Source organism: Nothobranchius furzeri, chromosome 13, assembly GCF_043380555.1.
Source record: "Nothobranchius furzeri strain GRZ-AD chromosome 13, NfurGRZ-RIMD1, whole genome shotgun sequence".
NCBI lineage: Eukaryota > Metazoa > Chordata > Actinopteri > Cyprinodontiformes > Nothobranchiidae > Nothobranchius > Nothobranchius furzeri.
In genome coordinates, this window is record NC_091753.1 from 62,146,036 (window position 1) to 62,216,674 (window position 70,639).

The 70,639-nt window shown below is 45.2% G+C and overlaps 4 protein-coding genes across 12 annotated transcripts in view; all 4 read right to left on the reverse strand.

Moving 5' to 3' along the window:
- Positions 1-21,941: 21,941 nt before the first annotated feature.
- On the reverse strand, positions 21,942-29,909 carry tekt1 (tektin 1). Of its 3 annotated transcripts, none has more exons than XM_054734768.2 (8): positions 29,142-29,909; positions 28,528-28,753; positions 28,281-28,446; positions 27,461-27,589; positions 27,235-27,372; positions 26,768-26,993; positions 22,596-22,792; positions 21,942-22,322 (listed from the first exon to the last, which is right to left on the reverse strand). In XM_054734768.2, the coding sequence occupies exons 2-8, from the start codon at positions 28,691-28,693 to the stop codon at positions 22,166-22,168; spliced, it is 1,179 nt and encodes a 392-aa protein (XP_054590743.2). In that variant the 5' UTR covers positions 28,694-28,753; positions 29,142-29,909; the 3' UTR covers positions 21,942-22,165. The 3 variants fall into 3 exon arrangements, with proteins under 3 accessions (XP_054590743.2, XP_015832536.3, XP_015832539.3); XM_015977050.3 differs by having other exon boundaries at positions 28,528-28,716; positions 29,142-29,330; XM_015977053.3 differs by having other exon boundaries at positions 28,528-28,721; positions 29,142-29,294.
- A 1,933-nt stretch (positions 29,910-31,842) lies between these two features.
- On the reverse strand, positions 31,843-46,579 carry inpp5ka (inositol polyphosphate-5-phosphatase Ka). 4 transcript variants are annotated; one of them, XM_015977047.3, is made up of 14 exons: positions 46,457-46,579; positions 46,128-46,238; positions 41,672-41,776; positions 41,486-41,594; positions 41,295-41,411; positions 40,778-40,953; positions 39,203-39,314; positions 38,994-39,103; positions 38,879-38,905; positions 33,053-33,284; positions 32,765-32,902; positions 32,611-32,694; positions 32,430-32,534; positions 31,843-32,006 (listed from the first exon to the last, which is right to left on the reverse strand). In XM_015977047.3, the coding sequence occupies exons 2-14, from the start codon at positions 46,160-46,162 to the stop codon at positions 31,950-31,952; spliced, it is 1,407 nt and encodes a 468-aa protein (XP_015832533.1). In that variant the 5' UTR covers positions 46,163-46,238; positions 46,457-46,579; the 3' UTR covers positions 31,843-31,949. The 4 variants fall into 4 exon arrangements, with proteins under 4 accessions (XP_015832533.1, XP_015832534.1, XP_015832531.1 ...); XM_015977048.3 differs by lacking the exon at positions 46,128-46,238 and having other exon boundaries at positions 46,457-46,574; XM_015977045.3 differs by lacking the exons at positions 46,128-46,238; positions 46,457-46,579 and adding an exon at positions 42,342-42,807.
- Positions 46,580-47,169: 590 nt separating this feature from the next.
- LOC107397140 (phosphatidylinositol transfer protein alpha isoform) lies at positions 47,170-59,991 on the reverse strand. Its single transcript, XM_015977049.3, has 12 exons — positions 59,746-59,991; positions 57,958-57,988; positions 52,153-52,298; positions 51,589-51,680; positions 51,442-51,449; positions 51,286-51,360; positions 50,482-50,565; positions 50,259-50,336; positions 50,072-50,182; positions 49,815-49,937; positions 48,081-48,139; positions 47,170-48,004 (listed from the first exon to the last, which is right to left on the reverse strand). Exons 1-11 carry the CDS (start codon positions 59,760-59,762, stop codon positions 48,095-48,097), a joined length of 810 nt encoding a protein of 269 aa, XP_015832535.1. The 5' UTR covers positions 59,763-59,991; the 3' UTR covers positions 47,170-48,004; positions 48,081-48,094.
- Positions 59,992-66,769: 6,778 nt separating this feature from the next.
- Positions 66,770-70,639, reverse strand: part of LOC107397135 (large neutral amino acids transporter small subunit 4) — a 20,925-nt gene continuing 17,055 nt past the window's right edge. For 2 of the 4 annotated variants that reach the window (XM_015977040.3, XM_015977041.3), the window contains exons 8-15: positions 70,552-70,639; positions 68,827-68,970; positions 68,694-68,711; positions 68,411-68,537; positions 68,191-68,323; positions 67,649-67,722; positions 67,282-67,405; positions 66,770-67,194 (exon numbers count right to left, since the gene is read on the reverse strand). The exon at positions 70,552-70,639 is cut by the window's right edge and continues 118 nt beyond it. In XM_015977040.3, the coding sequence (XP_015832526.3) occupies positions 67,033-67,194; positions 67,282-67,405; positions 67,649-67,722; positions 68,191-68,323; positions 68,411-68,537; positions 68,694-68,711; positions 68,827-68,970; positions 70,552-70,639 (870 nt within the window). In that variant the 3' untranslated portion in view covers positions 66,770-67,032. The remainder of the gene's footprint in view (positions 67,195-67,281; positions 67,406-67,648; positions 67,723-68,190; positions 68,324-68,410; positions 68,538-68,693; positions 68,712-68,826; positions 68,971-70,551) is intronic. The other 2 variants (XM_015977042.3, XM_015977043.3) reach the window with 2 other exon arrangements.

Below are 70,639 nucleotides of genomic sequence, written 5' to 3' on the forward strand. Positions count from 1 at the left end.
GAACCTTGTGGGACCCCGCATGTTAGAGAGGCAGTATCTGAAGAGAAGGTTTCGGACTTCACTGTGAATGTTCTGTTAGTGAGATAGGAAGAGAGCCAGTCTAGAGCAGAACCTGAAATCCCTGCCAGGACATTTGACCTGTTTAGTAGAACGTTGTGGTCTACAGTCTGCTGATGCAGGGAAATGCTCTGTCATGGTCCTGCTTGACCTCAGTGCAGCTTTTGACACCAGACTGGAAGGGGTCAAAGATCTTTGACTTAGAAAACCAGGATCTGAGTTGGGTTTCAACAACCTTTTCAAGTACTTTGCTGATGAAAGGTAGCTTAGAAATGGGCCTAAAGTTACTGGTGGAGCTGGCGTCAAGGTTGGGTTTCTTTAAGAGAGGAGTCACTACTGCATTTTTAAAGTAAGATGGAACACAGCCTTGGCTCAGTGAGCTGTTGATTATAGTCAACAGAGATGGACTGATGGAGGCAAGGGACCCGACTAAGACAGAGGGAGTTAAGATATCTGAAGAGCATGATGAGAGTTTCATCTGACTGATTATTGAGGTTAAGTCATTTAGTGTAATTGGGGAGAAGGAGGTGAAAGACTCGGAGCACTGGGGGGCCTCCCCTCCTGAGGGGGGGAGGGCTGGTGGAATGCTGGATCTCAGATTCAACACCTTGTTTTCAAAAAAGTGGAGAAATCTGTTACAGTCATCAGCTGAAGATAGCTGAGCCTGCTGCGGAGGAGAAGACACGATGCTGGAGATGGAGAGCAGTACATGTGGGACCACTGCTACACCACAGTCAGTGGAGCTTATCGAGCCGTGCAGCGAGCTGCTCTCGGCTTCTCAGACCACGCCATGATTCACCTCATCCCCTCATATAGGCAGATGCTGAAGCTCTCCAAGCCTGCAGTGAGGACATCTAAGAAGTGGACCTGCGAGGCTGTGGAGGAGCTTCGCGTGTGTCTGGACACAACAGACTGGAACGTGTTTGGATCTGCCACAGACAACTTGGATGACTATACAGACACTGTGACGTCATACATAAAATTCTGTGAGGACAGCATTATTCCAACAAAAACCAGGGTCACTTTTAACAACGATAAGCCCTGGTTCACACCCAAACCGAGACAGCTGAGGAGGGAGAAAGAAGCAGCCCACAGAGCCAAGGACAGAGAAAGCTACAAGGGCGCTAAGTACCAGTTCTCAAAAGAGTTGAAGAAGGCGAGATCTCGGTACAACAAGCGACTAAAGGAGCAGTTCTCTAACAATGACTCCGCCTCTGTCTGGAGAGGGCTCAGGCAAATCACAAGCTACAAGCCTAGAGCCCAACATGCTGCTGACGACCTACAGCTGGCTGAACAACTTAACTCCTTTTATGCCAGGCTTGAAGTCCCACACCCATCCCCCACCCCCCTACTGCACAGGTGTCTTCAGCCACTCTGGTGTCACATGCCTCCCCCACCACCTCCACCAATATGAACACTATGGTCCTCGCTGACCACCCCTCCCCCTCCACTGCCTTCTCAGTGACAGAAGAGGAAGTGCTCAGGGTTTTCCGTAAGCAAAACCCAGGAGGTTACGGTCCATTCGGACCAGAACCTCCCGCCATAAGAACAGCTCTTTCCATCTGCCGCTGGACTTGTGAATAGATTATAAACACACAACCATGCTGGTCTTCTGTACTCGACACATCATCACGTTATCAGCCATGTTACCATTACCTGCCATTTTTACAGCTGAAAGTTTTATTCTATTTTAATTCTTATTGTGTCTTCATGTTATACGTAGCACATTAGTACCAAAGCAAGTTCCTAGTTTGTGAATTGTTTGTTCACTGACAATGGCAATAAACCTTTTCTGATTCTGATTCTGATATTACCTTTACTTATGACCAATAAGCTGTGATACTCAATATAAATATAGAATATCAACCGGCTTGGTCTTCGTGTGTTTAATCAGAAGATTCTAGGATTCTTTGTTTTATTCAGGGATTGTAAACACTTCGTTTTGATTCAAAGAAAGAGTCAGGTTTGTAAAAGTAAGAATTTCATTCACAAACAATAAAACCATGACACGTTAATTAATATTTACTGTGATGGATGGAACTAGATGTAGTATATGGTGCCTAAGTGTGAATGCGATATCAGAACTTTCGTATCCAGGAAAGCTGAGTTCTGGGTGTAAAAGAATTTGGTTTGCGTTAAGCTACGAAGTTAATTCTTATCAAAAAGCATCAGACGCAAGCACACTGTGTTCTACCTCACCTCTTCGGAGATCCTCTTCACGGATCAGGAGGTCATCGAGGTCGGATGACCTCTTAACACCCAGGTCCAGTAGATTGACCACAGCGCCAACTTCTCCCGTCCAGAGGTGTTGCCAGGCACACAGGTTGGATGAAACCGTTTGTGTCTAGACCCTTAAGGAGTCGGAATACAATCAGCTTGTTCTGCAGGGACCGATTGCTGTGTCAGCTTGCAACAACCTTGACAAAGATGCTCAGTTAAAGACTTCACCACAGATGGTCGTTTCCGTAGCTTCCTCTAGAACTGTAGAGTTGGAACGAACGAACGAACTGCAACTGCTGAATCACCAGAGTGATCCTGTTTTAATGTTCTCATGTTACGATTTGTGTAGCCAACCAGAGGTTGACATGTTGAGGAATATTACCAAGACAACCTCAGAAATTTATCAGATGTTCCTGATGAGGCACGACAACATCCTGGGTAAGGCTGTTAGCATTCCCGACCGTTCCCGGATTCTGTCCTTATGGGACTTTCAGGGATAACTGACATTTTTTCATCTGTTTTGTCTCATCTCCAGGCTTCATAGGAGCTGATAATAAAGGAACTGACTCGTTGACTCAGCTCTACCTGATCACAGACTATCATGAGAACGGATCCTTATATGACCACCTCAAGTTCAACACCTTAGACATAAAAGCTCTGCTGAAACTAGCGTACTCGTCCATTTCTGGGCTCTGTAACCTGCATACGGAGATCTACAGCATGCAGGTTAAACCCGCCATCGCCCATTGAGACCTGAAGAGCAGAAACATCCTGGTTTAAAGGAATGGATTCTGTTGTATCGCCGTCAAGTTTAACAGGTAAAACACTCTCCTTTAAAACAGCAGGAGCTTAACTGGCAAAATATGCATGAAGTGTATTTATGTTCTGTCTCAGTGACACCAACAAAGTGGATATCCCTCCTAATCTACGAGTTGGTACTAAACACTACATGCCACCTGAAGTGTTGGATGAGACACTGAACAGAAGCACCTTCCAGTCCTTCAGAATGGCCGACATGTACAGTTCAATTCAATTCAAGTTTATTTATAAAGCGCCAAATCACGACAAGAGTCGTCTCAAGGCACTTCACATAATAAACATTCCAATTCAGGTCAGTTCATTAAGCCAATCAGAAATAATGTTTCCTATATAAGGAACCCAGCAGGTTGCATCGAGTCACTGACTAGTGTCAGTGACTATACAGCAATCCTCATACTAAGCAAGCATGCAGCGACAGTGGAGAGGAAAACTCCCTTTTAACAGGAAGAAACCTCCAGAGAATCCTGGCTCAGCATAAGCAGCCATCCTCCACGACTCACTGGGGATGGAGAAGACAGAGCAGACACACACACACACACACACACACACACACACACACACACACACACACACACACACACACACACACACACACACACACACACACACACACACACACACACACACACACACACACACACACACAGACACACACAGACACACACACACACACACACACGCACACACACTTTGGTTTAATTCTCTGGGAAATGACCCGATGGTGCATCTCCAGAGGTAAAATAAAAAAGGATTTTCTTTTCAAATTTGGGTTTATTATTGGTGTCTTGTTGTAAAGTGGCACTTCAGTGAAAACCCAGACCAGGCTCTGTTCCAGCGACAGGTTCTGCTCCAGCTGCCACGCCCGGGTGCTGCTCTGGCTACCAGATCGGCCTCTGTTCCAGCTGCGGGCTCTGCTTCGGCTGCGAGGCCCAGGTTCTACTGGGGAGCTCGTGACTCTAGTCCACAGTGGAAACAAACAGCTGAGAGTCCACAAATCCTCTCAACACCAGCCACCAGGCCTGGCTACCACGCCCGGCCCAGCTCTCATCACCAGCTACCAGGCCAAGCTATCAGGATCCTTCTTCATCTGCTAGGCCTGGATCTATCAGAATCAACACCAGGAACTACCAGGCCCAACTTCAGGTGCTGTACCTGGACCCAACTAAAATGTGCCGGATTTAACAGGGAGGTGGTGGACTGTGGTTGACTTGAACACATAAACTACAGTGGATGAGATGGCGCCACCAAGGAAAATGGAAAAACTTGAGGAGGATATAGATGAGAGGAAAACATCAGTGAATCGAATATCTGGAGAAATGTCATCCTTGAGCTTCTGCCGCTCACGCTTTTTGAATTTTTCAATTCGGTGCAGTACTTTTCGAATGGTGATGAGAAGTTTGACAGGTCCAATTTCACTTCTGAAGGACAGATTTAAGGGCTTCTTTCATTAACAGGAGTACAGTTGCAGGAATCCAACAGCCAGGGGCAAAGGCGGGAAAACAGTGCTGCTCTCTGATTGGTTGAGAGTGTTCAACCACTTTCTGTCCAATCAGGATCCAGCACCCACACATATGACACATCAAATCGACCGGTTTGGTCTCAGGAATCTTGTATTCAATTGTAACTGCCTTATCTGTTACCATGGCAACACAAGGAACTACATATCACTTTAACCAAGTCTCATAGGAATGAATATTAAAAAGCTGAATATTGAGCCAATAACAGACTCCTGTTTTTGATTTTTTTGAACTGTTTGTACTTAAAACTAGAAACAAGTTCAATTTGATTGACCGTCAGAGAGACTCTCGAGGACAAGATCTTTCTGTTGAGGTTAACCTCCGATGCAGTGGGTTCCTTCATTGATCGCCAGCACGATGCGGTTGCAAATGATTACGACCAGCTAGAAGCTGCAATTCGAAGAGAATATACTTATGATCAGTGTTGTGCAGTAACGCATTACTAATAACGCGTTACTGTAACTCCGTTACATTTGTCAGTAACTAATACTCATATGCGTTAGTTTTTAAATACAGTAACTCCGTTATCATCACACTATGGTGCGTTTGTCCGTTACTAGCTAACTTCATAGAGTTTGGCAAAAAAAGTTAGCTGCATGTTACTTCCTGTTTACAGCGGCGATGCCTTGCGGGAGTGTTTGATTTGGAGACCTCGCAGTCATGGCGGATCAAAGCAGGAGCAAACCGAGTTTCTCCTCATGGAAATATGCTCACTATTTCACATTAATTGAGTTCAAAGAGAAGAACATTCTTGTCAAGTGCAACCTATGTCTTTCTGGATCCAAAATCCTTTCTACGGCAGCAAACAGCAACTCCAATTTGTCGAAGCACCTCCAGAAACGACATGCTTCCACAAAGTTGAGAAGCCGGATGCTAACCCCACTTGCGAAGCTAGCCATGCCCCGCCAACCAAACAACGGTTAGATTTTAACAAGACTGTTATTGTTAGCCAAGGAGAGATAAACAAGGCCGTCGCACGGTTTGTTGTTGAGAACATGCAGCCTGTTTCAACTGTGGAATCGCCCGCTTTTCGGCAACTGATAAGTATGATACCATGTCCAAGCGGCACACTGCAAATGAGAAGAAAGACTTTTTCCGACTACCTGGATAAGGAGTATTTGAAAATGGAAACTGAGCTTAAAGTGGCACTGGAGGAGACTGATCACATTTCCACTACAGCAGATATTTGGACTGTCCACAACAAGAGCTACCTCGGGATAACTGCTCACTGGATTAACACCACTACCTTTAGACGCCAGAAAGCTGCCCTGGCCTGTAAAAGGATCAAAGGTAGGCACACGTATGATATAATTGCTGCCGAGATTGACCTTATTCATTCATTGTTTGGATTGTCGACGAAAGTTACAGCTACAGTTACTGACAACGGCTCCAACTTTGTGAAAGCCTTCCAAATGTTCCAACCAGAGTCGCTCTCTGGCGATGATGATGATGAAGAACATGGTGAAGACGTCATCTTCACTGATGTTTCAGATGTGCTCAGCACCGCTGCAGATGAGGGAATTGTTTTACCTCCCCACCTGAGGTGTGCCTCTCACACTCTCAACTTGATTTCATGTTCTGATGTGGACAAGTGGCTGCTTTCGAATCCTACTACTAAAAATATAAATAGAAGTGCGACAGCCAAGTGCTCAGCTCTGTGGAGTAAAGCTAGCAGATCGACCTTGGCCTCAGAAATAGTGGGAGATACTGTTGGCAGAAAGCTGCTGGTGCCATGCTCTACAAGATGGAACTGTTTCTACGACGCTGTGGCAAGGATCGTTGAAATGCCCACAAGTGACTTGAATACCATCTCTGATCGTTTAGAGTTAAAATGTTTTAGTGAGAAAGAGCTTCAGTTTCTGAAAGAATACTGTGCAGTCATGAAGCCACTCACAGCTGCTTTGGACATTCTACAAGGAGAAGAGAACTGTTAACTTTGGCACCCTCCTCCCCACCTTGGAAGTACTGATGTCAAAGACGCTGGAGATGAAAGAAGGTCTGGCTGTTGCAGCTGGCTTACCAGATGCCATAGCACAGGTAAGAAAGATCCATCATCACATCTAATTGTCTACTAGTACAAAAAGACTGAATTTTATCAATAGACACCACTCATTTTTACTAAAGCATGTGGTATACACTTTTTATAACAGAAGTTTATAAATGTAAACACTGATATTTTCATTGGAGCAACCACTGATGTAACCAAAAATATATGCTCCACTTACCTACATTATGCAATAAAAATAAACATTAATAGCTTTTTGCCACAGTTTCTTTTTGCCAAATAAATGTTTAGTTTTGTCTAATCCTTTGTCTACAGTATATGCTGTAATTCTGATGTTTAAATTTTTTTAGAACTTGTACCAATAACTCAAAAATCACATGGTGGGGTACAGCCTTTAAAAAACTTGCTTTAAGAAAAATCTGTCATTTGTTTAAGGTCTGTGTCACTTGGGTGTGTGTTTCTTAGGCTATCCAAAGACGTTTTGCATCTGTCTTGGAAAACGAAGATGCAATGCTTGCAGCTGTCACACTTCCCATGTTCAAACTGCGATGGTTAAAAGACCAGGAGAAGAAAGAGATGGTCAAGGGAATGCTGATAAAGGAGTGCCACAAGCTCATCCCTCAACCTGGTCCTGTGCAGCAAGCAGCCAAGATGCCAGTGACTCCAACAACACCAGACTCAAGCTCCTCCAACGTGCAGGACTTTTTCTGCTTTGAGGATGATGATGACGATGCCTTCAGCGCTGTTGAACCTGAGGTATAGAGCTCCGGACCCCACGTGACCCTCAGTTAGTAGACGCCATATTGGCAGGCAAAAGAAGCTAAACAAACACGGATGTAAACATGAACGTGAACGGGATCAGCTTGGATTTCACTTCGTCGGAGTTTACTTCACACTTCAAAACCGAAGAAATCGTTTTATATAGTCAGAAGTTAAATAGACTAAACATCTCCGACCCTTACCGTGCCCCTGGGATACTTTTTAAAAACGCCAGAAGCTGTCGGAGCGGACTTCTTACCGGACCTAGCCGGGGAACCCCTTGGGATTTCCCCGGAGGAGGAGGCAGCTGGGGAGAGCGAAGTCTGGGACTCTCGATGCTACTGCCCGCCCCGACGCCAGAAGCTGTCGGAGCGGACTTCTTACGGACCTGGCCGGGGAATGCCTTGGGATTACCCCGGAGGAGCTGGCCCAAGTGGCTGGGGAGAGGGAAGTCTGGGCCTCTCGACGCTACATGCCCCCGCAACCCGACTCCGGATAAGCGGATGAAAATGGATGGATGGATGGACAAATAACAGATTTACACCTAGTAGTTTAAATAGAGTGCTGTGCTGTTTGAATGTATAAACTGAACACCAAGAGAAATCACTAGTCTGATTGTATTCTGTGAATAAAATAAAAATGTCGGGCAGGAGCGTCTCAGGATCTGACTGAGATCCGTCTCGGTGAGACAGATAATAGCAATCCAAAGTGTTTTTTATGTGTGATCTGACAATTGATCAACCATTGCTTAAAAATTAAATACAGCTTAGCCGGTTAATTGCTGTGATCATAAAACACGTAAACGGCAGCACGCAGAACTCACGAGGCAACGTTTTACGTGATGTTTACTTGTTGCTGTGAGTAATAAGACAGAAAAAGCCACGCCAAAATAAGTTTAGGACGCCCACTAAGAATCGTAATAAAAGCATTTAAAATAAACACCATACACAGTTGAGGAAACGTTGGTTTAAGTACCTGATATGAAGCGGTCGCTGCACAAGCGAAATCCTTTACTCTCGGGATCCCACAGTTTCATTTTAGCCCGGTCACTAGCGCGTTTTATTACAATGATCCAACGTTTGCGGCGCTCCGGATCTTGGGGAATCCTGTAGAAGGCTCTTTCCTTATGTCGTCCGCCTCTGTTCTGCATCCTGGGGCACAACAGGAATCTACCATATTTCCTGTCTGATTGAGTTTTCTGACAATAACTAATAGTCCAGCTGCCGGCTTCTACCTGCCAATATGGCGCCGTTTCGATTTGAACTGTTGCATGCCGGGAGAAGTGACGTCAACTCCCGGAGCTCTATAGACGTACTTGAGAGCAACCGAAACAGGTATGGAGATTCTCAAACAATTTCCTACAATAAAGGGGATTTCTCTGAAGAAAAATGCAGCTACTCCTTCCAGTGAACCAGTCGAGAGACTTTTTAGCTTGGGAAGTCTAGTGCAGTCTCCAAAGAGAAACAAACTGTCAGACCAACGATTTGAGAGGCTTCTTCTCATGCGTTACAACCACTGGTTTGAAGGCTAAACCTCAACTCAAACATTCATTTGAATCTTTGGATATTTTATAACAGAGCTCATGTACAACAGTTACTTAATGTTGAAGCCAGCTTAATTTTTGCACTTGAAATAACACAGTTTAGTTTAAACAAGTTGCTGGCATGCAACTCTCACATAATTTACTTATGGTTTTTCACAGTTTAATATTTGTTCAATTGGAAAGTTCATTTTCCCCAAGTGGCTAAATATCTGTGAGTGTTCAGATATTAGGACAATTCTGATCTTCAGAGACATTGAGGGATATTTCCATTTTGTTCACCTACTGATATGTACTCAAAGTGTCTTCATTCCATTTTGTATGAGACCTGTACATTTTTCAAGTAGCATGTATGGCATACAACCAGATGCTTGCATTAGTGGACATACATGTTCTTTAAGAAAATTAGATTGAGTTTAACTTTCAAATTAGGTCAAACTTAAGTCCTTTCTTTTCGAGGTCTGCATTTCCTGCAAAATAAAATAAAATAAAATAAAATAAAAACATGTGTGTAACACTAACATGTGTTAGTTAAGTAGTCACTGTGACTTTTGTTAAATTTCAGAACACTTATTTCATATGAATGCATGGTGTTGCTCAGAAAAGGTTTGAAATATTTTTCAAGAATGTTCTATGGAAATAGTACACTTCGGCAGTTGTATGGTCCTGAAACCACTTTATTATTTGCACTTTACCTAATACAGCCAGCCTACTTGAAGTTACTGGCATTGAAGTTGAGCATTGCTCATAGATTTTATTTTTTTACCAGGTGTTATTTTTTTATTTATTTGTATTTGAAATCATTCACTGGCCTGATTTGATTAAAATAGTGTTTACAAATTATATTGTGTTTGAGTTTGAATTATATTTTGTACGTTAATGTAGATTCTCAGTCACCATGATGATCTTGAAATTTAAAATTAAAGCATCTGTACTTTTTTCTTGAAGTCCAGCTTCTTAACTCTTAAAGAGCAAGTCACCCCCTACCAGAGTCTTACTCCAGTCCCACTTCGTGTTTGAAAAATGCAACAAATGCTGTTGCTTGGCAGACGAGAGGGCAGAGCCACTAACAAATACACACGCATACAGGCTCACAACAAATTTGTGACATCATATGGTACCAGCTAAGCCATAGGGTACCTCTTAGCCATTGACGATGTCGGGTTTAAATTCAAATGCAGTGCAGAGTGTTTACCTGAAGAGGGCGCAACACTTAACAGTTTTAGGCAGAACATTTTAATCTTAACTAATATGTTCTAAAGTGCCAAATTATTGACTACACATGTCTACTGCACGATTAGACACTCCTTTATATGACTTATCAGCAAAAAATGTTGATTTGGGGGGTGGCTTGCTCTTTAAATCTCAAGATTACATTTTGTACAGCATTTTTAAGAATATATTTTAAATAAGTAACTAAAAAGTTACTTTTAAGAGTAACTCATTTCTTTTTGATGTGAGTAATCAGTAAAGTAACTAAGTTACTTTTTGGATGAAGTAATTAGTAACTGTAACTAGTTACTTTTTTCAGTAACTAGCACAACACTGCTTATGATGCTAAAGAAGCTGGTTTAAAGTTAGCTTTGTCAGTCAAACAAGGTCGTAATGAAGACCCACAAGCTTTCTACCTACGCCTCTTTGGTTCAGAATGTAAAAAGGGGGATGGAAGATGAAAAAGGCTTTAAAGAGCTCTTCCTTGATAATTTGCATCCTCAGTACGGTCCCTATATGGGTGCTGTAGACCTTCGAGTCAAAACTATGGACGATCTCAGGAGGATGGCAAGTTATAGCTTCAGGCGGTTCAAAGAGTCTAAGGACACCCCTTCGGTCCTGGTGGTGGAGGCAGATCCCTCCACGCTGCGACTCGAAGGAGCTCCATCAGGAACTGGTAAAGGTAAGAACCGCAAACCTGGTGTTACATCACAGGCCCAGAAGTCCCATAACAACTCCAAGCCGCGAGGCTTTCCCACTAACAGGTCTCAGAGTTTCGCCAGAGATCGGGACCCCCCCACCGGCTGGTCAGGGGGACCCTAAGTCACCACGACTTGGTCATGAGAAACATCGTGTTTCTCTTAGAGAAAAAGGGGGTTCATCATACTCCTCTAGGAGAGTGTCGTCTCGCTCAGGTGAGCGCCAGTCTCCCTCTGACCGGTACTCACCGTGTCGTGGTCGCAGAGACTACAGTCCTGCCCCAAGGCCGAGAGCTGATTCTAGGAGCTATTCTCCTAGAGAGATTTGCGCCACACTGACTGCTGCACTTCGGGCCCTGTTAAAAGATCCATCGGCATGTGAGTCGGTTCTGTCCATCTCTTTGGCAGACCCTCCTCCACCTCCTGGGCCAGCACGTGACTTGGTCTTAGAAGCAGGTCCTGCAGAGGCGAAGACTGCCACAACGGTGCGTCCGATGACACCTGTGACCTCGGCGAGGTCTAGTGTGGTCGCTTCTGTCAGCGCTTGTCCTCTAACACCCAAAGCACCTGCCACCAAACCCGGCGAGCCTAGCTCACCGGTCAGACTTCCACTAAGGTTTCGCTGCAATATTGTCCGTGAGGGTCCTACTGAGAAACCTCACATTCCGGTGACCCTGGAGGGTCACCCTACCCTAACCCTAACCTGCTCCGACGCTTTAAGGCTGTCATTTCATTCGGAGATTGGACACTCCGAACTCGGCTGACTCAACCGACGCCCTTGGCACCTCTTGAGAACCTCATTCCCTCTTTAGGCATTGTTAACTACAACGGCGCCGCCGGTCTGACCAGTCGATCCAGTACCTCTGAGGTCAGTGACATCCACAGTCAGTGGCGGCTGGTGAAAAATATTTTTGGTGGGGCTGTGCTATTTTTTATTTTTAAACAAACTTGTGCTTTCTGAGCTTTGTGCACAACTCCACTATTTCCTGAATTAAGCACAGCTCTTTTATTTCCTGTCTTACATCATTGGACAAACTGATTAATCCAGGTGTGTCTGACTGTTGGCACGCTGCCTTGCGGACCAAGGTTGAAAAATACTGCATTAAATTGCACATAAAATAACACGACCATAAATGGTAAATAGGCAATGCAAGAGGCAAGTAACAAAAACATTTTGTTTAATTTCAACATTTGAGTGAACATAAAAAATTATGAGCAGGTCACTGTTACAGTAATGGTAGTAAACACTACTTAGACAAAATGCCAGAAATTTACACTGTTAGGACTTATGGAAAGTGGAAACACTTTCATAGGAAATAATGTCATCAGTATCCTCTTACAAATGTCATATTTCCCACTTTTTGGGACAAATCAGAAATGTTTTCTTGTCCCAAAAGCTGGGAAATTTGTTTGCTGCAGCAGAAGTGTAACAAGTAAAATGGAATCAGATTGATGTATGTACAAATTTACATGAAATACACATTTACACGATTAAATATGTATAATAGGTATGTGTGTTGAAATTAGTTTTTACAGTTATTGCACATTAAACATGTTATTAAACAAATGTCCCGGTTTGTGGGACAACCAAGGATTTCTGATTCTGATTGCCTTGTTTACAGAAATGTAATGTACAGCTTACCTCTGCACCCAGCTGCTGTTCTCCCTGTCCAAACGTCCTCCGTTTCTTTGTTGGCTGCTGCACTGATGCGCTGCATTCCTCAGTCAGAGAATGAATGGAGTCCCCAATGAGACACAAGTTCCACATCCACCTTCTGTGGATCCCAGCCGTTTTGAATAACAAACACAGAAAGCAAAATAACGCATTAGCGTGATTGCATCCAGCTAGCCACTGCTTCCTGGTATACCAGTTTTGGGAGAAGCGTCGTGTGTACAGTTTACCCTTCTCCTTGTCCTGCTGGCTTATCTTTACGTCGGGCTGATCTGGTCCAAGCTCTTTTTTTTTCCACCATAGTTCTCCTCTCGAACAAATACTGGAGAAGAGACCGAACTGAATTCAGTGGCTGCTGAGATCCGGTATCCTGGTTGTAGGCTCACTGGCGTCCATGTCTTCGTCTGCTCCAAGTGCGTCACGAGTCACGACCAAAAACGTGCTGGAGTCGAGACTCTCCGAGTTCTACCGAACACCAGCGAAAGCCTTGGCGGTAGCTCTATCGCCCATCATGCTTCTGAAACGTTCTGAAACAACGTTGACGCTGATTGGATACATTTCCATTCCTACCCTTTGATTTTCTTGTCAGCAATTGGACAGCTGGTCTCGTCCTGTTTGGGCGATTGAAAAACAGCACACAGCCTCCACCGCTCGGCAGAGACCGGCAGAGACCGGCAGAGACCAACATAGATATATAGTGTAATGACCTGGCTGGGGTTGTAAGCCAGGTGCATTCTGGGTATTGTGTTATATGTGTTTCCTATCCCTCTGCTAGTTTCTATGTGTTGATTTGAGTGTTATGTTAATGTAAGCCACAGGGAAGGTGATGTGTGTTCTGTGGAGCGGGTTGAATTAGCATGGTTAACTGACACCGTGACTCTGTGTGGTAGGAGCGTGATAGAAGTTCTGTGTCTGTAGTGTTACAAAGGGTTGAAGAAGAAGCCTAATAAAGGTCTGGTGTGAACCACTACTGTCTCCTGCTGGTTGAGTTGGGGACTGCCGCTGAGACGCCCGGGGTCACTACAATATATTCAGGCTGTGTCTCAATTCAGGGTCTGCATCCTACCTCGGCCGGATTCGTCGGCCGGTTACGTCACAGCGCCGCGACTCGGCCTGTCCCAATTCGAAGACTCCTTCAAATGCGGTCGACGAATGCGGCCTTCTTTTCGCCTGAATGAAGGATGGGTCGGGTGTATCCTTCAATAGGTAGCATTTCCCAAGATGCCTTGCGGGCCGGCCGACAGAGGCTGTGTCTCAATTCAGGGTCTGCATCCTTCGAAGGACCCAGCCCACCCGGCTGACGTGGGCTGCGTCCTCCGTCGGCCGGGTAGACCGGATGTTAACGGCTGTGAATTTGGACAGGCCTAGCCTTCATGAACTCCCTCGGCGAACGTTCCGTCGCCTAGCAACCATGGAACCGCTGGGCAGAAGGAACCTTAAACGATGGAGCTCGACGTTTTATTTAGCTTTTTAACCCCCAGAAACCCAAATTTAGAAAACAACTGCAAAATATTTTTTTAACCTTTCACATGTTGTTCTAGGAGGCCAGATAAACGGGCCTATTTACACATTTTAACAGCCAATAGTGTTGCAGAACTGAACAATAGGACCTATTAGCAATGTAAATGTGGTTTTAAAAAGAAAAAAAATGGGGAAGGTTTATTTTTGTGGACTTAAATCTGATGTTGTAATACTACAACCGTGGGTCTCTGTGGGTTAATCATTTCCTTGACTGTTGGAGAGCTAATTCAGAGAAAATACTTTCGACAAGCTGAGCCTGAGCAAAGATGTGATAATAGTTTTTAATACTTTCTAAGGGTCTTAATTTGACCAAAACCGATTTATCACCTTTTAAGACTTTTCAAGACCCAGCGGATACCCTCTAGTAAACAATTCTCATTTGTAAACAAAAATAAAATTCAAGAGTTTAATGCAGAACTGATTTTATTTAGATATTTCTTTTACATGTACATGTTTAATCTTCCTTAACCATTTTTTCTAGCAAAGTAAAAAGCTGTCAAAGTTCTTCCTTCTCTCCTGTGCTCTCTGCTGCTCTGCCTCCCTCTGCAGCCTCAATTCCTCCCAGATCAGCTCCAGATGCTGGTCATCGCTGGCACCTTCCCCTGGATGCCCATTTTCTCCAGAATAGTCTTAACAAACATGTAAGAAAAGAAACAGGAAGAGAAAAGAGGACAACGGGTTATTCCTTTCATGTTTTCGCAGAAAAAATAAACTCAAACGAGTTTTTAAAATATGAGATGTTATTGTACCTCCATGCCACAGCCGCCGAATACTTTGCTCCGGTGATCATGTGGTCCATCTCCGCCCTAAGCTTAATAAATTCCCTGGTTTTCTCTTTTGGTCCTAAAATACAAACTTCAATTAAAATCAGGGGGAAACGTAGCGGGAGAAGTACGACACCGAGCGCGGCCGAACATACGAGCCGAGACCGCAATACAAGCACTTTTACTGTAACATTTCTAATTAAAATAACGTTCATGTATCACAAAAAGTCCTTAAACTGACAGTTTTCAAGTTTATACTTACATTTATATGCGCAATCCTCTCCGACAGCTCCCGCTTCACTGTCCGCCATTGTTTTTAAGTTTTTCTGTCGGCCGGCCCGCAAGGCATCTTGGGAAATGCTACCTATTGAAGGATACACCCGACCCATCCTTCATTCAGGCGAAAAGAAGGCCGCATTCGTCGACCGCATTTGAAGGAGTCTTCGAATTGGGACAGGCCGAGTCGCGGCGCTGTGACGTAACCGGCCGACGAATCCGGCCGAGGTAGGATGCAGACCCTGAATTGAGACACAGCCAGAAAAACTTAAAAACAATGGCGGACAGTGAAGCGGGAGCTGTCGGAGAGGATTGCGCATATAAATGTAAGTATAAACTTGAAAACTGTCAGTTTAAGGACTTTTTGTGATACATGAACGTTATTTTAGTTAGAAATGTTACAGTAAAAGTGCTTGTATTGCGGTCTCGGCTCGTATGTTCGGCCGCGCTCGGTGTCGTACTTCTCCCGCTACGTTTCCCCCTGATTTTAATTGAAGTTTGTATTTTAGGACCAAAAGAGAAAACCAGGGAATTTATTAAGCTTAGGGCGGAGATGGACCACATGATCACCGGAGCAAAGTATTCGGCGGCTGTGGCATGGAGGTACAATAACATCTCATATTTTAAAAACTCGTTTGAGTTTATTTTTTCTGCGAAAACATGAAAGGAATAACCCGTTGTCCTCTTTTCTCTTCCTGTTTCTTTTCTTACATGTTTGTTAAGACTATTCTGGAGAAAATGGGCATCCAGGGGAAGGTGCCAGCGATGACCAGCATCTGGAGCTGATCTGGGAGGAATTGAGGCTGCAGAGGGAGGCAGAGCAGCAGAGAGCACAGGAGAGAAGGAAGAACTTTGACAGCTTTTTACTTTGCTAGAAAAAATGGTTAAGGAAGATTAAACATGTACATGTAAAAGAAATATCTAAATAAAATCAGTTCTGCATTAAACTCTTGAATTTTATTTTTGTTTACAAATGAGAATTGTTTACTAGAGGGTATCCGCTGGGTCTTGAAAAGTCTTAAAAGGTGATAAATCGGTTTTGGTCAAATTAAGACCCTTAGAAAGTATTAAAAACTATTATCACATCTTTGCTCATGCTCAGCTTGTCTAAAGTATTTTCTCTGAATTAGCTCTCCAACAGTCAAGGAAATGATTAACCCACAGAGACCCACGGTTGTAGTATTACAACATCAGATTTAAGTCCACAAAAATAAACCTTCCCCATTTTTTTTCTTTTTAAAACCACATTTACATTGCTAATAGGTCCTATTGTTCAGTTCTGCAACACTATTGGCTGTTAAAATGTGTAAATAGGCCCGTTTATCTGGCCTCCTAGAACAACATGTGAAAGGTTAAAAAAATATTTTGCAGTTGTTTTCTAAATTTGGGTTTCTGGGGGTTAAAAAGCTAAATAAAACGTCGAGCTCCATCGTTTAAGGTTCCTTCTGCCCAGCGGTTCCATGGTTGCTAGGCGACGGAACGTTCGCCGAGGGAGTTCATGAAGGCTAGGCCTGTCCAAATTCACAGCCGTTAACATCCGGTCTACCCGGCCGACGGAGGACGCAGCCCACGTCGGCCGGGTGGGCTGGGTCCTTCGAAGGATGCAGACCCTGAATTGAGACACAGCCTCTGTATGAATGAACACTCTTGATGAGCTTCAAGAGGTAGTCCTTCAAGACTGTTGGAAAACTATTTCAGGTGACTTCCTCTTGAAGCTCATCAATAGGATGCCAAGACTGTGCATTGCTCACATTTTTTGGTTAAGTACAAAACTCCACGTGTTCATTCATGGTCATGAAGATAATGACAACCCATTGAATGAGAAAGTCTGTCCAAACTTTTGGCCTGCACTGTCCTATAGGCTATCTTCAGATATGTGGCCAATGAGAAACATCTATCATGCATTAAAGGGCCACACCTGTACTCATAGAATCTGGGGTTACAATATGTGACCATTGTTTTGTTTAGTTGTTTGCTAGCTACACATAGCTACGTCTTGTTAGGACAATGGGTCACTTCCTGTTAACAGAAAATAACGTACGCCCTCTGGTGGACAAAAGTGAAACACTATGTTTCCTCTTTCATTGGGAAAAATCCTATTTATTCACAAGTTGTGCCAAATTAAACTAAACTAGCTCTAAAATGATCCCTCAGATCCGACATTTTGAGAGAGTTGACAGTCAATTATATAATTAAAATGAACTTTATTTTCTAGACGAATTATAATACATGACAAGTTATAAATGACGGTATGTGATGGATGTATATGTGATGTGTGATGATGGTGTAAGGTAGATGTATATCAGAACCTTTGTATCTGGAAGAAACTGTGAGTTCTGGGAGTAAAAGAATTTGGTCTGCTATAAACTAGAGTTGATTATTTATAGAACAACATCAGACGCAATCTTGTTGTGTCTACGTACCCTTAGGAGACCCAATTTTTGGATCCGAGATGTCGGGGGGTCGGGTGATCCCAAGGCATTGGAGTTCGTAGATTAACCGCAATGTGACCCGGTCAGTCCAGAGTCGTCTCGCAGATCACAACAGACAGGTGGACTTGTTGCGTCTAAGAATGGACTCTTAAGGAGTTGTAGTTGTGTCAGCTGCAGCGTGCAAACAGGTTTTGACTGTATGTCAAAGAGAAGTTTCAAAAGAGGCTGGTTTTGGATTGGCCACTCTGGAGTGTCAGCTGGAAACAACTTACTCAACTCAACTGAGTAACTCGGCAGTCACTCTAGTTTTAATAATCTTGAGTTGATCATTTCTGCGAATCAGAATTTGATGTTTGTTGACGTTACCAAACATCCCTCAGAAACCCAAAACTTCATCAGATACAAGATGTTCTAACTGTGGATAAATAATCTTTAAACTTATGTGAGGTGTGACCTTGACCGTAGTTTATATCTAATGAACATTGTGTATGAGTGTAGATAATGATTCACTTGTTAAATCAAACAGTACTGATCATAACATGTAAATGCATCATTGTCAGAACAATATTCATTTCAACTTCATTGATTTAGGCACAGATTATTCACACATTTAATTTAACATCTGGTTCATTCAACCATATGATGATTATGATTATTTAAGCATATGAGCTGTAAGTGTTTACTTTTATTCTGAGGACGAATTCTGCAGTCTGATCAGAAGAAAGCTTTGTTTGGGAACATAGGCTGACAATCCTGACGTCATGGGATGTCAACAAGCACTGCAGAAACTTCTGGGTGTTAGAGATAGAGTTTAAAATCCCCCTAGAACATGGAAGTATTTCTTTAGATGGCCGGTCACTGTGTAGGTCAACATGTAGGTGAAAATGAACCCTTTCTGGACATTACAGAGGAGAGGACGTCGAAGCGTTTCATTTATAAAAGGAGTGGTATTTAAAGGTTGAGTGACTAAGGCGGGGGTCGGCAATCCGCGGCTCTGGAGCCGCATGCGGCTCTTCCATCCATCTGATGCGGCTCTCTGTGCTTGTTAAATAATGAATGGATATTTATATAAAATGCTTTATATTTTACTGCATTAATTTTACATCTGTAAGCTAATTCTAAATGTAAAGATTGTCTGCGTAAACCTGAACAGGTCCAACCCGGTCTACTGTGTGACCGGGTTGACGCGTCACGCTTGTGCGTAATCATATGCGTGTTCTGAGCTGACGAGGATGTGAGATTCTGGGATTCTCCTCAGACGGCTCCTGGATGCGTCGCCACATTGGAGACAGGAACAAGCACTATTCAGCCAAAGTTTCATCATCAGGGAACATTTTCTAAGTGACAAGTCTCTCTGAGAGACCGGGTTTGGAAAACACTCGCTTCAGTGGGAGGAATCTTCCCGCATGCGCTCTGGTTCTGCAACGCGCTCCAAGCCAATCTCCACATCTTCAGCTCGCTGTGCACCGTATGTACACGCTGACAGCGAGCTGCGCTGAGCAGTGTCCAGCTCAGATGTTCAGAAGGAAATCTTTTCTTGAGTGATTTAGCTACATCTGCGATGTGCGTAGAATAAAGTGTCAGTTCGTCTGCATGCGTCGGGGTAATTCTTTCTATTCTTTCTCCGTCAAAATAAACGATCAAATACGGGAACTGTCCGGTCAACACAAGCCCTGCTTTTAACTGTTCCGTTTTCTTGTGAAAATTGTTGCAAAGAGATAAAATTAAACTTGATTAACACCAGAGCCAGGCGCACTGCGCCGTTATCTCCGTCGCTGTAAATGAGGGAAAAACAAAATGATCGGATCCTTTTCTGACCTTCCCCACCTACAAAGTTTAATTACAACAATCAAACGTGACAGAGCCTGGATTTGTATTCTGAACAGTCTAAACATGTTTTAAAAAGAAACGTATGACAAAAGTGGCACCTGCTCAGTAAAACCACCAACAGGGTGAAAAATATCAAAATATTGTCGGCAGAGACGGGCTACAACTTCTGGATCCACTTTATATAAATCGTTTTATTGATTATCTTCTTATGAAAGATAGCTTTGACGTGCACGAGCGACCGGTACCGGCTGCTGTCACCTGTTGTGAGCAGCTCTCTGCTGTCTGAGGGTAGGCCCCGCCCACAACGCCGCGGCTGCTGCGGTGTTTTCTTTACTGTGGGAAACGGGTAATAATGGCTCTTTGATGGGAACAGGTTGCCGACCCCTGGACTAAGGAGTAAAAACTGATACCGATATGACATTTTAACGCTGTTATAATATCGGACATCCCTGATCCACACTGTACAACTGAAATTAAAACTTTACTGTAAATTCAATGAAAAAATAAAAATGTACTTGCATTTCATTGTAATGCTTAATTCTCACTTTGACTGTTGTGTTAGTCATGGGCGAAGCTTTATTTCAGTCCATCGTGGGTCCCAGCGGGATTCCCTATGCTTACTTTTTCCTTCCCTCTTCTTCCCTGCTGCTGTCCTCTGCCTCACCAGGCTCACCTGTGCAGCAAGATGCACCTTCCTGCTCTGCCTCCCCAGTTTCCTCTCATTTACTCAAACCCTCCGCTACTTCAGCTCGTGTACTTACATAATAAGTAATAGATTTTAGTATTAGACACCGATATCATGCAAGGAACGTTGGGAATATTTAAATATCACACGTGCCACGGTACAGATCACTGTCACCTCTACATTCCTCAGAACTTGAGGGAACTGCGTCACAATAAAGAACATTCAGCATCTCCATCTAAACGTTACATCAGTGTCTTCCTCGGGTCCCTTTCTCTTCCGAAAATATTTTAATATACTCATCTGAAACCAGAAATGAGTCTCAATGGAAAAATCACCCAGCATGAAGCTCGTGCTGTTCGGAACGTATCTGAAGTATCCTGCATGAAGGACAAATGTGGTTGCAACATGCATTAACACTAGGGTAGTTTTCACAGGCTTGAACTAAAAATGCATTCAACTGATGGTGAAATGTGTAAGCGTTGCTTGTTGTGGTCTACACCGAACCCACATATGCAGCCATGGCTTAGGGGCATGTAGTAGACAGAGCTCTGCAAGGCTAGCAGCAACATCAACACAACCACTGGAATCGCACAATAAATGCATCCAATCATATCCAATGTATTAATGGCACATTGTGCAAACGGCTCGATAGCTGACCAAAACGCTAAACAATGAATAATGCAAACAATCAAACAAAGCAAGGGAGAAACAACGCAGTAGAAGAACAAAACAAACGCATTAAAGCCATAAGTCAGGGCAGACGTAATAACAAAAACAAGACTAAAAGATGGCCAGATTTAACGCGTACAAGGGAAGGAGCTTGCCTATCATGCAGATGGAGATCGTTACACAAATCAGGGGCTGCGTGTGAGAAAGCTCGTTCCCCATGGGACTTAAAACCAGTGCTGCTGGGAAATACAGGACCCGGTGGAGGCACTGATGTGAGGAGTCCAGCTTGATCCCCAGACTGGAGACTGAAACTTAAAAAGGTAGGCTGAAAGATCGCACGATACGGTTTAAATGATGGCCTCGGTTTTATTGTCGATCAAATGAAGGAAATTAGTGGAGAATCTGACTTAAAACATCTGAAACAAACACCACCACCCAGCTAAGCTGCTGGACAGACGCCGGCCAGCTGTAAGTCTGTTTTTCTGTCACATCAGCTGGAGTCTTCTCCAGCACCTGGACCGGACTGTGGAGACCCTGAGGAAGAGGATGAAGATGGAGTTGATTTTCTGAGGCAGACTCCTCAGCTGAGCAGCGCCTTTAGAGCAACGTCCCTAACGAAGACGGCTGGTCATGGTGCAGGTGAGGGCAGAGACCCAGACCAGATCAGCACCTGCCCATGTTGTCATCTGGCCCTGCCCCTCCGCACTCTGAGCTGGCATCAGGTAACGTTTAAGCACCGCTCCAATGCTTTCATCAGTGAACCTTACCGTTAGACAGCTTACTTCCTGTCTGTGTTTCCAGGTGAAGTGTCGAACTCACGTCTTCTTAAAAAACAGAGACAGAGACGGAGGTCCTCAGGAAGCTTTGATGGACACGCACCCGGATGCTGGAAGGGCTTCCTTCTGTCCGAGGGATCGTTTGTGTTTAGCTTTCATTGCTGTGGGTTTCCAGAGGTCATCTCTCAGTAGACCCACAGCTGGATGGCTGAGACTAATTCTGATGTCCTGGTTAAGAAATGGGGCCCTAAAAATATTTGAGCTATTTATGTTTCTTCTTGATGTTTTCAGCACAAACTTTATTGTTTTGGGTCATTTTCAAAGTTTAGTTTAAACGTGATTTTGAAGTGGAGCTGATGGAGGCAGCAGGAGGCTGGAACAAGGCACCAGTCACTGACCGTAGCTAACGCTAACCCTGCTGCAGAACACCGGGTTGGGTGGATCTTTGTCATTTTAATGTTTTCAATAAAGAAACCAGTCAAACTTCAGCTGAATTTTAAAAATCTCTGTTACTTTTAAAGAGGAAAGAGAAACCAAATCCAACAGTTGAAAGTACATTTTAATAAGAGCGCTTTAACACACACACACACACACACACACACACACACACACACACACACACACACACACACACACACACACACACACACACACACACACACACACACACACACACACACACACACACACACACACACACACCTGCTGACTGTTCACACCATGTATGGGAAAGGCTCCCTGAGCTGCTTGCAGACCACCTCATCAATGTAAAGACAGTTGGCTTTGGTGTTGACGGCTTCCTGCAGGGAGACCTGACAGCGAACCAGCGCCCTCTGTTCATGCTCAGACCGGGCCACGTCCTCGTGCAGCCTGGGAACGGAGAGAGGAGCTAAGGCCCGGTGGTCATGTACGGTTAGACATGTAAAAACACTGCAACACACACCACTTGGTGGAATATCAGTGAACATAAACTTTTGGTTTATTTAGTTGAGAGTGGTTCCACTTCAGCAGGCGGGGAGCTCCATCAGCGCTACACTATTAAGTTGATTTATATCTGATCGTTTTGGGGCGTGCCTACATGAATCAGCAGGCTGAACATCATCAGACCTCAGCGGTAAACAGATGGGAGTGATCTGGACCTACTTGTTGATGCTGACAGTCAGCTGCTGGACATGAGCGGAGATCTGGACCTGGGCTGGATCACGGCACTGCTCTTTACCGGGTCTCTGACGACGTAAAGCCAGCCGGGCCTGGGCCAAGCTCAGGAGCTCTTGCTTCTTTGTGATGGACACTTGGAGATCCTCTCTGATCTTCTGCTGGCTGTTGATCTCAGCAACAACCTAAAGAGAAGTAAACGAGTCGGAGCAGCGCCCACGTCATAATGAGAGATGATGCACAAAAATCCACACAAGGACACTTTTTGCTGTGAAACGTCTCTGTTGTACAGATGCAGCTGTAGAAGGAGGTTCTTCCAAACATTCCAGCACTTTTTACCAGAGACGTTTATTCTCTGTGCAACAATGATGATCCTCCATGTTTACATGAAGTTAAAGAGCAAGTCACCCCTGTAACGTGAGGAAGTATGGCGTTTCTGTGCCAAAGGTCGTATTTGCCCGGCTGGGTCAGAGCTGGGTCACGCAGCACCTTCACCCACAGATTAAGACCTGAGCCGACAGCAAGTCTGAAGGAATCCACAACAATCCAACACCTGCAGCTCCAGAAGAAGGACTTCTCCACAGTCTAGTCATAATAAAACAGAGTCTCAAGCTTTCTTCTTTATTTTATTAATGTTAAATAATCATTTTATCATTTTGCTCATTATAAATGTATTTTAATCAAATGAATGATTATTATGCTTTGGGTAATCATAATGAACTATAATGAATCAGTACTTAATTAAATAATGTTTTTGAAGATGTTTAGCGATGACCTTCACACTCGCTCACACAGGTCCGACTCCACAGTAACTCAAAACACATTTGCTCTGACGCACAACAAGTTTACTTTGGGAAGAGAAGTGGTTTCGGTAAGCTAGTCAGAACGAGAGTGAGAACGGAAGAGAGCGGAAGTGCAGAACCAACACCACGGGGAAAGGAGCCCTGCCGGCTCTTTTCTCCCTCCACGCTATTTCTGTCAAGCCAGACAGAATAGCTGAAATGCAACCCGCTAGCGCAGACTCGTCCCAGAGTCTTTTGATTTCTGAGTTAATTTAAACTTGAGAAAGCGCATCTGCCGAACGCTTCAGCAACGTGTACCGAGGTCAACTCTGGACTGGACCGTCAGCACACCTTCGTCTTCTCTGTCAGCCAAGGTGGCATCTGGATAACACATCCTCCGAGGTCCGGATCTAAAGGGGGTCCTAAGTGCGGTGAGGCAGAACACGACCAGATAGCGTTCTGATGCTGGTTTTCTAATTGGAACTAAAGTTTAATTGCAAAACATCATTTTTCACTCATTTCACCTTTCCTCTCCCTGAAGCAATCTCAGACACCTGCATGCACGCATTCATAATTCCATCATCCTCAATCTTTAGCACATCCAACACAAGGTCTATTTGAGCAAGCTTAAAATATCAACTGTTAAAGATGTCCAACAAGGTTGCCAATGTTGATTGTTTTTCCTATGATTGTCATTTCAAATCGTTAGTTTAAATTGAAGAAATAAAACTCTTAAAATTTAAACTTGCCTTTTCATTGAACTGAAACACAGACACACGGATATGATCGTCAGTTTATCGATGAAAACAACCTTTGAGTCTTCTTATCTCTATAACATTTGGTTATTAATTTGTAAAAATTAATATTCCAGATTATTATGTAGAATGGTTTATCTTTCATAAAAGAGCCAACAACCATTACGCTACACCCCCAAATCAACTTTTTTTTCTGATAAACTATATAAACGTGTGTCTAATCGTGCTGCAGACGCGTCCCATCCAGAACAGTTAAATCCTTCCCAAATCAAAAACCATGGATTAATGGAGGTGTGCGAACGGCGCTGGCGGCGCGGAGCACCGCCTTTGCCTCCGCGAACACATCAGACTACAAACACGCACATTACCAACTCCGGAAGACGATCAAAGCAGCCAAACGTGAGTACAGGGACAGGGTGGAGCAACAGTTTGACAACCCCCGGAGTATGTGGCAGGGACTAAACACAATCACAGACTTTAGAGGAAGAACCAGCACACCGCAGACCACGGCCTCTCTGTGTGAGGATCTAAACGTATTCTATGCCAGACTCGACACAGCGAACACCATGAGACCGGACAGTGAGCGCACCGTGGATGACGTCAGCGCGCTCACTGTGTCTGAAGAGGATGTGCGGAGGTGCTTCGGGAGGGTGAACGCACGCAAAGCTACTGGTCCGGACGGGATTCCCGGCCGCGTCCTCAGATCATGCGCGGCTCAGCTGGCTGGAGTGTTTACACACATCGTCAACCTTTCCCTCTCTCTGTCTGTAGTCCCAGCCTGCTTCAAAATGGCCACCATTGTCCCTGTACCCAAATCCTCCACCATCTCCTCATTGAATGACTGGCGACCTGTAGCCCTGACCCCATCGTGAGCAAATGCTTCGAGAAGTTGGTCAGGGGCTTCATCTGCTCTGCACTGCCCGATTCACTGGACCCTCTACAGTTTGCATACCGCCACAACAGGTCTACTGATGATGCCATAGCCCTGACACTTCATGCTGCCCTGTCACACCTGGAGAAGAGAGACACGTATGTGAGAATGCTGTTTGTAGATTACAGCTCAGCATTCAACACCATCGTTCCCTCGAAGCTGGACAGGAAACTGCAGGATCTAGGACTGAGCAGCTCCCTCTGCAGCTGGATCCTGAACTTTCTGTCTGACAGACGCCAGGTGGTCAGACTGGGCGGCACCACCTCATCCCCCGTCACACTGAACACTGGTGCTCCGCAGGGGTGTGCGCTGAGCCCTCTCCTGTACTCACTCTACACCTACGTCTGCACAGCCACGAGAAACTCCAACATCATTGTGAAGTTTGCAGACGACACCACAGTGGTGGGTCTCATCACCAACGACGATGAGACGGCCTACAGGGAGGAGATCAGCGCCCTGACCCACTGGTGTCAGGACAACCGTCTCACTCTCAACGTCACAAAGACAAAGGAGATGATAGTGGACTTCCGGAGGCGCAGAGGAATACACACCCCCATCACCATCAACGGCGACGCTGTGGAGAGGGTGAGCAGCTTCCGTTTCCTTGGAGTTCATCTGGCTGAGGATCTTACGTGGTCAGTGCACACGAACAATACAGTGAAGAAGGCACAGCAGCGCCTCTTCTTTCTCAGGAGACTGAAAAGATTTGGCATGAGCCGCCGCATCCTCAGGACCTTCTATCGCTGTGCCATTGAGAGCATCCTCACTGGATGCATCTCCGCCTGGTATGGCAACAGCACCGCTTACAACCGCAAAGCTCTCCAGAGAGTAGTGCGGTGTGCAGAAAGGATTATTGGAGGTGAGCTTCCCTCCCTCCAGGACATCTACAGGAAGCGGTGCCTGAGGAAAGCGGGGAGGATCATCAAGGACTCAAGTCACCCCAGCCATAAACTGTTCAGACTACTTCCATCAGGAAGGAGGTTCTGCAGCATCCGGTCCAGAACCAGCAGACTGACAGACAGCTTTTTCCATCAGGCCATCAGACTGCTGAACACGGAGCAGACACCTCACCCTCACTACTGAAACTCCAACATTACACGCTCCATACTGTACATTAATGCCACTGTTTTGCACATACCAGCCTCTGTATATTTTATATCTCTTATCTTATTGTTTACTTTATTCATTTATATATTTAGATTAGCCATTTTTATATTTTACTTGTTTTTACATTACTGTATTTTTACAACGCTGTTGCTGTGAAGCTCGCACACAAGAATTTCACTCGCATGTACTGTACCAGTGTACCTGCACATGTGACGTGACAATAAAAGTGATTTGATTTGATGTCAATAGTTTTGCACTTTAGTGCATCTTAGTTACAACTTTAATTTTGTGCCTGAAACTGCCAGTGTTGTGCCGTTGTCAGGTAAAAACTGCACTGCAGTTGAATTTAAATCTGCCATTGCTATTGGCGAAGAGGTACACTATGATGTTAGATGGTACATTATGATGTCACAATGTCGTGAGTGTGTATTTGTTTGTGGCTCCGCCCTCTTGGTCTGCTAGGCTACAGCATTTGTTGCATTTTTCAAACAGGAAGTGGGAGTGGAGTTAGACTCTGGTAGGGGGTGACTTGCTCTTTAACGGTATTGTTTCTCCTGGGAGAGCCTGATCAACCATGGGTCCCACCTTGAGCAGTTTCTCCTCTATCTGGAGCTTGTGGGATTTGACCTGCTGGATGTTGAGCTGAAAGGCTGTAGTTGTAGCCTGGACCTGCTTCTGTATGTCAGCTGTGGTCTGCTGCAGCACAGTCTCCACCAAGACCCTCAGGGACTCGGAGCTGCGCCTCTGCTGCTCCGCCTTATCCAAGTTAAGGTTTGAGATGTTCTCCCACTGCGTCTGAGCTACTGGGAGGCTGAGGGAAACAAGCAAAGTTCAGAATCAACAGTAAAAGTCATTTTTTCAGAAACTTGGAGATGGGTTTGAGTCTAGACTCAGTGGTGGTGGTTGGCACACAGACCACCTCTGAAGGTTTAGCTTCACCACTAAAACACGTCAGGATTCAGATTACGGGAGAAAAATGCAGCTAAAATAATCCAAAGGCTGGTCTAGGAACCAGTCATGTAATGTTTGTGGGTAAAGATCAGACGAGTCACCTTGGCGGGACAGCGTTGCTGCCACCGGGCAGGCTGATGGAGCGGACATTCATTAAAAGGCAGGAGGCATCGATGTTCTCAGCTGTAGACTTCTCAGTGAGGTCCTTCTCTAAACGGTACTTAGCAGATCGGTTTAGTCTGGAACAGAAACGAAATATTAGTTTGGTTTCGTAAACCCCAGAAAGCGAATCCAGATGTTCTGCAAACACAGAAGACTGGTTCTCGCCGGATCTGCTCAGTAATCTGCTTCTCCACGTTTTCCAGAAGAACCGTCACTTCCTCCAGAACCAGCTTCTCCTTCCTCAGCTCAGCATTCACGTCGTCATGCAGCCTCGCAGAAGGACCTCGCTTCCGTCTACAACACACAGAAAGGTTTCTGTTACTATCCTAAACGGTGTGAACGCGCTTCTCTCTGAAACCGTCACTCTGCTGTTTTCTGTCGAAACAAAACTCCACTCAGCCATTTTGGCCCATTTCAAAGGTTCAACGCAGAATGAATCAGTTTCTTATAATCAGGCAGTGATGTCATCATATTAATAAGAGAACAGTATCATAAGCACAGTGCTGTTAACAGTCTCAAACGTGTGGCTTTAAAGAGCAAGTCACCCCCTACAATAAACTTACTTCACTTCCACTTCATGTTTGAAAAATGCAACAAATGCTGTTGCTTGGCAGACCGAGAGGGCGGAGCCGCTAACAAATACACACACACACACACACAGGCTCACAATGGCATTATGACATCATGATATACCAGATGACATCATAGCATACCTCTTAGCCAATAGCGGTGGCAGATTTAGATTCAAATACAGTGCAGAATTTTTCCCTGACGATGGTGCAACACTGACAGTTTTAGGCAGGATATTTGAATTTTAACCAAGATGCACTGAACTGCCAAATTATTGACTACACGTGTCTGTAGTACGATTAGACACTCCTTTATATAGTTTATCAGCAAAAAAAATGTGATTTGGGGGTGACTTGCTCTTTAAGCTCCAAATGATTTAAACGGTTGTTTTTCCTTCACCGGCTGCTGCGTTTACCTCTCCTCCAGACAGAGGCTGGCGACCCTCAGAGGCTCTTTGCAGGCGTCCAGGGCCTTCATCACTCTACTCTTTATGTTGAGCAGAGCATCGATCTCCACAACCAACTCCTCCAGCTTCAACTCCAGCTCTTTTCGGAGGAACTGGATTTCTCTGACCCGTTGATCTGAACAAAGGATTAGATGTGATCACTGTAAACATGAAATTAGGCTCTCGGCTAAAGGCCCGCTGTCCTGAGGCTGCGTACCCAGGTGCTTCACGTTGTCATCATGCATGCGTGCACACACTTGGTCCGTTTCCACGATCAGCCTCTTGCATTCTCCTCTGAACAGTTCATGGTGGTTCAGCATGGCCTGGATGTGCCCCAGATCTGGTTCTCCGGCCTGCTGGAGGCTGGGCTTCAGGGCTGACATGGCTCTGGTTCCTACTGAAAGGTCTGCCCTTTCACATAAAAGTGTGCTTTCAAATAGTGGCTGCATGTAAGATCCATGGGAGGATATCAGATTGTTTATTTTTTAAAATAATATTTACAGAATTTTGAAGTTTTTCCCCATAAAGACGATAAAATGTTTTAGATCAGCACGAAGTTTCATATCAGACCTAAAATACCGGAAAACACAAAAAGCTAAATAACCCTAACCCTTTCCAAATCAATCTGGGAAACGCTTTAAGTTACATCTATTTAAACACGGATCCCAGGTAATACTGCCTTTGCTTCCTGGTCCACTGACACCTGTCTGCGCACGCAGAGCGTTACAGCCGAACTTCGTTAGGATGCAACTTCCGTTGTTACGCTTAAAACCGTCAGCTCGTCCGTTTAAAACAGATAAAAACTGCATTTAAAGGGTTTCCCACACGTACCTTGTCTATTAAAGTTGCCACAAACGAACAGAAAGAGATCTCGCAGACCAGTCGTACCAAACCAACGGTTGCTGGGGCGAGGCGTCATCGATCGGACGTTGAGGGTCAGTTTACGTATGTGCCCAGTCAGCGTGGTCGCTATGACAACCGGTGTAACGCAAGCAACATGTCTTAAATAGTAAACCGATTGTGTGAGATATAGCATATGACACGTTTTTAAGGATATTCTTAACCTGATATAATAAGAATTGTCCCGTAAAGCAACACAATGGTGGTCAAAAAGAAAGTGATAGCCCGTGGATTACCATAAAAACGCTTGCAAAAAGAAAAATGTTCTTTACAGAGATTTTATATAAGAAAGAACAAAACGACTGGAAGTACAAAATATATAAAAATGTTCTTTACAGAGATTTTATATAAGAAAGAACAAAACGACTGGAAGTACAAAATATATAAAAATGTTCTTTACAGAGATTTTATATAAGAAAGAACAAAACGACTGGAAGTACAAAATATATAAAAATGTTCTGCTGAGCTGTGGTGGCCTCATGGAGGGGGCCATCGACTAGCACACTGCTGCTAACCACTTAAACATTCTCCCTCTGCTGATAATAACTTTTTACTTTCCTTGACGTTGGATGTGCTACTACTAGTTTACCCGTTTAATTATAGATTCACTAGAATAAATACAATAAAGTTTATCTCTCACCAAATAGAATATTTAGACATCACACTGTAGACACATTATTGTGTGTGTGTGTGTGTGTGTGTGTGTGTGTGTTTGTGTGTGTGTGTGTGTGTGTGTGTGTATGTCTCTGCTCTGTCTTCTCCATCCCCAGTGAGTCGTGGAGGATGGCTGCTTATACTGAGCCAGGATTCTCTGGAGGTTTCTTCCTGTTAAAAGGGAGTTTTCCTCTCCACTGTCGCTGCATGCTTGCTTAGTATGAGGATTGCTGTATAGTCACTGACACTAGTCAGTGACTCGATGCAATTTGCTGGGTTCCTTATATAGGAAACATTATTTCTGATTGGCTTAATGAACTGACCTGAATTGGAATGTTTATTATGTGAAGTGCCTTGAGACGACTCTTGTCGTGATTTGGCGCTTTATAAATAAACTTGAATTGAATTGGGGAAAGGGCTCTTTGCTGAACACGGTAAGTCTATTGTTAAATTTATTCAAATTAAGTATACTGTTGTTCTCGGATGTTAACCAATAAATGTTTTTTATCATTTTTTATAACCTAGTAGAATATAATAGTAAAACAAACATTTTCAAGTTCCTTTGAAGACAACTTTTTAAGTTTGCTAAATATGAAGCTGGCCTGCTCTCTCTGTCGTTATGTTACTGAGTGCCGAGAAAAAATTAAATTTTTGTGTGATTATCAGTGTGAATTTATTTTGAATGTCTACAATAAATTTGTTATTATGTTTGAAATAAAGATTTTATTCATTCATATATATACTATATATATGAATATAGTATATATACATATATATAGTATATGTGTGTGTGTATATACACACACACATATACTATATATATGTGTGTGTGTATATACACACACACACATATATATAGTATATGTGTGTATATACACACACATATACTATATATGTGTGTGTATATACACACACACATACACACACACACACACACACACACACACAAGCAGACGTTAGATATGTTTAACATTTATTTAGTTACAGTACAGAAAATAGTAAGAACAGTGACCTAAATAACTTATTCTAGTGAGCTAGCAGTAGCATCGGACAGCAGACATTTAAAATCAACAACCTAAAACCTAGTCATGTGATTCATAAAGTCAAACGTATCACTCAAGCAGCAAACAGTTCAGTACAGAAAATCATCATAAAGGCACTTCCTGAATCCGGTAAAACTAACTATGCTTCTGAATAAAAACATTTACATCTTTATTAACCATAAACAGTGCAATACGCCTTCAGGTTTACTGTGATTACATTTCTATGATCAAAAGGAAAGTTCTGAAGTTCCTTTAGAACTTTGTGGTTCTGACAAGTTTACGCTCCGCAGCTCCTCACAAGTTCTGCAAGAGCTGTCGAGTGAAGTTTCTACAGCAAACATGGAAATCACCGACAGCTCGGCTGTGTTCTGGTCCCTTCTCAGCTCTGGGTCCCATCTGCTGAGGAGGTTCTGGATCCGAGTCCACCACACTTGAACATTAACGTGAGGTGATGGAAGTTTAAATCTTTGATGTTTTAACGCTTAAAGCCGAGCAAGAGGAGCGAATGAAACGTGTGCAGCGACTGAAAAGGCTTTTCCTGGATCGGACTCACTAACGGGCTCAAACACAAACCTCACTGAAAGCAGTGCTGGTTGGGTATTCTGAACTCTGAAAATCGTTATGTACGGGCAGATGTAGCCACGATGCCATGTAAACAACAACAGCCAATCAGCTTTGTTCATTTCGAGGTACGCTTGTCCAGATCCAGACTGTTGCTGGGTCGGAGGGCTTCGACCTCCCTGAGCTGCTCTCATGCGGCGGCAGGCTTGTGGACGTCATAAAGAATTTGTTACCTCGACCAGCATCTCCAAGCTAACCTTTACCCCCCCCCCCCCCACACACACACACACACACACACACACACAGACCAGAGGAAGGAACTGTGGAGGTTGGCATGGACGAGTGCTCGCTCAGATCCTTATTCTTTCTTTTCTTTCATCAAAAACCCAAATGTTGTTAACGGATTGAACAGCTGGATGTTTCTTACATGTCCATAACGTCCGAACGCTTAGTTCATAATGTCACTTCCTGTATTGTGAAGTCAGTCCATCCTCCCCAGAAGCAGCCCCTCCTCTAAGGCCACCTTAGACTCATGAACCTAGAAGAGAAAAACAGATTTGATCAGTTTTTACAGAAGGATCAGTCCACTTTAACGTTTACTACTGTAGCTACCTAAATCCTTACGTTAGATAAATACAACCTCGTTAAATCTGTGGCTGAAAACTGTACACACACATCACCGCATAGATATTTTATTTAACCAAGATCTGATCCTTTATAACGTTTACTGAGGTCCCACTACAGCTTCAGGTCTGGACTCTGGACTTCTGCTGCGTTTGGGATCTGTCTGAAATGTGTTCTTGTTTGGAAATGACCTTTGACCCTTCCCAGATTGCTGGCTAGTACCAGTGGCCTCTCTAGGGTCAGTGCTGATGTCTGTCCTCCTTGGCGTTGTTAACACACACACGTGCTCATCTGCAGCTCTGCCACAAACCCGTGTTTCATTTTGCTGCTAACTCACTTTAAATGGCTCGCTGACGCCGATGATGCAGCGCAGAGAATGACAGTAGTAACACAGAACACACTCTGCTCCTCTCACTGGGATCTCCTCTTTACTGAAGAACACCTAAAAACACACAGAGTCAAATCATCTGCAGGTTCGTCAGATGAGAACAAACTGTTCTGCACTCCTGGACCTCTACCTGGGTCACTTCCTGGTTAAAAGCCACCTCACCGTCCTTCACCCACGCGTATGTGATGTAGTCAGACACACTGCTGAATCCAACCTGAAACTCAGACACATCATAATCAGGACCGAGACAACGAAGGATAAAGAGCTGGGGGAAAAGAGCTGACCTTGTAGAGTCCAATCCAGTCCCAGGTACTGGAGGGGAATGGCTGCACGGGACAGCAGAGGACCATGGAGTCCATGTCAGCGCTCCAGTCACCTTCAGCCTGCAGACGCACCAGAGGGGACGTGTACATCTTCCTGAGCTGCAAGGACATCAGAATGTTTAAAAACGGTTTGGCTGTTGGGTTTAAATAACTACAACAAGTCCGTAACAGCTCTGATCACAGCAGTTTCATCAGCGTAGCGGGGACAGTGACGAAATGATGTCATGACTCTGTGATGACCGTTCTCACCTCCAGCGTGAAGATGCCGATGACAGGTTTGTGATCACTGATCCTGTACTCCATGCTGCTGGTGTAAAAGTCCTGTCTGACCTTCAGAGGGTACTCCTCATCCTCTTCCAACTGCTTCATCTTCGTCTGACTGATCCCAACACAGTTCTCACCTTGCTCTTCAGGGGAAGGAGCTTTGGGTTGGACCCGCCACAAAATCCTGTCGGTCCAGGCGGGTTTCCTCTTCTTCCCACTGAGGCAGTCACAGAGGGTCGATGGAGAGCGAGAAGAGGAGAGGGTTTAGTTAACATTACAAACGAAGTAAACACGTAACATTAGGATGTTGAGTCAGTACGTTTATCCCATGTAACGTGATGAAGGAGCTGTTCCACCGAAGGTTATTTACCTTCTCTCCTCAGGAAGAACTAATCTGCACGAGATATTGCTCAAGGTCTCATGCATCTGCTTCTAAACTGTTTCTCCTTTCCAGCTCCAGAGAAGAATGAAGACAAAGGACTCTTTCTTTTTAATAAATCAAAGAACTCTATTTTTAATAAAGCTAATCAAACAAAGTGTTACTCAGTAATAAGATGTGAACCAATCTGTGAAATGACAATGTTTATGATTAGTAGATTTTAATAAGCAATATAACGTTAAATGTTTCCACTAGACTGATCACACGTAAGGTTAAGTCACACGATCCTTTTTCTGATCCAATCAGAATCTTCCAGATCTGACGGAGGCGTGGTTTTGGTGGTGCTTGGTAAAGCTGTCCTCTTTTCATTCGACCGTAAATCAAAACAACCGAGTTAGAAAACTATGCCCACGTCATCTTTAACTCCAGATCAAAGCGTTCTAGAGAAGTTGTCGGAGAGGCCAATCCGTAACTTTCCTCTTCAGCCGAAAGAACCAACGACAAGCTGGATAAAATCTGTTGCTGTTCCACCTGCTGCAACGGTTCCTTTCAGAATAAAAGCTGAACCATCACGACCCTTTTTTGGGTCTCGCTAGATGCCAACAAAACTGTCGTGACCCGGAAGTATCTCAAGACTGGTCTGGTCGGCAACCGCTACTTTTCCTACCGGCTTCGGTTCCAGAGAAGGTCAAGCTGGACCTCGACATTCCTGATCTAACGGGGACTTCTGCCAAGGGTACGTAGGCCGACAGAATGGCGTCTCACACCCAAGGCGTCAAAATATGACGCGCGACCAAGCCTCAATATATGACGATTCGGGACGCCCCAGCGCATCAGGAGACGATGATCAGGGACAAACTGCTGACGCACCGTCCCAGAGCGTCGCTATCCGACGCCAGTGCTGAGATGGACATTAGAAGTACTTGTGAACTACTTAACCTAGGATTGGGGTGAGGGTAAGGTTAAATAGTCGAATAATGTCCGTGTGACCGCGCTCGTAAAACAGTGACGCCAGCGGAGCCACATGTCCCTGAACGTCGTCTCCTGACGCGCTGGGGCGTCCCGAATAATGGATAAACAATGCTGCAGTATCTTAGATAAAGTAGCTCCTGTTAAGCACATAACTTTTTCTAGCAAGAGAAAAGTCCCTGGATCAATCAAAACATTCACAGTCACCTTCTTCTTCCGGCTCTTGGAGAGTTCAGACGCTTTTTTCCACCTCTCCTCCCTATCTTATCCCAAGGCTCTTTGTCTGTCTTTGGGTGCACGGCGCTTCTGCATTTTTTATGGAATACTGGAAACTGAAATTACTAAAATGGACATGGTCGGTTGGTCTCTCAACGCGATTGACAACATTTTTTAATGATGAGAGCGGGAGAAGGGGTTCCCGGGTGTCCCTCTGGGACAGAGCCAGCTGGGCATATCATGGACTCCTGGAAACAGTGGAACCTGATCTGCCTCTCTCAACTGTCTGTAGAGGATTCTGAAGACGTCTGGATATTCGTGGTGTTGGTGTCAGGTTTCTTGCTTTTTGGCCTGGGAGGCCTCCTGGCTTAACGGAAAATCAACAAGCTGTCAAGGAATATTGGCTCTTTGCCGGAGCTCAGGGATAGATTATACCGCGCTGTGAACGCACAGACTCATATAATTGTCGAGATGAGTCGTAAGCTTGGAACTTTGGCTGAGATTCATAGATTGGCACAAAAGATGGATGCGATCAAGGAGCGAGTGGACGGATCAGCACGGATTGGGATTGATTAATTTACGGCATTATTGGATTTTGAGAGGCTGAGGACCAACGGAACTTTAAGACAGAGAAGAAATTATCTCTGTCTGGCCCCAAAACAATTTCTTATCTGAATCTGGTGCCCTTGAGCCTGTGAGGCTGAAACATCCCCCCCCCCCCCCCCGAATAAATGTGGAATGCTGCCGTCACCATGCCAACTCTGTCTCCCTATCCTAGCCTGGGCGGGACTGCGAGCTGTGAAGGCAGCTGAATCGTTCCAGGAGTCACTGTGCTCTCTAACCCAACGACCTCCCACCCCTGTCCAAACGGAGGTGACGAGCGCTGCTCATCGCGGCTGCACGCACTGACGTGTGGAGAGTCCCAAACCCACCACCCCACCTAGTGGACACTTATGTTGTGTAATGTCTGAAGTCTGTTGCATTTCTGGTGTTTCTTGCAGAGCAAAGCTGCCCTCCCTGTGGAGGGTAACTCCGAAGTGCCTTTTTTTCCCTCCACCTGACCCAATCCTCATATGTAAACCCCTCTGATCTCTATTAAGGTAGCGCGACTCAGGGTTGCGAATGACCACAGTCACCAGTTCTTGTCATGTGTCTTTGCCTGTACGTATGTCTGATCTCTGAATTGTGTGTACTGAAACTCTAATTTCCCTCTGGGATTAATAAAGTATCTCTGAATTGAATTGAATTTAAGGAAGGGCACGCCGCAAAGCCGAGAGACGATGGAAGTCAACTAGATTAGAAAGTCACGGGCTGCACTTTAAAGAACTGATAATATCCCTGAATGAGACGGTGAAAACTTCCAGGGCCGCTTACTTTGCTCAGCTGATTGCTGTAAACAAAAATAACTCTAAAGTTCTGTTTGACACCATAAACCAGATTGTTTCTCCTCTCGCCCCTCTTATGCCAGTTTACACAAGGTCTGACTAACAAATTTCTAGCATTCTTTCAGAATAAAATCAGAAATATCACCCCTATCTAACCCCCTCCCTCTCAACCATGGTCTGTCTTTACTCCTGTAGATTTCCAGGTTTTTGCCTCATTCAGAAACACATGAAACCAACCTCATGCCCTGCTGGTTTCATTCCTGCTACCTTGTTAATCTGGATGTTTGACTAAACTGGCCCATGCACTGTAGATTTTATTCATTTATCCCAACAATCTGGCTCTGTAGCATCTGTTTTCAAACATGCAGTTATTGAACCCATCCTTAAAGAAACAAGTTTGGACTCATCTCAGCCTAAAAATGACAGACCCATTTCTAAATGACCCTTTATCTCCAAAATATTGGAAAAGGTTGTGGCAGATCAGCTGATTACTTTTCTGGAACTACACAACAGTTCTGATAAATCCAGTCTGGTTTTGGTAAAAAGTGTTCAACAGAAACAGCTTTGCTTAAAGTTTCCAGTGACATCATGATGGCTGCAGACAACGGGGAGTTCGCAGTGTTAGTACTGTTAGTTCTTTCTGCAGCTTTTGACTCTGTTGATCACAACACCTTCATTAACAGACTTGGTGACTCGGTGGGGATCTCTGGAACTGTTCTAGACTGGTTTAGATCGTACCTTTCTAACAGAAGTTACCGTGTCTGTAGAAACCAGATCATGTCAGATTCTACCCATCTGTTCTGTGGGGTACCCCAAGGCTCTGTTTTGGGTCCACTGTTGTTTCTGCTGTACACACACCCTCTTGGACAGATACTTGATTCTTTTCATAATGTCTCTTATCACCTATATGCAGATGACATTCAGCTGTACTGCTCCTTTAAGGATTCTGAGTTCTACAAACTGTCTGAGCTACAAGATTGTATGTCTCTTGAAGGTCACTCAACAACATTGGTCCAAAACAGTTTATATCATTTAAGAAATATCTCCAAACTGTGAAGGTTGGTGTCAAAACATGAACCTGAAATGGTTCTCCATGCCTTTATATCCTCCCGTCTAGATGACTGTAACACACTCTTCACGTTTTAACAAAAAAGTCCTTGACCGCCTTCAGTTGGTCCAGAACTCTGCAGCGAGGCTCCTAACTGGAGCAAACAGAAGAACTCACATCACTCCTATTCTGATGTCTCTGCACTGGTTACCCGTTTTAGAGTCCTGACTAGACCTTTCAGGGCTCTACGTGGTCGAGCTCCTCCCTACATTACTGAACTGTTAAAGCCTTATGCTCCAACCCGAGCCCTCAGGTCCACACACCAGAACCTTCTAGAAGTTCCAAAGACCAGATATAAAAGTCGAGGTGGTCGCTCCTTCCAGACTGTTTTGCCCCGACTCTGTAACGATCTTCCTTTATCCGTACGCAGCGTTGACAGTCTGGACACTTTTAAAAAAACAGCTAAAGACCCTTTTATTTAAAGCTGCTTTTACCTAAACCTTTTATTTTCTTATTTTTAGCTCAAATTTTTAATCTTTCATCTGTTTATGAAATTTTATGATGTTATGTCTTTATTTTTTCTGATGTTAATCTAATTCTGTTTCTAGAGCATTTTGATTTTATTTTGTTTTGATCTATGTGAAGCACTTTGTGATTCTCTGTCTGTGATAAGTGCTGTAGAAATAACATTTACTTACTACTTCCTTTAATGTTGTCTGTTTAATATGATCAAAGTCAGGTTGTATAAATCACAGGAGCAGCAGCTGCTAACAGATGTTCAGTTGTGCTACACCTAGATGTGGAAATGGTCATTTCAGATTATGATGAAACAGTGACCCCTAGTGGCAGTTAAAAAACGCCCCCGGTAAAATCCTGATACAAGAACCAGAACCTGTTAATGCCGTTGGACTTGCTGAAGGAAGTTCTCAGAGTTGTACAATTACATTTGTACAAAAACACTCAGGAAGCAGCAACATGCGTTCATGTCTCTTAACAATGTTCTAAAATAGCACAGCTATACATTTACTGTGGAGCTTTAAAAAACACAAAAAAATGAGAGAAGTGGTTCCCTCGCATTTGTCTACAACCGTCAGCCAATAACACAGCTCTGTCAAAAAAGCAACGATTGGACCGTCTGGTCGTGGGTCTCTCCGAACCACATCTCCCCTGGTCCTCCACTCATCACACACTCATGTATTTGGCAACACCACCGGTGTGAGAGGTTCTCCACTCAATAACAGCGGCCGAGTGGTTGCTACCACTTCAACTTTAGGACAAACTACCAGAGAAACTGCGGGCATCGAAAACGGCGACTGGTGTTAGCGCCACCTCGTTTCCTCTGGAAATGCAGGTTCTAATTTCAGGCGAACACAGCCAAGGGTTTTATAGCCGATGGGAGGAGTGAGTGTTCTGTGACCTCGTTTAAAAGCTAGCTTGTTTTGCTGATTTGCCATTGCAGCTTTAGTACATAGGACATATGAACACCCATATTTTATGTAGGGTCCCCGGACTCTAATGGACACCTTCACCAGCTGTAGGACACCCGTTAGCTGCCAGTCTGTAGACGAGCATTTTAGTCTTCGTGGGCAAAGCCAAGCTGAAGACTGGCTGTTAATCCTGCCTGCTTGTCCTTTTAGTTTTTAGCATGCTACCAGAATCCTGTTTTAGAAGCAGAAGCAGAACTAAGGCTTCACGCTAACGCCATCAGAGACTTCTGTTAGCCGAGGAGGAGGAAATGCACATGCTGAAGTCTTGTTAGGTAAAACAAATCTGGATGCTCATGTTAAGGGAGATGAATGTATTTCTGGTCTTACTACAAGTCAAACCATGTCCTGTAGAGGCTGTGGAGTTAAAACAGGTGAAAACATAAATAAACTCAGAGAAACAGAATTAAAAGACTCGGATTCCCAAAAAGATTCCAACTCTTACCTGCTGTCATAGGTGTCAGAGTTCAAGTCAAACTTGTACGTGGGCTGGAAGTCCAGCGGTCCTTCCTCAAAGTCCTGCAGCAACGCTTCTTTCTTCTTCAACATGATCAACTGAAAATGTCATCAAGCACACTTTCTCATGTTCATCAATCAGCGTTGATGAAGGACACCAGCATTCCTCCACTAACAAAAACACTCCAGAGGTCAAACCTGGTCATTGCTCCACAGCAGGCTGTAGGTCTGCTTGTTGATGCAGGAGCGGACAAAGTGCATGCCATGATCTTGTATCCTGAAGTTCAGATCTCCAAACCAGAACACCAGTCTGGACACAAAGACGAGAGAAGGATGAAAGGATTAAAAAAAGTTTCTTTTAAACGAACTGAACAAAGATGTGAGATGGGCACAACCAAACGGAAAAGGATGGAAATGAGCTTCTGCCTCAGGTGGAGTTCAGTTCAACTTCAGCACCAATTCACAACACAAGTCATCTCAAGAAGAAGAAGAAAATATCATGTCTATGGCGTCTCTCAAGATAAAAATCACGAGGCGCTTCACAAAAACAACAAATGTAAAAATATAAAAAGAATTTAGAAAATGGTTAAAATATATTTAAAATGAGCAAAAATAGACAATTGTGATTAAAAATGTAAAGAAAGAGAGAGAGTGAACAGGAAAGAGGGAAATCAGTGGATCCTGAGGAAGGTGGAATAGGTGGGGAGAGCAGAATAAAGAGAGAGAGGTGAAGAAGGTCAAAACAAAGCCAGCTTGAACAAGTGAGTCTTCAGCTGATTTTTAAAGGAGACCACTGAGTCCACTGATCTCAGGCTCAGGGGGAGAGAGGTCCAGAGTCTGGGGGCCACAGCAGCAGATGATCTGTCACCTTTGACCTTTAGCCTGGTGCTGCACAACCAGTAGGCTTTGATCACTGGACCTCAGGGACCTGCTGGGGGTGTAGGGACTGAGAAGATCACCAATGTAAGATGGTGCTTGTCCATGTAAGGCCCTATAGACCAGAACCAGGATCTTGAAATGAACCCTGAAGTTGACTGGCAGCCAGTGAAGCTGGAGGAGAAGCGGGGTGATGTGGGTGTGTTTGGAGGACTTGGTCAGAAGCCGAGCACAGGCGTTCTGAACCACCTGTAGACGGTTCAGGGAGGTTCTGCTCAGACACGTGAAAAGAGAGTTACAGTAGTCTAAGCGTGAGGAGATGAAGGTGTGGAGAACTGTCTCAAGTTCAGAGCGGGACAGAATGGGACTCAGCTTAGCAACGTTCCTGAGATGGAAGAAGGAAGAGCCAACAAGAGAACTGACATGAGAATCCAGGGTGAGAGCTGGGTCAAAGGTCACGCCAAGATTCCTGACAGAAGGTTTGGTGTGAGAAGCAAGCTGACCAAGAGAGTCTCTGACTTTGGGAACCAGCTTGTCTGGGGCACACATGAGGATCTCAGTCTTATCTTCATTCAGCTGAAGAAAGCTCCCACCATCCAGGCTTTGATAGAGTCTAAGCAGGTGTGGAACAGCTGCAGCTTAGACATCTCATGGGGCTCAAGGTGCTTTAGGAAGCAAAACATCCCAATTAAACCTACTAAACAGCGTTCACTTCATTATTCCAGTTAGGTAAGTCTTCCAGCTCTTCCCTCTCAGCTGGCCAGGGAATGTCAGAGTCCTTCAGATCGAGCAGCAGGACAGCTACGGCATTCCAAACGACTGACCAGAACGGGCGGACGTTCCAGCTTTTACTCCAACATCCATACAGAACAGTCTGAGTCTTGTGCGTGCTCTCACCTGTGATCAGATATTCTCGACGCCTTCTTACAGTCAAAGGTCTGCGAGTCCATGATGTACTCAAACTCATCCACTCTTTCTGTGGCATAGTTCATGTGAGCCGTCAGGTGGCAGTTGAGGAAGCAGACCATGTGACCATAAAGGGACAGGCGGATAGACACGCCACCTTTGTTACCCTGAAAACCAAACAAGAGACACACTCTGCAATGCTGTCGTCAGCTCTTAGGCTAAGCTACGTCCTGTTAGCATACAGACCAACTCACACACAGCTTTTGATTAAAACACCTCCTGCTTCTGTGCCTGAGGGAGGAACTCATAATCCGCACGTCTGATCAGCAGCCGCGGATCTTCAGAGGGACCAGCTTTTACTAATTGGTTTGGTTTTAATTTAATAAATAATGACAGAGGGCAATCTGCTCGAAAACGACGCCTGAGGTTGACCTTGAAAGGTAAAATCCTTGAGCAGAAAGAAGGTTGATCTCTCTCTCTCCCTCTCGTGTGTGTGTGTTCTGCTCACCCAGTAGCCAAAGATGCCTGTGCGTGTGTAGGTGGTCTGGATGTCTCTGATGAAGGGGACATGCTCCAGTTTAGAGAAGCAGAGCAGCACCAAACCCTGCATTCTGATAGAAGATACCTGAAACACAGATGCACACCTGAGACGACACACACAGAAACACACACTGATCGTGAGATGGTGTGTGTCCGTACCTTTACATAATTCAGCGGAGCTAAGGTGGACATCAACCGGTGAGTCCACGGGTCATCGAACATCATATCAGACACAAACCTCAGCAGTCCTGAGTAGACCTCCTGCAGACTGAACACACATCTGACCGTCAGGCCAGTCGCTGATGCAGGAGACACTTCTGGAGATAAAAAACAACTCGTCTGTACCCGATGACGTAGAGGTCGGCTCTTTTGGGTGAATTCAGGTGAAGAAGAGCAGCCACATCTTCTGGAGGATCAGCTGTGGCCACGTTCCACGTCACTAGGTGAAGCCTGTGAGACAGGGGGGGGGGGGGGGGGGGGGTTAAGCTGGAAAAGCTCAGATGAATCAACTGAAAATATACCAGCTAGATACTGCTGGTCTTCCTTCCTGACCGCCACCTGCTTTCAGGTAAACACCTCATTTCTCTGGTTGTTAAGAGCACCTACAAGAGTTACTGCAGCAGGGTTGTTCTGTTTCATACGACAGGATAATAAACGTCCATGATATGTGCACATATGTATATTACACAGCCATAGTCACATGGTTACAACCCATGTGCAGCACATTTGTTGCTGCGTTAGCTTTGGAACCAAAGCCTCTTCCACTTCAGAAAAAACAATAACAAGAAAATCCCTCCTGGGCGACAACGCTGTAACATGCAGCTCAGACTCAAACCCACATCCGTTAGACTAATGAACAACAGACTAAAGAGTCACGTCCACTGGAAGGCTCCAGAAGGCAATTACGAGGTTTGATCACAGTGTGATAGGACCAGTCTGGACACAGACACTGTCCAGAAGGAGACCGATTCTAGATTCAGCAGAAAGGCGAGTGAGAAGCTGCAGCATCCTCCACCTGAGTCGGTCCTTCTTTGGCTTGTTGGCTCGTCTCGAGCAGACCAGGAAGGCGCTGTCCAGGGTCCTGACCATTTTCTCATGCAGCTCAGTTTTGGGGTCCAGATCGTCCACACAGGTCATGAGCTGGCTGAGCTGATGGCACAGAGCCAGTTTACTTCCTGTTGACTGTGTGGCATCGGATGAAAGGGTGTTGCTGCGGACGCGTCCAACAGAACCCAACAGCCACCTGGCATCATCCATACCAGCTCAGGGTGTCACCTCCACTGGGTTCAGCTGCCTGCTTGAATACCACAGCCCTGAAGAGACCATTAGTTTATGAATGCGCTAGAGATCGCAAATAAAACAAGAAGCTGAGGCGCGGTAATCCTTTCCCGTGTGGAACCAGCTGGCTGAATGAGGAGACGAGAGTCCAGGCTCTGGGGTTCGGGAGGCAGAGTTTCAGAGCAACTGGGAAACTTGGACTCGTGTACTAAAATAGCTTCTAATCTGCTTGTGAAACATCTCAACAATAGGCCGGTTAAAAGTTGAGAAAATACCTTCCTCGTGTGAACGTAAAGGACTCTCTGTCCCGGGTGAGCTGCTGAGCTCATAACTGCTCTTTCTTCAGCCTGAACAGCAAGACTTTGTTCTTCTAGGGCAAATCCCATTCAGAGCTGCACCGTTAAGCAACATAATCCACCAGCTAGAATGCAGCAGTCTGGTAAACGCAGCACTGTGTTCAGTCCAGCAGCACATTCAGCTCCACAGGCAGATAATCAGGTTGTTCAGGAGCTTACAGGAAGGGACCTTTAACCCTAACCCTAACCTCTGACAAATGCGGACGATGTAAAGCGTGTTTTACGATCAGACAAACAGGTGACTGTTCAGAAATACATGTATATGTAAACTAAATCTAAATACACACAGATCTGCTACTACTTTGGCTCAGACAGATGAGTTAAAGCTTCTGATGCGTTCAGGTGATCCAAAGAAGAAAAACTGCTGAGCTGGTGACTCGGTTACTGATGAATACAGCAAAGGAGACGGACTGGTCCACTGTTCTCAAGTTGCTGAGAAGAAATAGTGTTGTCCATCCATCCACTACCTAAACTGTGTTATCCTCACTAGGGTTGTAGATCCTGACAAAAATGAGATACAGTTTGTGAAGCGCAGCTGTGGTTTGTGTCCTTTAAAGAGAAACTGACAAATAATTCACAAACGGCTCAATAAACAAACAACCTGAGGTTCTGTCTTGGTCTCAACAAGAACCCATTATAAACCCTTATTTCTTTTTATTTTAGGGTTAGGGTTAGGGTTAGGGTTAACCCTTGTCCCTCAACCCAAATCCTCGGATCACGCATTTTAGCTAAAACGCTAACGTTAGCTTGCCTTGCGTTGACTGTAGAGTTGTGGGTGATGGTCACGCAGATGTGTCATGAGATTTGAAGCGTTGCTGCCTTTCACAGACACTTTTTCTGCACGTGCTGCAAACAGGATAGCCGTCTTCTATCAACTGTCCCTCGGCATTCTTCACATATCCAAAAGATGCCCGTACTTCCCACTTTGTCTTCTTTGAGGGATAACAAATGTCCTGAGCGCTGCCGTCTCCTCCTTTGGCCATTATTTCAGCTTTAGCTTCAAGAAAGTTTTGGTTGTAAACAACAAAGCGCGCATGTGCCGCCGGCAACTTCAGCAGATGATACGGTGGCTGGTAAGGGTCACCGCGCCTACACCGCAGCCACAGTAATCCCACCAAGATAATATAGTTCTTTAAAAACAAGACGGTTATTATTATTGTCAACTTTTTTTTTTACCGGGGTTTAACGCTACACCGGTTACCGTGACAACCCTACCTGATCGGTCTGCTTTGATCTATTTTGAAAACTCCACTCAAAACCGATAGGGGCGCTATCGGCCGATTGGGATCAAATGCCGATCCATCGGTGCATCCCTAGCCGGAAGGGAAAAAGAAGGAACACACACATATAAAGGAATCACTTAAAACATGTGGCTATCCTAATTGGGCGTTTATAAAGTCAGCAAAGATGCACAGAAAAGAAGACCAGACACCAGCGAGGGAGGATAAGAAAGACAGACGCAACAACCTGGTCATCCCCTATGTAGCCGGTGTATCAGAGAAACTCAGGAGGGTTTTCTCCAAACACAACATACCAGTGTACTTCAGGCCCAGCAACACACTCAGACAGAACCTGGTTCACCCGAAAGACAAAACTCCTAAACACAAACTGAACAATGTGGTGTATGCTGTACAGTGCAGCGAGGAATGCCCAGACCTCTACATCGGAGAAACCAAACAGCCACTTCACAAGCGCATGGCACAACATAGAAGAGCCACCTCCACGGGACAGGACTCGGCAGTTCATTTGCATCTAAAGGACAAAGGTCACTCTTTCGAGGATGCCAACGTTCACATTTTGGACAGAGAGGACAGATGGTTTGAAAGAGGAGTAAAGGAAGCCATTTATGTCCACTGTGAGCAACCATCTTTGAACAGAGGCGGTGGTTTACGACACCAACTGTCTGCCATCTATAATCCAGTTTTGAGATCCCTTCCCAGATGCCTCAACGCCCACGCATATCCTGGGCCATCTGACCTCAGGAATTCACATGATAGGGTGGGGCCAGGCTTCACAATGAGCTCACCCGAAACTCTGGCTGAATAGGACCCACACCCACCCTCACACCTGGGCTCATGTGTTTATGTAGAAGATCATCAGGGGGTCTTTTGTTCCCTCTTCGGGGGGAAACTCCCACTGGGATTAAATCTGGGACTCTCCACCATTTGACCTTAGAACTGAAGAAGCCTCTCGGATGAGAGGTGAAACGTCTTCAAGCAACTCAAAGAAGTCCAGACGCTTTTCTTTCAAAGCTCCTTAAGGTTGGTTTATGCTTGACGCGTCCGCGAGGTCCGCACGGCTCCGCGTGGAAAAGTTGCGTCATTTTAACAACCACGCCCCTCCACCGCGTCTCCGCACGGCCCAAGATTTCCGCAACGCGCACCTCGGAAAATTTCTAACCACGCGGACGGACGGACGCGGAAAAACATGGCGGACTGGCAAGAACTAGTATGGCAGAGGTTGGTAAATACAGACATTTGTATGATTCAGCTCTCAGAGATCACCGTGATCAACATGTTGTTAATAATTCTTGGAGAGAAATAGCTCGCACTGTCGGAAAAGACGAGGACGCTGTTAAAAATGCTGGAATGCCATGTTGTAAACAGTCATTTCTACTTCTACTATGGTGTAGTGTTGGATGCATGCCGTAGAGCTCCATGCTGCCCCCTACAGTTTGGGAGAATATTGGCTCGCCGCAGAGACGAGCCGCACGAACCATAAACGCTGCGAGTTGTGAAGCGCGTTCCATCCGCGAGCCGCATCACCAAGCGGAAAGTGAACGCATCAAGCATAAACCAAGCTTTAGACTACAATGACCTGGATGACTGAGAACCTTCACAGACAGTGATATAAAAATTTCATATTTTACTGAAAAAACTATAGCGCCTAAAGGGTTAAGTAATCGTGAGTTAGTGGATGACTGTCTACCCTTGATGAAACCAGTTTGGTCAGGGTGTATTATGAAGGGGTTGCCTTCTCTAATCTTTTTGCCAGGGCTTTACAAATTATTTTGAGATCAACATTAATGAGAAATTGGGCGATAGCTGGTCGGTCTTATAAACCCTTATTTCTACCTGTAGCTCTGTCCCTGGATCCTAAATCACAAAAACAGTAAAATAAAGGTTCGAGTACTTCATTCCGTGTTAGACACGGAGGGAGCATCCTACCGGAAGTCTTGCCTCTCGCTGTGGTCCTTCTCCATCCTCAGCTGTGACGGATGATGGGGGTCTGACTGCTCCTCACTCTCCCCATCACCTGCACACCTGCTGGGATAACAGCTACAAAACAGAGACATGCGATAGGCGAGTTACCCGCAGTAAGTCTCTGTTTCCGGTAAACTAGATACTTAAACCACTACCAGTTGCTATTCTCGTAGCTCTGGTGACTCAGTGCTAGTCGGCGCATTGCGCAGCAAACCAAACCAAACTTCTCCTTGTTTTAAACTCCAAAAACCCACAAAGGCTAAACATTAGCGAGGAGCTTCATCACACACTACCTGGCGAGCTTTAGTAGGACTTCTTTAGTAGTTTTATTCACTTAAGCAGACGTACAGTAGCACTGCAGCCGCTGCTACAGGAGTACAGTAGCTTGCGTTGTTCCCGCCCCGGATCCGGAAGACAATCTTTGTGCTTTCAAAATAAAAACTTATACACAGACGTAAATTTCAGACGTTAATGTAGTTGAAACCGTAAAAAATGTATATAAAACCGTAAAAAATGTATATAAAACCGTAAAAAATGTATATGAAACCGTAAAAAATGTATATGAAACCGTAAAAATGTATATGAAACCGTAAAAAATGTATATGAAACCGTAAAAAATGTATATGAAACCGTAAAAATATGTATATGAAACCATAAAAAATGTATATGGAAACGTAAAAAACTATAATCTATGCTAAAAGCAGTGGACCATAAACACACAACAGAAAAAATGGTATCAGCGTTATTTGCTAGACGTAATTTAGATACATTGCATCAAGAAAAACGTGCTCAGACGTTGAGTAGGTAGTTTTTTTTTTTACAAGATTGTCACAAATGAGTGTCAGTGGCGCAAACGTAAGAAAAAAAGCGTATAAATTCAATTAACATGCGGGCTTTATTTTGAAAGGCGGATCTTTTGAACTACTGTAGGGGTCAGGATTGTTCTAGCAGCAAGGTATAAAAAAAAGCACAGGAAATTAAAAGACAGGAAAAATGCAAGAAAAGACCAAATACTTTTCCTTTAATGTGCACTCACATTAATATGTGGATGACTACATTCCACACACATACCAACAGCCATCAGCATCTTTTTACTGACATTTCTCATCAGAAAAATCAAATTAAAATAACAGTAACCTGAAACACTCAAAACCTCTACCAAAAAAATAAGCTACAGGAATGTAATCATTAAAAAATAAAGTCTAAACCAGTTCCTGACTAAAGGTGGGTCATCGTACCTGGATAACCTTTCGGAAATACACGCATGTGGCATCATGTCTTGAGGAAATCGAACACATTTTCACTGGATGATATTACGTCTGGCAGAACAGGAATAACTGCAGTAAGACTGAAAATGTTAAAAATGAAACACTGAAGGTTATTTTTACTTTGTAAAGATGCAAGTTTTGCCATTGTATACAGATATGTTAAAAGTAATTCCTTCCTTTTTGGTTAGTGAACAGTGACTGAAAACAAACCAAGAAGAATAAAAGTAAAACAGATAAGTGCCTTTAAAAAGGAACTAAAGTAATCGTAAATGATCCTTCAGAGAGAACCCCTTCAGCTTGGAGACGAGCAGGCATAAACAAGAATATTTCATCTTAAAAGAAGACCTTTCTAATAGATTCCTAAAAAACAAAAACAGTAAAATCAGCTGTGGTTGTATTTTAATGCACATGAATATGCACAGTTGCTTTCCAGAAATAAGCTCTTATTAAGAGCAAATCTTTATTAAGATGTAGAGGGTATCCTTGATTATGCCTCGGAGAGTGCTGCAGGTCCAGTTGGTCCGAGGAGGGGAGGCCGAGCTCAGATGAAGTCACGTCCCCCATCCGGCTGGTCTAACGAGGAAAACAAGACGATAGATTAACTACGAATGTTTCTGTTCAAGCAAGTAAAGAATAAATGATCACTCACCACATCACTTCTTCTCACTCATCAGCAGACATGCCTTTAACTTCATCAGTTTTCCTCATCTATAAACAAACGCGTCAGTGAGAAGACATGGAAACAACACACACACACACACACACGGTCAGTTCTGATATCCAAGATGAGTGATGACAAATACAGAAGCATCCTCGTTTCCTGCGTTAACCCTGTCACTGGGAACTCCATCGTGTTACTGTGGCTTACCTCCTACAACAGTGATTCCCAACCTGGGGTCTGCGACCCCCAAGGGGGTCCACACAAGAAAGCAGTGGGTCTCTACAGGATTATATTTATAAAATCCCAATAACACACCAAATGGTAAAATCAAAGAGCCACAACCCTGAATGTCTGTATAAAAATTGTAATTATTCACTTTTAATTGTGTGCATGTCGGTAGGTGTTGGGGTTGGGAGGCCCTGGCTTACAACTGAAACCTTCATGGTTGTAATTTTCCATTTCTACCAGAAGATGTCAGAACTTGTTCCACGATGAATCTATCCCCCGTAGAGTGATCCCTCCAGGACAGGGAAGATGTTAATCATATAAACTATCTACTTATTAAATATCTTGTAATAAGAAATGGGGAAATGGAAATTTTTAGATAAAAAATGTGAAAGACGATAAAAATGAATAAAAAAGGTAATCATGGGAACCAAAGACAGGCAGATTTGGTAGAAACAGCAGCATGGAGAAGGTGGTGAGGAAGAATGACCAGAAGGCCACCAAAGCCAGTCTGCACAGATGGTACGGTTGAGCAGGGTTGATGGTTTACCCCTTGTGGTCCACGTGGCATGGGTGAGGTGGTGCTCACTCCTCAAAAACAACAAACACCTGGGGTTCATTGGACCACAGCAGAATGTGGAGGAGTTCTGTACACGAGGGAGGGGAAGATGGAGTGGGAGATCAAAAAGTGGATTGGTGCTGCATCTGCGGAGATGCCGGCGTTGTACCGGTCTGTCGTGGTGAAGAGAGAGCTGAATTGGAAGGTGACGCTATCGATTTACCGGTCGATCTACGTTCCTACCCTCACCTATGGTCATGAGCTTTGGGTAGTGACCGAAAGAACGAGATCGCAGATACAAGCGGCCTAAATGAGTTTTCTCCGCAGGGTGGCTGGGCTCTCCCTCAGAGATAGGGTGAGAAGCTCGGTCATCCGGGAGGGGCTCGGAGTAGACCCGCTGCTCCTTCACATCGAGAGAAGTCCGTTGAGGTGGCTCGGGCATCTGATTAGGATGCCTCCTGGAAGCCTTCTTGGCGAGGTTTTCCGAGCACGTCCATCCAGGAGGAGACCTAAAGGAAGACCCAGGACACGTTGGAGGGTCTCTCGGCTGGCCAGGAAACACCTTAGCAAACCCCTGGAGGAGCTGGTGCAAGTGGCTGTGGAGAGGGAAGTCTGGGCCTCTCGGCTTAGGCTGCTGCCCGGATCTGACTCCGGATGAGCAGAAGAGAATGGATGGATGGATGGATGTGACTATCACCGACTCTGCTCTGCAACGTTGGTGTTTTATCTCCATAAATAACACAAGCCTGGAGGAGTTCTGCTGTGTGGTGCAGGTGCTGTACCGAGTGTGTCCCTGTCTATTTTCTACCAGTGGCTAATGCAATCACGTTTCATAAGGGGCAAAAAATAAATGACTTTCTTAGTGAACTTGGTCTTTAACTAAGATCATCCCTGCCTTGTCCCGCAGCAGTACCCCAATCTCATCTGTCTGGATTCACCTCATCCAGCTGCTGCTTGGTCTCCTCTTCCATACGCCGAATGTCATCCAGCGACAGGTCGATCCATTTGTCAATCCAACAGAACAGCTGTCTGTGGAACTGGGTAAACAAGCGCCTTTCCACCTGGACACACACACACACACACACACACACACACACACACACACCAGTGTGAGGAAGCCATGGGGGTTCCTGCACTGCAGCTGGATCTAATTCCTTCTTTGACAGAAAAACCAACAAAAACATTCGTTGTCCACCTTATGAATGAGCGTTTCCATCCTGTTCTGAAGTCCCAGCCACTTAAACTCAACCGTGACTAGTTTATAGGCACACATGTGAGGGCAGTTGGAGTTGTTAGCTAGTTCTTTCTGCAAACAGACATAACACAGGTTAAAATTTTCTCCACTAAAAACGAGCTGAAGTAGAGAGCAACAACAAGCGCACCCTCCAGTCTGGTCCCAGAGGCCCTCTTCCGGTCTTCTGTGACTTAAAGATGGCAGGATCTTCATCTGCCTTGTAGTCCTGAAGAACAAACACAGCATGTAAATGTTAATCTAGATCAAAGCTGGGCTCATCAAAGCCCAGATCATCAGACTGATGATCAGACTCAGACCAATCCAATCAAACACAGATGGTTGGTCTGACTCTTCTAAGGATCTTCTCCTACCTTTGCATTAATGCAGCTTTTATCTGCAATGTCGATATTAACAACGTCAACGGTTTCCCATTTGCTCTTGTCTAGTCCGTGTACCTGCAGAGAAGAGAACAAGCATCAACCGGTTGTCGTCTCATTCTTGGTACACTGACACAGGTTGACAGGTAACGACAGGTAAACTCGTATGAATCTGGCCTTGGTCTTGATCTGATCCGAGACCTTCTCAAACAGAAGCAGAACACACGAACCCTCCACTAAGGCTCATCGATAACAAGCTAAAGTCAGTAAACGGATTCTGTTTGTGATTAAACGACGGTTCCCACATACAGGTTTTTAACACAGACCTGTCTGAATCCTGACATAATCAGGTGAAAACTACCAAACAGCATCTAGGACGTCGCAGATAAAATTACTGCACCGCAGGAGGAAATGAAGTCCCGTGTCACCAAAGCGAACACACTCCTGCAAAGGGAAGCCTCTAGGCTGCGTTCAGGCGGATTCAGAGAAAAAGTGTTTGAACTGTTGCAGTCACGCCAGAAATGCGGTTCAGGTTTTATTATCAGTGTTTGTTAGAGGCTTTATGAAACCATGGAGACAGCGACAGACCACTTCCTCTCCACCTTACACACGACCTGGGCCACGCTTTGCTCTCTCATCAAAACAACAACTGAAGTGACTTTTTGTAGTGAGCTACATTTGTGCACACACACGTCAAAGCACGTTAGCGAACGCTGGTGTAGCGCATAATTACTCCGTTATTGAACGGCTCACTGGCGGACACCGATTCTGGTTCTGTAGGCAGAAATCATGACTTACATTCTCCTGATCCCCCAGGTCAGGCTTGTGCCAGGTCTCGATCTTAATCATGAACTTCTCTTTCATGTAGGTGTTCTGTAATGATGGGAGAGATGCCTGGAAGTGAGTCGTGTTAGGGTTAGGGTTTGTCACAGCTTTAAGTTTCACGATACTTACGGTGAGGACTGCATCAGACGAACGGGTCAGCCCCGACGAGAAGATGGTGATTGGGAAGAGATGGATAAAATATTAGAAGTGATATAATCCGCCCCTTCTACATCGAGCAGATGTGTGGTTCAGGTGCTCGCCTGAAGTAGGACTCACTTGTTCGACAGTAAGGATATGCGTTCCAGGCTTTCTCATGCACCTCCAGAGCACCCTTCGGAGCGATCATTCGGATGAACTGCGGCACTTTGCTGCACACACACACACACACACACAAGTGGGGATTTTCAAGATGGTGAATTAATTCCTTACATGTTGGAGAGAGTTGCTGACAAGCTATTTAGCAAATGTAGCAGTTATTGCACGGCGGTAGTTTAAAATGCTGGCATTGGGTGAGGCGTGGCTGTGGGACTGAGGGTTAGAGGTGCACTGCAGCAACACACTCCTCACAATGGTGTGTGCAGATGGTCGTGATAGAAACAGGAAATGTTCTATTTAGGAGAACCTCTGCTCCATTTTCATTCAGGTTTGACCCAATTCTGTTGAACTGTCGAGTCATTATTCCAACCACATGTGAGAAATGTGTTTAGCCTTCAGAAAGGAATTGGGAAAAACTAGAAACGGAATAAAACGGAGCTCTTTGGGCCTTATAGTTACTTGTTTAGCTGCAGTATTTAGAAGATAGTGGTGTAAACGCCCGGAGGTGAACCTGGGAGTGACTACCTTTGCAGATGGTAGACCTTGTGGGTGTATTGTCCCTTCTCTCCATTCTCCTCATACGGTTCATTCACAAGCACCTCCACGCCGTCGCCTCCTCCGGTCTCACTCTTGCTGGCTTCTGCTACAGCGTACAGCTGGCCCACCTGGTACTGAGAGGACAAAATAAAACCCATGTAGCCTGTTCACAGCTCCAACCTTTTATCTAGTTGTTATTTTAGTGAACGTCTCAGCCCCAGATCCAGAACACGTTACTAAACCCATTCTCTGGTTCTCCTGGCTCAGCTAAGGAATAAGAAACGGTTGTGATTGTGAGGAATCCCCCGACACAGAGGAGGATGTTTGAATGGACAGGAGCTGGCACACCTGTAGAGAAACAACAGAAAACAACCCTATCGGGTTCATGCCATGCAGCAGTGAAAGTCATTCCTCACATCTAATACTCATTTACCGTCACTAGTAGCTCAAGCCGGTGACTGGACTGTTTGCAAAAAGACACAAGAGAGTGATTTGTTTTGCACGCTTCCTCTGGGGTATAAAACCTCAGCTAAAGAGCCCAGCTGAAAGGTTCCCAGTTAAGGGAACTAAAGCCTCCGAGGGACACATTCTCCCAGTTTTCCCAGACTTAGACTTAGCAGTGAAAAACCAGCCGAGTGAGCCTTTTTTGACTTTGTCTTCCTCCTCTTCCCCTTCCGCTTCCTCCGTGAGCCTTCTGAGGTTCTGAGTCAGGAAAAGTGTTGCAATGTTGGAAAAACTGACTCACAAATTGGGCGCTGCCAGTCTGGTCAGTCCAACGCGCTCACCCTTAAACACACAAAACCTTCAGTCCAGACACGTTTCACTGTTTTATGCAACACTGAGACATCTGGTCCACGAAGGAGTAGACTTTTTAAAAATCATTAAAATATTTAGAACAGCCTCTTGTCGTTAGACCCATGTGCCCGCGCACAGCGAGGCTCCTAACTGGAGCAAACAGAAGAGCTCACATCACTCCTATTCTGACTTCTCTGCACTGGTTACCCGTTAACTTTAGAGTTCATTTAGAGTTCTGACTAGAACTTTCAGGGATCTACATGGTCAAGCTCCTCCCTACATTACTGAACTGTTAAAGCCTTATGCTCCAACCCGAGCCCTCAGGTCCACCCACCAGAACCTTCTAGAAGTTCCAAAGACCAGATATAAAAGTCGAGGTGGTCGCTCCTTCCACTCTGGAACGATCTTCCTTTATCCTTACGCAGCGTTGACGGTCTGGACACTTTAAAAAACAGCTAAAGACCCTTTTATTTAAAGCTGCTTTTACCGTCTGAAAACACACTTTTATTCTTTGGCTTTTACTCAACTGGAGTCTCGTTAATGGGCGGCTTTGCACTTTTTGCTCCCCACCTCGATTTTATACATGTTTCTGTTGGTTTTTAAACGGTTTTAAGTGTTTTTATTTCTTTATGTTCATTTCTGTTGTGCAGCGCTGTGTTTGGTCCTTGGGCCGTGTGAAGGTGCTGTATAAATAAAGTTTAGTTAGTTTACCAAATATTTACTTTTCTTTTAACTCTAATTTATATTCATCTTTCATTTGTCACACACACACACACACACACACACACACACGCACACACACACACCTCTGGGAGTAACAGCTCAGGAATGTGACTGGCCATGTGGAACCAGCCCATCCTGTCGCTGCTGTCTAACACCACACACCTGGCAGTTTCCAGACAACAGCACAACATCCAGCAGCAGAAGCAGCAGGTTCAGGCCTGCTCTCAGCCCGTCAGGTTTGTCAGAAACAAGTCAAGGTGGTGCATCATATCACTGTCAAAAAGGAGGTGTGCACCCTGGATGACTGTTTTATTTGATTATAAGAACAATGGTCACCAGATTAAAACCTGCTCTGAGGTCAGACCCAAATAACCGTCAAAATGACTTGGTAAAAGAACGCCACACACCTTATGGGCCACTGGAGCTCAGTGGAAAGGGGAGTTAAAGTTCAGCGGTTTGATCCCAACCTCCCCACCACATGCCAGATGTATGTGTTTCTGTGTGACTGTACATGCGTGTGAGAGAGACAGTGTGTGCATGTGACTTGTACAGTAAAAACAGTCTAAATACTTCCATGTCAATCAATTTCCCTCTGGGATTAATAATCAATTTCCCTCTGGGATTAATAATCAATTTCCCTCTGGGATTAATAATCAATTTCCCTCTAGGATTAATAATCAATTTCCCTCTGGGATTAATAATCAATTTCCCTCTGGGATTAATAATCAATTTCCCTCTAGGATTAATAATCAATTTCCCTCTGGGATTAATAATCAATTTCCCTCTGGGATTAATAATCAATTTACCTCTGGGATTAATAATCAATTTCCCTCTGGGATTAATAATCAATTTCCCTCTAGGATTAATAATCAATTTCCCTCTGGGATTAATAATCAATTTTACTCTGGGATTAATAATCAATTTCCCTCTAGGATTAATAATCAATTTCCCTCTGGGATTAATAATCAATTTCCCTCTGGGATTAATAATCAATTTCCCTCTAGGATTAATAATCAATTTCCCTCTGGGATTAATAATCAATTTCCCTCTGGGATTAATAATCAATTTCACTCTAGGATTAATAATCAATTTCCCTCTGGGATTAATAATCAATTTCCCTCTGGGATTAATAATCAATTTCCCTCTAGGATTAATAATCAATTTCCCTCTGGGATTAATAATCAATTTCCCTCTGGGATTAATAATCAATTTCCCTCTGGGATTAATAATCAATTTCCCTCTGGGATTAATAATCAATTTCCCTCTAGGATTAATAATCAATTTCACTCTAGGATTAATAATCAATTTCCCTCTAGGATTAATAATCAATTTCCCTCTGGGATTAATAATCAATTTCCCTCTGGGATTAATAATCAATTTCCCTCTGGGATTAATAATCAATTTTACTCTAGGATTAATAATCAATTTCCCTCTAGGATTAATAATCAATTTCCCTCTAGGATTAATAATCAATTTCCCTCTGGGATTAATAATCAATTTCCCTCTGGGATTAATAATCAATTTCCCTCTAGGATTAATAATCAATTTCACTCTAGGATTAATAATCAATTTCCCTCTAGGATTAATAATCAATTTCCCTCTAGGATAAATAATCAATTTCCCTCTGGGATTAATAATCTATTTCCTTCTAGGATTAATAATCAATTTCCCTCTGGGATTAATAATCAATTTCACTCTAGGATTAATAATCAATTTCCCTCTGGGATTAATAATCAATTTCCCTCTAGGATTAATAATCAATTTCCCTCTGGGATTAATAAAGTATTTTTGAATTTGAGTGTCGAGGGGGCATGCAGAGGTTTTCACAGTTAACTAGTTTGGTTAGCTCAGGAAAAAGAAACAGGAGCAAAACTCTGATAAATGAAGCAGACACGCAAGATCTAACCTTAATGACGTTCCACAAAGAAAGACGGGAACCTTTCACAGTCTCCATCAGAGTGAATGGAGCTGTGGGTGAAGCAGGAGAGACCATGCTGCTGATGGTGCTAAACAAAACCTCTGCTCTGGGACACCAGGTTGGAGAAATATGCAGCCCTGGCATCTCCGACTGCAGAGGTCAGAAGATCCTTCAGATGCAGCAGATGGACGTGGAGACGGCTTTTCTTACACAAGCGCTCAGTTGCTCTGCACTGATGCTTCAGGCCCCATCCAGGAGCCGGGTCCACTGCAGGAACCGATCCAGTTCGGACTGGATACATGTTGTCCAGAACGGCGAGGAGGGGCTTATTAAAGACCAAGTTCACTTGTTTTTTTCAACACAAAGTGCTTGGGGGGGGGGGGGGGGGGGGGGAGATCTGGCGCACCTGTTTCAGGACCTTGAAACAGAGGAGCTGGGAGCACAAGACAACAGGATTTGGAGTCTTACTTCCTGCTAGAAGAACATCTGTCCTCTGATTGGCTAACAGCAATGTGACTCTACCACTGGCTCAGTTTGCTCTGCAGCGTTGATGTTTCATCTCAACAAATACCACAAACCTGAAGGACCTCTGCCATGTTGTGTTGTTGCTAATGCTAACAGTTAGCTTCTACTAGCCGAGACGTTCTCTACCGTTTCCTGGACGCTAAACCAACAACAGCCTCCCCGTCGCACGCCAAGATGGGTGAGTCCATGGCTGTAAATTTGGCATTATGATGTGCTAATGTCACTAGCTTTATAATCCGAGCATTTCCACCGACGCTAATGCAGGAAACAAGGGGACAAGATTATTTTCACCGTTAGCCTGCCCGTGAAACTCAGAGTGACCAGTAGTATTTCTAAAACAAGTGAAAAGGCTTTCTCAGGTTTTACAATTTGAAACAAGTGACGGTGATAGAAATAATAGTTTATCTCCACTTTTATTAACAGAAATGTAGCATACATCTACAAAATACAGCACACGAGGGGACAGTAACCATGTGTTACAGAAGGACAGTCACTTGTGAGGAAAACTATGTAATTTAACAATCTGTAACCCAAATACCAAATAATGCCCAAGTCCCACTGCGAGTCGTTCACGCCGGATCCAGCTCGTTGTAAAAGCCGGATCACTGTTGCTCAATTAAACATCCAACCTCTGACTCTGAGAGGGATCAGAAGAAAAGCTGCATGGGAAACTGTGACTATGCGCTGTACTGAAATACTGGTTTTGTTCAGCTTTGGGTAATGAAACACAAAGACTCACTGTTGTATGCAACAGCAGGAACACAAAAGGAGAACACTGTCTGCACGTCTGCTGGAAAAAACCAGAGAGGTGAAGCAGCAGAAGCTGCTTGTTGTTTTCTGGAAGGATCCGTTGTTGAGGCAGAACCCATGATGGGATTTAGAAGATGGCCACGACCCATAGACAGATCTCAGCTGTGGGGCAGAGTCTACAGTCGTCTGTCAAACTGTCTCTGCATGCTACTGGACTGTGCTAGAACCAATCAGACACCGAACAATGTCACTTAGCCATCGCTACGGTAATCAGTCAATGGTGCAGTCTGCAACGCACACCAAAGAAGAAGAAAAAACAAATACACCCCTTCTCTAAATAAAAGACTTAAGGACCTCTGTCTGCTCGTGTCTCAGAGAAGAGCCCAAGTCTAAATTATCCAAGGTTGTTTCACACAAGCACCAGTCCTGAGCCGACGCCATCTTTGAAGTTTTTCGCCATCCCAGCTCTGGTGCTAAGCTCATCTAATGTCTCGCTACAAACAGAGTGCTGTGATTGGCCAGACACAAAACCACTCGGCCCAATGATGGACCTGCTGAGGCTACAATGGAGCATGGCTAGACCGACCTGCAGACTAAAACCTGCTACGACTGGTCTAGACGTCCGGGCTGCCTTTAAAATACTTCACACAGCATCCCGATCCGCCTCAAAGGAACGACTGGAATATGCAGATGGGCGGCTTGGAAGTTTCCGCACCAGTAATGAAAACTAGAGAGCAATGAGTCACCGACAGCTCCAGAATGAAAATGACTCCAATGCTGAAAAACAGAATCTCTGCAGGACAAGTCTTTAATGACTGATGCGAGCCGGCACCAACCACAACACGGGGAGCAACGTGATCAGGAATGCCAAGAGCCTCACGGGATTTTACAGTGTAATAGCTCTGATGTACGGCTGACTGTGGTGCAACAGTGTCTAAAAAGGAAAAGGGTTAGATATTATGGGCTGTAACCGTCTGCTGAATCAGACGGTGGCAAAAGCAAGCAGTGGAGATAAAACCTGCAGCATGCTCAGCAGTAATTATGAGAATCACTGATAAAAAAGGTAAATAATGAGTACTTACTTCCTCCACGGAGATGGGCAGGACGACCCGGCTGTGAGAGAATGAGACGAAGTTAATAAAATCCATGGAAGCAATAAAGTGGAGAAAAGCACAACAGACTCACTACTGCTGACCTGCTGACCCTTTAGACGGCGGCACGTTAACGGGCTGACCTTCAGCTCCAACGTCAGCCCACACTAATTCATAAAAGCTCAGAAATCACAAATAAGATTGCGCCCAAATGCTTGGGTTCGCCCAACCAATCTACATGTGTTTAGTGGATCTGGAGAAGGTGTTCGACCGCGCCCCTCGGGGGTGCTCCGGGAGCATCCCTGTAGGACCGGTGTCAGAGCTCGGTCCGCATTGCCGGCAGTAAGTCGAGCTCATTTCCAGTGAGAGTTGGACTCCGCCAAGGCTGCCCTTTGTCACCGATTCTGTTCATAATTTTATGGACAGGATTTCTAGGTGCAGCCAAGGTGCTGAGGGTATCTTTTTTGGTGGCCTGAGGATCAGGTCTCTGCTTTCTGCAGATGATGTGGTCCTGATGTCTTCATTCGAGCGTGATCTCCGGCTCTCGCTGAGTGTGAAGCAGCCGGGATGAGAATCAGCTCCTCCAACTCCAAGACTTGGAATGGAAAAGGGTGCTTTCTCCAGGTCAGGGATGAGGTCCTGCCCCAAGTGGAGGAGTTCTTCTAGTTCACGAGTGAGGGAAAGCTGGAGCGTGAGATCGATAGACGGACTGGTGCTGCGTCTGCAGCGATGCGGGCGTTGTACCGGTTTGTCGTGGTGAAGAGAGAGCTGAGTCAGGAGGCGAAGCTCTCGGTTTCCTGATCGATCTGAATTTACACGCGAGAACTTTGATCCCTGAATTCTGCTATCCAGACGAATTAAACGGCCTCTGCATAAAGAGAGGCAACTCTGGAGATATTTAGGAGAACAAAACATGCGTCTCCTTGGTAACGTGGTTACACTCTGGACAATCACAACACAGTGTTGTGACTCTGATGCAGCAGAGGCTGTGTACACCCATAAATCCTGCTTCAGTTCCTACCGTCGCAGGAACTACGGGCCAACAGAGAGGAAATTATAAAGCTGCATTCAAGACTGTGTGTGTGTGTGTGTGTGTGTGTGTGTGTGTGTGTGTGTGTGTGTGTGTGTGTGTGTGTGTGTGTGTGTGTTCCCACCAAACAACAGGCTAGTAATCACCAACAGCCCAGCAGAGCTTGAATATTTCATAAGATCAGGTCTGAGTGGAGGAGGAGCCTAAGATCAGGTGTGTGGCTGCCACCAACACTCCACATCTTAATGCCTGGCTCAAAGGCACATCTGAACTGGGAGTGTACTTTGCTCTGTGATCGTCAGATGACAGCCAGCACAGAGAGCACGTGACAGTCGTGATTAAACCACAAACCCCGCTGAATAAACCCACGTAAGCTCAGGATTCAACTGCTTTAAATGAACATCTTCTTCATGTCTGCCCTGGAGACACCTGGACGGTAACCGACCGGGTCCCCCAGCAGCCATTATCCATCACACATTATCATCACAACCCCAGTAGCTCTAAACCGCCCACATTAGTTGGATTTGTTGACTTTTTTTGTTAAGCACGAATAAATCGTTAAAAAGGCCAAAATGTCAACTAAACCCGGCAAATGAGTCGAGCTGGGAGGCGGAACTATCCCGGGAAGCGCGTGTGGAAGTTAAACCCCGCAGAAATAACACGTTCCCGCGGTTTAAACGCAACTAGAACACTTTAACACGTGACGGTGGTCTCTGCGACGCTTGTGAGGACAATAAAACACAACTCACTACTCTTTGATCTGCATGGTGCCTCCGTCCAGACGGTAGAGAGCCTGCGGGAGCGAGAAGCATTCATTCACCGCTCTCAACGCTTTTCTACCGGGCTCGCTTCCTGGAACACACCGGGTGTGTGCCAGTGGGCGTGGTGTGTGAAAGAGGAGGAACACACCGGATCAGGTAACCCCGTGATGCGTTCAGGTCTCCTCGGTACTGCCGTTTAAGTGACTACGCGTGTTTAAACCAGAAAGAGAGGGTTTAAAGCGTTCATAGATAAAAACAAACAGCAGCCCAGCTGCCCCTCCTACCTTCATGTCCAACCGTGAGTCAGTCCTGTACAGTAATTAGAGTGATGAAGTTCACCCGTTTGACCTCTGGAGAAACAATGCATTTAAAGGGAACATCCCCAGGAGAGACCGTATTTATGTCGATGGGAGAGACTCAGAGGATGCTCGGCTCATTTTATCCAGTTGAAGATAAATCACGGGTCTGCGTGTGTTTATTCCGTGGGTTTGTGGTTCGTTCATGGCTTTAGGCCCCCACAGAAAACTGCTCCCCCAGTTTTCTGAAAGTTGGACTTGGATGCAGTACTTTTTCGTGCCACTAGAGGGCATTAAACTAACCGTGTTCATGAAGAAACAGCAGAAGTCACGACTGGGAATCAGGAGTGTGTTTATATGAGTGTGAGTCCATAAGAGTGGTGAGAGATAATATTTCTCAGGTTTAATAAACAAAGGATCCTTTTATTAATGTTACCTTTGTTACCTATTAAGTGTCTTTAAAGTCAATCCCTTCCCTTCAAAGTGACAGTGTGTATTCTCCCTGGCGATAGGGGCAGTACATAAAACATTGAAAGCAAGTGATATTTTTTGTGTTTGGGTAAGACCGTATCAATGGATGGACATGATTAAAAAGTCCTGGGAGCGCAACCTCCAGCAAAATAACAAGAACATTTTTTTTATTTAAAGTGTCATTTTATTGGCTAAGACTGTCAAGTGGCAACACATATAGTGAGCCTAAGTCACTTCCGCATCATGGGTCCCCGGCAGAACAAAATAATGAATGCAAGTCAACGGGGCTAAAAACGCTATTTTCTAACCCGCTTTGCCTTACGCCCTGGATCACACATATGTGGGCTGCAGTTTAAATGAAAAGTAAGGATGGGTGTTTCAACCATGCCAGTAACAAACTTTGAGATTTATTAGCTTGTAAAAGTTTGTAATTAGCATGACTACAGACCAGAAATCAGCACATCGCATATGTGGCGTCACCACATAATCTCCTCTCCCTTAAAGTAGCTGCTGCTTCTTTCCTCCTGTGGGAAGTTTGCTGAACCTACAGCCATTTTCCCTCAGTTTTCGCCGTGTCTGGGTCGATGACGTCACTTTCGTGAAGCGCATTTGTAGTCCTGGACTTATTTTCACACAAAACCTAAAATTCCCCCCATTAAAAAATAAGTGTGTTCTTGGTATGAAAATGTGTCTTTAAAATTCACGGACATTGTATGTGAAATCCATGGCACAAAACAAGCGGGTTAGAAAATAGAGTTTTTAGCCCCATTGACCAACCCTTTTTTCGTTCAAGACGACGGTTCCTTCACAATAAGAGCTGAACCCGCCGAGATCTGCTGCTACTGCCGGAGCTATCCGTAGACGGGTTTGCCGTGCTGCACTACTGTTTCATCAGCCCAGCACCAAGGGGGTTCTAGGACCTGACACTCCTGATCTGACCACGGGAGACTCCATAGGTACGTAGTCACGGCACAAGATGGCGGCTCATGTCATAAGCTTCTGAAGCCTCGTGGTCCGTAGTCATAACATCAGACAACCAGATCCACCTACGGCAGCCTAGAGATTCTGAACACACACACACACACACACACACCACCAACACTATAACATTCAAATCCATCTGCATCCATCATTGAGTTAGTCCTGGTAGATTGTTTGAATTCATAAAAATTAAAGATTCTTAAACGATCCCAACTCTCTCTTTTCTTGTCTCTCAGTCAATATAAAGTGTTTAAGTAAACTCCCTGATGATAAAAACAACCACTTCTGATCATGGACGTAATTTTTGGGGGGGGGGGGGGACTTGTCCCCCCACTTTTTCCAAAGTCAAGGTTTGACCCCTGCACTTTTTACCATCCAAAAACAATATTACGCTATATTAAATTGACACTGGTTGAGCTCTAGGACCAAGCAGAAAACAACCGTTTGTGTTGAAACCTGTTTCCCATTAGAGCATACTGTAAAGATTCACACACACCCCTCCCCACTCCGTGTCCCCCCCACTTTTAAAGTGAAAATTACATCCATGCTTCTGATTATAATACTTAGATCTAATTACAGTGTAAAAATATATACACTATATTCCACTACAATGTTTTTGCCATGTTTGATTCAAGCAAGTTAGAGACTAGTGTTTAGTGAGTGTTTTTATATTATTTATTTCTACCTGCTTGAATTTTGCTGTTGGTTTAAAATACCAAGAAAAGCAATGTTAAAAAAGTATTTTTTTTTTCAAATAAACCGTCATTTATCTGCCCGTAAACCATTATTTTGTAAGTGTCATTCTTGGGTGTACATGCTTGACCCACACGAGACGAATGTAAATTAAACAAAGGTTTTATGAAAAGGTGCACAACTCAGTTACTGAAGGTGTGAAGTTGAGCAGGATCGGAGAAAAACAAGGAGCAAACATCAGGTAATCAATAATATGACTAGACTAGACTAGACTAGACTAGACTAGAGAGTGAGTGGCAGGGGAATGTCCACCTGGATATACCCGTGTAGCGTAATCAACCGGCGTCGAGCAGTGGTCTGCCTCCTCCAAAAGGTTGGTTTATGCTTGACGCGTCCGCGAGGTCCGCACGGCTCCGCGCGGAAAAGTTGCGTCATTTTAACAACCACGCCCCTCCACCGCGCCTCCGCACAGCCCAGAATTTCCGCAACGCACACCTCGGAAAATTTCTAACCACGCGGACGGACGGACGTGAAAAAACATGGCGGACCGGCAAGAACTAGCATGTCAGAGGTTGGTAAATACAGACATTTGTATGATTCAGCTCTCAGAGATCACCGTGATCAACATGTTAATAATAATTCTTGGAGAGAAATAGCTCGCACTGTCGGAAAAGACGAGGACGCTGTTAAAAATGCTGGAATGCCATGTTGTAAACAGTAATTTCTACTTCTACTATGGTGTAGTGTTGGATGCATGCTGTAGAGCTCCATGCTGCCCCCTACAGTTTGGGAGAATATTGGCTCACCGCAGAGACGAGCCGCACGAACCATAAACGCTGCGAGTTGTGAAGCGCGTTCCATCCGCGAGCCGCATCACCAAGCGGAAAGTGAATGCGTCGAGCATAAACCAAGCTTAAGCAGTGGCTGATGATGGATCTGCTGCAGCTGGTCCCGTTCAGACACCGCTCACCTGGAATGAATGCCTGAGGCTGATTAGAGGATGAGCTCACCTCAGTAAGGAAGCAAATGGATAAGAAACATGTTAATAGTACATATTTATTAAAAACCCTCATTATTCATGTGCACCTTCCCATAACAGGTGATGCAAATCTCAGCTGGCCCGCTCTTTTCGGCACAACATCCCCGCTGTCTCTCCTCACCGCTGCGAGGAGCGCCATAGCTAATATTAAGCACAATACTTAATAATGCGCTAAGGAACATTTATAAAGGGACCCTTTGTGAAGTGTTACCATTAAATATTGCTGCTGCTCACATTTTCAAAAAGAAAGATAAATATTGAATTTTTGTTTAGACAGCTACGGGTGAAACAAACTTTCTGAATGCTACAAAAAAATTGGCATAACAATAATCAGACAAAGTGTCGGTATTAAAAACAACGGCATATTTTTATCTCTAATTTGAGGTAAATGTGTTGAATACACATGGGTTTACGAGAGAGAATGAAGGAGCATGCAAGGCTGAATGCTCCCAGAACTGCCCCAATTTGGTGTGCCACCCTAAAAATGTCACTAGCCCCCCTTGAGCATGTTTTGGGGGCACCACTGAACCTCGCAGGCAGACAAGCATAAGCATTTGTGAGGGTACCCACTCCCCACTCGGTCTCCATCTGTCATGGCACTGGAGGTCTTCATCCTTAAATGTGTCAGGCACCTTGACAACGTTATGCTGTATATAATAGTTAGCATGTGTGGGCTCTCTCTTTCACCTTTCCCAGGAATTCAGCAGTCCAGGAAGAACAAAGCCTGCTTCACTCCTCATGCCTAACCCTAACCCTGGTCTCTGCATCCTGTGAGCACCAGCAGGTCCTGCAGTTTTGTTGACTCTGTTTACATCAAGGGAATTTTCACATACTCTAATACGGAGGTCCAGCCATCTGGCCTACTAGATCCGTCACTCATGATTAGTGTTCGTATTACATGCGTCTCGTATTTAAAGTGAACTTCCCAACATTTCTTAGGCCCATGAACGTGACTGAAGTTGGACAAACCAAGATGTCAGACAGCGCCGTTGTTGTCGAACTTGTACAGGAGTCCTGGTTAACCTGTTTATTTGAGTCAACTAATTATAGACCAATGGTTTGCCTACTTAATGACCTAATGCATCATTTCTATATAGATCAGTTCAGCACGTCTGCTGGTTCCTTCCATTAAAGACATGAAGACATTTATACAGATGATTGTGTTTATTTTGTTTCATACATTCAACATATAGGACCTGCTGATGCTCACAGGTTTTATATACTCTAAATCTGAGACCACGGTCTTGATTCGGAAAAGGGTAGAATGCCTTCTCCGGGTCAGGGAGGAGGTCCTGCCCCGAGTGGAGGAGTTTAAGTATCTCGGGGTCTTGTTCACGAGTGAGGGAAAGCTGGAGCGTGAGATCGATAGGTGGATTGGTGCTGCATCTGCAGTGATGCGGGCGTTGTACCGGTCTGTCGTGGTGAAGAGAGAGCTGAGTCAGAAGGTGAAGCTCTCGATTTACCGGTGGATCTACGTTCCTACCCTCACCTATGGTCATGAGCTTTGGGTAGTGACCGAAAGAACGAGATCACAGATACAAGCGGCCGAAATGAGTTTTCTCTGCAGGGTGGCTGGGCTCTCCCTTAGAGATAGGGTGAGAAGCTCGATCATTCGGGAGGGGCTCAGAGTAGACCCGCTGCTCCTTCAGAGGAGCCAGTGGAGGTGGCTCGGGCATCTGGTCAGGATGCCTCCCTGGTGAGGTTTTCCGGGCACGTCCAACCGCGAGGAGACCTAAAGGTAGACCCAGGACACGGTGGAGGGACTACGTCTCTCACCTGGCCAGGGAACGCCTTGGGATTCCCCCGGAGGAGCTGGCCCAAGTGGCTGGGGAGAGGGAAGTCTGGGCCTCTCGCCTTAGGCTGCTGCCCCCGCGACCCGACTCCAGATAAGCGGATGAACATGGATGGATGGATGGATGGATATTCAAATGTTTTTTTCCTATTAAAAGCACGTCTTTAAATCTCAACAACCATAGTAACAGTGTGTACAGACAACAGAAACAACGGTCATGGAAATGCATCTTCATGTAAACACAAGAGATAAAACGTGTCACACCCTACAAAACTATAGTGGAAAATAAAAGATATACATACAAAAAGTCAGACGAGTGAACACAACCATGTTTCTGCTGGGATTCAGTCACCACACAGGAAAAATAACAGCATGAAACCCACAGAAAGAATAAAAACACTACGTGTCCATCGATACGTCCACCTGGAACCCGGACCAGAGGTGGGGACAGTCCACTCAAGCTTGGTGTGTGAAAGAATGCTGTCTAACAAACGATTTCCACCAAAAGGTGAAATAATATTCACTTATTTATGATTCTTCTCTAGTTTGTCACCAAGACCAAAAAGCGGTGGACTGCTGCAGCAGGAGTTCATCCTAATTCTGTTAATACTGACAGAAACGTGGGGGGGACAGTTGCAGTAACACCTGCACCCGTGATTCTGGGCTCGAGACGTTTAATAACCTCGTGGTTTTTAATCTCACAACAACTTTTCTACACTGATTTTTCTCCATGAAGTTTTCTTTGTCAGGATGAACACATTCAAACCGCCAGCTCTAGACGCGTTAAACTGAGAGACAAGGCTCTGTCACTCCGTCTGCATAAAGGCCAAACATGGAGAATCTTTAGATAGAAACGTTAAAATCACCTCTCTGTGGCTATTAACGCTTCACAACTGGAAGCTGTGGGTCTACATTCTTTCCATCACGGCCCTGCACCGTGTGTGTGATCCATCTGGCTGGTCAGGCTTGTGTGACTGACCAGATGCCTAAAGGGCATCATGTGGCATTCATCTGGCACTGAGCATCTTCAGACGGGAGCATGTGAGGCAAGCAACGGCTCACCTCTCAGTTCCACGGCTGAACAGCAGCAATCCGTATGAGACAGACCTGCAGGACACATCCCACCCTGCTGCTCCTTCCCCTCAGAGGAGGCATCTGGCCTCTCCAGCAACCACACACACACACACGCACGCACGCACGCACACACACACACACCTTTGACCAGATAGAGCAGCAGAGCGAATTGAGAAGGTGCCAAAATGTGCACGATGTCGTGAGATGCAATAGCTAGATGACACCGATAACAGCTCATAGAAGGAGAAATGTGGGCGAGATCACAATCGTGGGGGAGGAGCTTAAACAGGAAACAGCTGTATGAAGACTGTAGGAATTTGGAGCAGGCTGGAGGGGGTGAGCTGTGTCCTGCAGCAGGTGAAGGAGGTGCTGACCATCATCAGCCCATGACTTCTGAGCAAAGAACCATGGCCGAGGAGAAGCCTGCAGTGCGCTTCCATCACCTGGCTTCCTGATTGGCTACACGTCAGTTGGCTAACCCTAGCCCGTGTTGATTACTGGCATGTCTCAATAACCTCTAAACAAGGTGAACGTTCGTGTTTTTGGTTTTTGTCTCCATGTGTGAGTCACCAGAGCTTTGAGTTAGCCTAGAAACCCGCTGGTTTCCTCGTCTTCTCCACTTGGACTAACAGCAGCTACACCAGCAGATCGCGGGTGCTGAAGGAGCGGCGTGAGAGCGAGTAGAAAGAGTCATTTGGGGAAATGGAAGTGATTCTTCACAGTCTTGTAAATCAGGAGCTTCCTGTGACCTGAGTGTGTGTTTGGTTATCCGTGAAACATCAGAGGGTGTTTGGTTGTGTAGGACCACCAGTCTCCTGTGCTTGTGTGAAGGATTTGTCCGGCTATGACCTCGACACAGGTCTCACACCAGAAGATGAGCTCCACCCTCCTCCTCTCTGAATCTCAGGTAGTTCATTCCTCCTCCCTCCCTAGACACAGGCTTCAGGCGCACCGCCGTTGCTGATCTTGACATAGACCTTGGGGTCTTCATCTTGCTCATCCCTGATGTGTTGGAGGTGACGACTGTGACACAGCAGGTACAAGGGCAGGCAGAATCCCAGCATGCTCAGCACCAACAGGCCCACATTCACCTGAGAGAGGCAGAAGTAGATGAGCTGGGATGCAAACGGCTAACTCCAGCCAGTCATGCTCAGCTTCATGTGTTTGTGTTGTCCTACCCATAAAGGATCTCCCTCCAGGGGGCCCATTATGGCCATGAAGAGAGGCTGCTGGAGCAGGGCGAACAGAGCACTGATGAGAGACTGCATACCTGTCAGGCTGCCAAACTGGGAGGATGGGTACCTGTGGAGGATGAACACCACCAGGGTTTGAGTTCAGTTGATGAGCTTCATCCCTCTGAGACGGGTCAGAATGAAAAAGAGCTAAACCGGTTCAATATCACAAGAAAACCTAAGAACCATGGGGATGACGGTCCTCCGAAGGCAGAGTAAACCTGTGTGTGTGTTGTCCCACACTTACACAGCAGCATACAGGCACTTACACAGCAGCATACAGGCACTTACACAGCAGCATACAGGCACTTACACAGCAGCATACAGGCCTCCGACAGCAGAGTGGATGAAGCCTCTCACCACAGTGTGCAGGACGAAGGACAAGATCTACAGGAATACAAGAAACAAAGACCCACTTCTAATACAGGTAAGCATGCTTCACATGTTCATCTGTCATAAAAGCCTCAGGCACAGACAAATGTCATGGAGAGCCAGTGTCTAGCATGTTTTTGTTGTTTCCTTGCTTCAAAACGCCTGATTTTAATCAGCAGGTGACCAACATGCTTTCACAGAGCCTGGTGAGCTGCTGAACTGGTGATTCAACCTCTGAATCAGGTGTGTTAGAGCAGGGAAACAATTAAAACATGCTAGATACGGGCCCTCCAGGACCAGGACTGAAAACCTCTGTTAATGCCTTTTATGTCCAGCAGGTGGCGCTGACACACTGAGAAACACTGGAGCTGCTGGCATTCGTTGCTATTGGATAACTGCATCTGCAGTGGAATCTCTGCAGAGAAGCGCGCACACACACACACACACACACACACACACACACACACACACACACACACACACCTGGAGTGTCAGGTTAGGAATGATGCATGTAACTCCGAAGCCAACCAGGAGCAGGTTGGTGAAGATGAAGGCTCTGGTGGCGTTAACGATCTTCTGGATCTTTCTTCCAGGGCGACGGGGCTCACCGGGCTCTCTGATAGGGGGGGGGGGGGTATAAGTAACTTGTTTTCCAGATTCTTCATGTTTACTCTCTAAAATGTCTAAAAGTGTGTCCTCTCACCTTTTCACAGTCTTGTCATTCTCATCCTCGCAGTCTTTGAGCTTCCAGTCCATGATGTAACCGATGGCAGGAGAGGTGATGAGACAGAGAAGCTGGAGCACGCCGAAGATGGAGGTGTACACGCTGACTGAGAGACAGAGGCGGAGCTTCCTGTTAGGCCTTGGTTTTAAAACTAGACGTATGAAGCTGAAGTGATGTGAATGTGACGAGACTTTGGTGGTGAACTGTGGACTTCATGCTCCAGACAAGTAGGGGGGGGGGGGGGGGGGATCAGCTCTCTTACCCACTTGCATCCTCTCCACTGCAACAGCAGCAGGAAGCCAGCATGACAGGGAAGTTAAGAGGCGTTAAAGATACAAGGCCACCAAACCCAGCAGAACACACACACACACACACACACACACACACACACACACCTGTGTTCAGGTCTCCATCTGTAAGCGACTCCAGGATGGTGTTCATGGCCCCCATGTAGAAGATGAGCCTCAGCTGAGTGACACACATGGTGATGAGGCTCAGCAGGAAGATGGGACTGAAGACACTCTTCATGAAGGACTGAGCTGCAGAGGACAGGGTCAGAGGTCAATCCCACGCTGTGTTTTGTATTTAGCCTTGACTCACTGCTGCTGTGAGAATGGTGACCTGTACCAGGTGCTGACAACCCCAGCAGCTACTGGTTACACAGAACTAGCAGCCCACTAGCTGCACGCGCTACATCCTGTTCAGTACCACTCCTGGCTGGAGGTTCATCCCGGACAGAATAACCATGAAACACAAAGATCACAGCAGAGTTTTAGTCCCATTCACAATGACCACCGTGAGATTTTTAAGATTCAGAGTTGGGTCACGACGCCAGAAGTCCACTTTACATGTGGTCCAGCTGTGACACGAGCTGTCACTCCAAACCCGTCTCTGTTTCTCCAGACTGAGGCCATTCACAGAGCTAGCTGCAGCAGGTAAGACTTTATTGGTTAAAAACATTCTACCAGAACTTCAAACTATCCGAACTCTCTCATGAAACATGAGCCCGTCTTCTCCTAACAGAAGAAACACACGAGAGGATCGGTGAGCACAGACCGACCAGGTGGAGCATCTTTACCTGCCAACGCTGCAGGAAGCTGCACGTCCCATCGAGCCTGCGTCTCTCTGACTCCTTACTCCAGCATGTTTTACTTTTAACTCCATGTCAACAACCCTGTTTTCAGTCGACTGATGATTAACAGGCTTCTGCAGAGCCTGATGCTCCAGCACACCTGATTAAACTGTTGAATCAGGTGTGCTGGAGCAGAGAAACAGCTAAAACGTGCTGGATACTGGCCCTCCAGAACTGGAATTTAATATGGCCTCACACTGTTGATGTCAAGCTGCCCCCCCCCCCCCCCACACACACACACACACACAGCTACCTAGAAGAGCAGAGATTGCATCTAAATATTCGGTCTGCCCCCTGTTGCCATGGTTACACATCTAATCCCGGGCTGGAGGCACAGCAGCTGAAGCGTTCACAGAAAGCCCGGCTCTAGGAAAAGTTAAGCATTAAGGAATATAAACAGAACCGGGGTGGATCTGTCCTTTGCTCGGAGATGGAAACAACCAGTTGATGGTGGCTGCACACACGGAGCAGGCCGGTTTATTGCCTTGACCGATAGGCATCCATGCAAGCCTGATTAGAGGAATGGTTAGGTCATCCAACCGGCAACTTAGGATGCCTCCTGAGTCCTCCTGACCAAGTCAGAGCAGAGGCCATGAAACATGTAAAGGAAAGGCGGTCCAAGAAGCCTTCAGCTGGGGCTCTGACACACAAATGTACACTCAGCTTATCCCTTATGAGCAGAACGAGGGGGCAGCAGTGTGATCCTAAAAGCTTCTGACAGAACACACACACACACACACACACACACCCTGAAACCAGCGGAGGCCTGAAGCCATAACGATGCTTTTGCAGCACTCCCTGCTGAAGAACCACACTCCTGCTGAGAGGCTTTTCCAAGAATCTGGTCCGAACTGATTCTACGGTCCATTTGGTACCAAAAAGACCGACACACACACAACCAGCCACCTCTCAGGAGTGTGTGAGCCTGATGAGAAGACCTGCTGGGCTGGAGATGTGAGCGTGAAGATGTGGGACTATTGTTGCTTACTCTCTTCCTCTCCTTTGCACTTCACCTCCAGGTCGACAGTGGACAGGCACAGCGTGTTGGCGTCCTGCTCGGCCAGCTCTTTGGACGG

What these genes read in the sequence shown, in the direction of transcription:
- LOC107397140 (XM_015977049.3), bottom strand. An exon ending in ACCTGGGGGATCAGGAGAAT is followed by an intron (nt 50,566 to 51,285) that starts GTAAGTCATGAT and finishes TCTTCTCTGCAG; the next exon opens with GTACACGGACTAGACAAGAG. An exon ending in CCAAGCAGCAGCTGGATGAG is followed by an intron (nt 48,140 to 49,814) that starts GTGAATCCAGAC and finishes GTTTGTTTATAG; the next exon opens with ATGAGGAAAACTGATGAAGT.
- tekt1 (XM_015977050.3), bottom strand. Translation starts at nt 29,229, where the DNA reads ATGACGCCTCGCCCCAGCAACCGTTGGTTTGGTACGACTGGTCTGCGA. An exon ending in TGGCAACTTTAATAGACAAG is followed by an intron (nt 28,717 to 29,141) that starts GTACGTGTGGGA and finishes GTGAAAGGGCAG; the next exon opens with ACCTTTCAGTAGGAACCAGA. An exon ending in CAGATTACTGAGCAGATCCG is followed by an intron (nt 27,373 to 27,460) that starts GCGAGAACCAGT and finishes TTTCTGTTCCAG; the next exon opens with ACTAAACCGATCTGCTAAGT.
- inpp5ka (XM_015977045.3), bottom strand. Translation starts at nt 42,583, where the DNA reads ATGGATGATGCCAGGTGGCTGTTGGGTTCTGTTGGACGCGTCCGCAGC. An exon ending in CCAAAGAAGGACCGACTCAG is followed by an intron (nt 41,777 to 42,341) that starts GTGGAGGATGCT and finishes CCTGTCTCACAG; the next exon opens with GCTTCACCTAGTGACGTGGA. An exon ending in AGGACATGGTTTGACTTGTA is followed by an intron (nt 33,285 to 38,878) that starts GTAAGACCAGAA and finishes TGACTGCCTCAG; the next exon opens with TGGGAAGAAGAGGAAACCCG.